The 72,089-nt window shown below is 45.3% G+C and overlaps 1 protein-coding gene across 2 annotated transcripts; it reads left to right on the top strand.

The window, feature by feature from the left end:
• Positions 1-18,454: 18,454 nt before the first annotated feature.
• MACROH2A1 (macroH2A.1 histone) lies at positions 18,455-67,020 on the top strand. Of its 2 annotated transcripts, none has more exons than XM_083181433.1 (9): positions 18,455-18,612; positions 24,495-24,686; positions 25,338-25,444; positions 28,710-28,907; positions 32,591-32,701; positions 41,666-41,756; positions 52,185-52,274; positions 62,923-63,097; positions 66,315-67,020. In XM_083181433.1, the coding sequence occupies exons 2-9, from the start codon at positions 24,515-24,517 to the stop codon at positions 66,478-66,480; spliced, it is 1,110 nt and encodes a 369-aa protein (XP_083037559.1). In that variant the 5' UTR covers positions 18,455-18,612; positions 24,495-24,514; the 3' UTR covers positions 66,481-67,020. The 2 variants fall into 2 exon arrangements, with proteins under 2 accessions (XP_083037559.1, XP_083037558.1); XM_083181432.1 differs by lacking the exon at positions 41,666-41,756 and adding an exon at positions 35,053-35,152.
• Positions 67,021-72,089: the final 5,069 nt, after the last annotated feature.

Genomic DNA, 72,089 nt, shown 5'->3' with positions numbered 1-72,089 from the left:
AAACTTCCCAAGCGTTAGAAAAACCCATCCCGCCTCCCACATCTGCGAAGCTTCTACACTCTAGAGTGCTACAGTTTAACCCTCGCCTTACTGTCTTTTGACACTAGGTGGCGCTCTAATTTATTTAAGGGTATTTCTACCCTGTACTACCAAACCTCTTTCAGTTTAACCTCTATACCACTCCATATATTTACAAATACAGTTGTCTGAGCCAAATAATCTGTGTTCTTCTTCGGAAAAATGTGACTAGAGGAAATCTGAGATATTCAGAATATTCAATCTCTCATTTTCCTCTTCTCTGTCTAATCACTAGGGACTATCAGTTACTTGACATCTGGACCTAACACTATCAATATCTGGAGATTTATAAATCTCATTAAAAAAAACACTAATATATATATCTCGTTGTCTAGGGGATGAAACTTTTTCAATGTTAGGTCCATACGCTCTCCATGCAATTAGGAGCAATAGGGGTTTCCAAATCCAATGCGTCACATTTGACCGGGTCCAATCACAGCTCTTTCCGGCTTACTAAACAACACAACAGAAAAACAAATCGTTAGACACCTTACACGACACATGTCTGATTATGCGAACCATCAAAACAAACAATGACAATCAAACAAACAAAAGAGAGTACGTATAAACTATCCATTAACTTCCATTTCTCCTTACCTGATTCCTAAGAACCTGGACTGACAGTTACATCACATACAAGTCACCACTAGGTGGCTTTTAACCTTTAACCACTTCCCTATATCTATGTGTTTACATACATATGTGTCATGGGAACTATATGTCATGTAATGAACAAGCATGTTTCAAAACAAATTTCCTTATACGTCATTACCCTGGTACCGAGGGCGGATCGTATGCAGTACTCCTTTGAGTAGAACATGTTATCTTGTTCTCTACCTTTCCTCGTGTTCTATACCTGTATGTCTTACCATAGTCTAAACCTTCATGTGTACGCTGTAATATTGTGTTCTATTCTTAAATCTTTAATCTACTTGCAAAAAAAGGGGAGAAAGAAAGTTTTGGGAGTCTTGCTGGTTATCGTTCTTCTTGTGCGACATCTCTGCTTCTCTATACCTACAGCAGTTATTAACCTGGGGATGTAATTAACTTCAAATACAATTTGGCATTCTCAATTTATCTTGTTACCTTAATACTTATTACCTGAGTCAGTGTGAAACCAGTATACCTACTTCTCCAGCTGTGTCAATTTGGCATTGACTGTACCGTCTCTTACCACTTGGGGAAAAACACCATCTTCTCTGGCTGTTTGACTCCGCCTTACATTTGACTTCTCTCGTCTCGGAGTTGACAGCTGTCTTGAATATTACGTTGACACTTACTAATCCTTAACAAGGAGTTGACACAGGGTATAGGTTAGTCAGTTTCACAATTACATCAGACACTTTAGAATAACTGGTCCCATTATATATATGAATGGGGGAGTATTGCTATTCCGCATTAACAGTCTAATTGCATCTGTGTCATCACTTTTCCTATTGCCACTTCCTATACCACAGTTTTAAACAAACACTATGCCTCTTCTCACCTCGCGTTGATGAGAGCAGACATTATTTTCAATTCTTATTGTGTAATTCATCCGGTTCGAAGCTATCAACACTGGGAAATTCTAAAACTTGCTGATTCCTTTTTCATTTCTTTTGGCAAACCACTGCTCGTTCACCGTGCTCACAGCACTTGATAAAAGCAGCCAATCCTTTTGGCTGGCTTGCTTCCTTCCCTAACATGCACGTTATCACAGCGTGACCCTTTATTACCCATAATTACAGGAATAAACGTTCACAGCTTAATAGATATCGGTGGGTTATTACTTATCTGAGAGCTCCCCAAACACTCACTTCTACAGCTTCCTAGAACATCCCACAGTCAAGCAGGTGCGAAGGATACGAGGCATTGATACTCAATCACCAAGCTCTCAACTAGCAGCGAACTTCTAGTTGACCTACAAGGCGCGGCCAGTCTCTCCAGGGCACAACAAACTTGTTTTCCTGTGACCCCCAGAGACCGGAGGAGCTCAACGGAATTCGAAGTTCCGATTTTCGCTCCTGTTCCCTTCCGGTAGACCAAAATAGGTAGGTCGACGGAAGGGGCAGTAAAATGGGTACGTCGACTCGTACGTCATCGCGTATCCCCCGTGTGTCCTATTTCAACACACAATCCTTAGCGCTAAGGGCAATCCTTTCACCTTCCAGGAATTTCTACATCTGGGTACCATTCACTTTAACATTAACTATCTATATTTCTGTACAGAAAATTTTCCTAGGTTGACAGCTCTTTTACTGGATGTCACACGAGTGTTCCCTTGACTATCAATGGGAATTTAATCAATACTATTTGAATTTCTTGAATTTTGAACAATAATAAAAGAATCCTGTTTGTAACTCAACAGGAGTCTTACTCAATTTCACTTAATTAATTATCACTACCCATCCTTGGGCATTTACCTGTACAGCGCACCTAGGCAATCACATGTGCCCGCACATGTGTCCATCACGCAAACAGTGTCTCACTTAGCGGCAGACGTTGACACCCATGTGTCCGAGTCCCGCCTTCTTTTGCATACTTCGCAACCATTATTTGCACTTCTATTTAACTTAACTATTCAAGAAATCCAAACAGCACACTCTTTCTATAACATTTGTGGTTTGCAAGGATATGGCACTATGAATTTAACACCTCTTACAATACTGTAGATATCTCACATTCACAGGGGAAAACAAATGCAATTTTACTCTTAACAGGTACAAACTCCACACAGTACAATACCTCTTACCAGTTTTTCCATGCACTTATGCATTTGGGGTAACAGATCATAACAGGAGAAAAAAAAAACTTCTGTTTCTATTGTGAACTATTTAAACTGCAGTCTCTGGTGGGAGAGAAAGCAACTGAATGAACCATTCCTATTCAAATTTTGCCTTTCTAAGTGGAGTTGCTTTGTCTAAGTTTCCAGGTTAAGAATCTATTGTCTCAACACCTTAATTTACATCTAAATACCCTCTGGCTGTCCCTTTTAAAAGTTAAGAATCTTTTTCTTTGCTGTATTATATGCTTAGGAGAAAATCTGTCTTTTAGCCTGAAATAAAAAAAAGAAAAATGTTATATATCATACTTGATAACAATTTGTTTCAGTTTTAAATTTAATACCTTGGAGTAACATTCAAATTTCATACTGCTTGGAATTTGTTGATTTTTAACTGTACCTGATTTTTCTATTGACTGGTATTTTATCTCTCTCTGCTTTTATCTTTCTAAAGTTAAAATACTTTAGACTCAATCCTATCAATTATGGGAATGAAAGTTTACCATTAAACACTCTTAACACTGTCCTATTATTCTCATTTACCATATGTTGAAAGGTATACTAAAAATAAAATAAATTTATTTAGTAGAAAATAGCATTCTTACCCAGAATTCTTTGCAACATACAATTATACATATGGCTTTCTCAGGTTGAGATGGTCTGCAGTAAAATACCTGCAATTTATGGCTATACATTATTCCCTTATAATCCGCTTCTGCTGCAATTATAAAAAAAAAAATGTGCATTTATTTAAAATTTGCACTGCTTATAAAACAATTCAAATTAAAAAAAAACAATTCAACCTGAAACAGCCCTTGCCAATCATATCTGACTATTATTTAAAAGATAAACATCAAAAGGAGATACCATCACATGAGAAAAAAAAACAAATTATTAAAACATATTTACTTATAGAATCGCATCTTGGTATTTAAATATAAATAAATGTTTTTCCTTTTGTCCCAAAGTCCAAAATTAGTATCTTACAGATTATGCATATGCAGGCCCGGACTATCAGCACTAGAAAAACCCAAAACAAAACCGAAAAATTTAAAATAATTATTTCTATTTTATATGTGATCCCTCCCTTGCTGATCGGCTCAAATCTGCATAATATTGCATATCTTTAAGTATATAATATCCCACGACGAGCACCCATCTAGTGAAGTACATTTATTTATATATGCAAAGTCTATCTAATTTATTTATTTCGCACGCAACCAAATAATTAAATGTCCAGATTTATAACCAATGAATATTATTTATGAATGTAAACTGATGAAACTGTATCATGGATTACAAAATATAACAATACAGGTATTTATACATAATAACGATTATTGCTCCAGCATCCTTAAATAAAGCTAACCTCAGTTATATGTGTATGCGAATTACAGTGCTGGGGGCGTGGCTATGAAGCAGCAGCCATTTTGTGATACTAAGTCTTTGTGTCCGCCATTTTAGATACTGCCACATGGCATTCAGCCATCTTATGATAACTGTCGGCCATCTTAAATTCCACTACATGGCCCACAAAGGAACTTTAGCAAAGACTAATACCTTCCGCCTGGCAATCACACATACTCTGATCTACTTTCCTTCTAATAACTCGCACATGCAGCAAACACACTTCACCTGCAGCATACACAATTGAATATCATTCAAGCTACAATGTACTTCTGTGTACAGAACACCTAACTGGCCCATACAATCTATGGCCTTGCTATATCTTACACACATCACATGCCGTTACACACACACCATCCGAGCATCATGCTATCCACATTTCTTACATATACGTAGGCTCCATCAGATAGTCTATCCAGACACTCTTACTGGACATCACACAAAGCACTCGCACTCTGTTCTTGCATAGCCTTACACATGCATTCAAACACCAAGAATCCCTTTGAGAACAACACACTCACTTTCATACAAAGAGTCCATACCATATACTACAGAACTCCTTTGCAACCAATTCCTTAATCACACAGTGGCTAGTTTAACTATCCAGACACATAGCAGAGAAAAGCAAGCTATTTACACTCCTTGTATACAAACGATCCAGGAACTAGGCCTCTGCTTTTCCACATGGCAGCAGCAGGCTTAGACCTCCCTTTGTCCACATGTAAACGTACACGGCTATATCTACCAATTTAAGCATATCCTTGCTCACAAATCATAACAGCTACAGGTTAGCTAAACATCATTCACTGATCACCTTCAACTACAGACAGAAGCTTTCTTTGTCCAAACCATCGGTAAACGTACGCTGGGCCTATGCACATGTTACTATCTGAAAACAGACTAAGAATGGAAGTTAACTACATTTAAACTCTCTAGCATAATCCATATCCATAACCGAGGTCCTAGTACACAATTCAGTTAGATGATACATAATACTTATCAAATCCATATGTTATGGAAGGAGCCTCCCGGTGAAGCGAGCCCCATCCTCTCTGTGTCTTGATCGAACAGCAAGTGGCAAAGTTTCTCTCTTGCTTAAGCAAGAGAAGTCTCGGGGGAGGGGAGAATCTATTCATTCAACAGGTTTCACTTGCCTTTGTTTACAGTATCCTATGACTGGCTTAGCTGCTTTCCAGAGAACCATTCATTCACCTCCTTTCATTAGCCTACAGACACGCCCCTCTGTTACTGTATTTTAAATCTTATGTGAACTTATGATTTGTAATAACATGTGTGTGCAATATCATATGGAATTCTAATAACTGTCATCTGACAGTTATTATAATTTCGCACATTTTGAGTCCAAACATGACATTATGTGATATCTAAAAATATGTAAATTAATATTCGATCTTTTCCTTACTTATGAGATATGAATAATATTTATCTCAGACTATATTAATTTTAGTGGGCATGATTATAATTATGATTATGGAAATTATATGCTGGGATAAATTGGGCATTGACACCCTTCATACTACTTCACCCCCTTCATACCGCTTCTCTCACTTCATAATGCTTCTCTCTCTTTATACTGCTTCTCAGTCTACATACCGCTTCTCTCCCTCCATACCACTCCACCCCCTTCATATCGCTTCTCCCCCTTCATACCGCTTCTCTCCCTTCATACCGCTTCTCTCTCTTCATACTGATTCTCCCTCTTCATACCGCTTCTCCCCCTTTATACCGCTTCTGCCCCTTCTTACCACTCCTCCCCCTTCATACCACTCCTCCCCCTTCATACCGCTTCTCTCCCTTCATACCGCTTCTCCCCCTTTGTACCACTACTCCCCCTTCATACCAATTCTCTCTCTTCATACTGCTTCTCCCTCTTCATTCTGCTTCTCTCCCTTCATACCGCTTCTCCCCTTCATACCGCTTCTCTCCCTTCATACTACTCCTCCCGCTTCATACCGCTTCTCTCTCTTCATACTGCTTCTCCCCCTTCATACCGCTTCTCCCCCTTCATACCGATTATCTCCCTTCATACTACTCCTCCCCCTTCATTCCGCTTCTCTCCCTTCATACCGCTTCTCTCCCTTCATACCACTTCACCCCCTTCATACCGCTTCTCTCACTTCATAATGCTTCTCTCTCTTTATACTGCTTCTCAGTCTACATACCGCTTCTCTCCCTCCATACCACTCCACCCCCTTCATATCGCTTCTCCCCCTTCATACCGCTTCTCTCCCTTCATACCGCTTCTCTCTCTTCATACTGATTCTCCCTCTTCATACCGCTTCTCCCCCTTTATACCGCTTCTGCCCCTTCTTACCACTCCTCCCCCTTCATACCACTCCTCCCCCTTCATACCGCTTCTCTCCCTTCATACCGCTTCTCCCCCTTCGTACCACTACCAATTCTCTCTCTTCATACTGCTTCTCCCTCTTCATTCTGCTTCTCTCCCTTCATACCGCTTCTCCCCTTCATACCGCTTGTCTCCCTTCATACTACTCCTCCCGCTTCATACCGCTTCTCTCTCTTCATACTGCTTCTCCCCCTTCATACCTCTTCTCCCCCTTCATACCGATTATCTCCCTTCATACTACTCCTCCCCCTTCATTCCGCTTCTCTCCCTTCATACCGCTTCTCCCCTTCATACCGCTTCTCCCCTTCAAACCGCTTCTCTCCCTTCATACTACTCCTCCCCCTTTATACCACTTCTCCCCCTTAATACCACTTCTCCTCATTATTGACCAGTCAAACATTTACCCCACAGCCAATAACATGACAGTTAGGAGCTGATTGGTTGGTACTTTATATCTGTCCACTTTATCTCTCTCCAAGGCTTAAGGTGTGTACACAACTTTCTGAAATCGGCACACTATTGCCCTTTCAGACCGCACTTAAAGACCGGTATTTTGCTGATTTTTAACCGTTTTAAAACGGTAATACTGTATGTGCGGTCTGAAAGGTGCAGAACCACTTCACCGTTTTACAAAAGCAGTTTTTGTAAAACGGTTAAAATGGAGGGTCCTACACGTTTCAGACCCGGTATTTTGGCATCAACAGCGGGTCTGAAACGGTATTTAGGACCCAGACAATGAGTGGACCCAGTGCAGTGAATATTTAATGAGCACTCATTAAATATTCATAGGCACTTCACCCCCTGGAGCCCCCCGCCCCCCCCCCCCCCCCCCGCGCGCAGCTTAACACCCCCCCTAGGGTTAACATAACCCCCCTAGGGCTAAACCCCCCCCCCCCCCAATGTGTTTAAGAACACCCCCCCCCCCCCGTGCAGCCGGTACCTGTTGCGTTGCGGATCCCGGCAGTGTGGACGGATGCGCTTATAAAAAAAGTGACTTTCTGAAAATGGCTGCCCCGTATTTCGTATGGAGGCAGCCATTTTCCGAAAGTCACTTTTCTTATAAGCAGCCTCCTGCTGAAGACCGTACTGGCTTTGACCCTGTATTTGGATAGTTTCCAAAAACGGGTCTGCCAGTGTCAAAAAAAGTCACTTAAACGGTAATATACCATTTAAGAGATGCGGTGTGAAAGGGGTTTTACCTGGCAGACCCGTTTTTGGAAACGTTTTCAAATACAGGGTCAAAGCCAGTACGGTCTTCAGCAGGAGCATAAGTTGTTTCTGGCTGAATCGGAATGTCATACATACAATGCGCATTTCCGCAGGTCGCATATGATATCTTCTGGTTGGCCAGGCTGAACAGCCAATTAGAAACTATTGCTTGCAAGCGGGGGCAGTCCAAAGGATCCTTGGGCCCAAATCAGACTTGAACGGTGGTCTGCAGGTGTTTGGCGACCAGCGATCAGGTGACATCTGATGGCTGCGAATGCATTACATTTTACAGATGCTTAGCAATAGACCGCTCATGCTTACTGGAAGGGATACGACAGGGCTTAAGTCGACAACTGAAATAGGTCAACATGACAATCATTAGGTCGACAGTCAAAAGGTCGATATGAGTTTTTCACCACTTTTTTTTTTTTAGCCACTACGGTGTGGTGGGAGATCAAAATAGTGGAGAAGCATGGCGAACGCAGCGAGGGGACGTGGTACACTTAGACGGTGTCCATGTCGGCTATGTCAACATTCAGAACAAAAACAACATGAAAAACTTATGTCGACATTTTGACTGTCGACCTTCCCATTCTCGACCTTCTGACCCTGTCGACCTTAGCCATTTTGACCTATTTCAGGTGTTGACCTATGGCCCGGCAAGCTTCAGTGGTCGACCTAGGACCTTATTCTGGTCCTTTCGTTTGCACGGGGCCGATGTTTGCACTTTGAGCATTTCTGTGCAAGTGCATGCGTTGGGACCATGGCGAACAAACTGCTCACTGGGTGCATGCACCCATCCTTGCGGGCGGAGGGTGGGGGGATGGTGGACCGGTCCATTAGCATATGGGAACACCCAGCCTTTCATGGGCGTTCCCATGACAACACTGAGCGTTCTAATGCAAATGAGGCCGTGACGGACATGTGGGGGGGCGGGCAGCTGATATCACAAGAAATATTTATATCCACGTGGATGCAGCCAGCTGTGCCACTGTGTATGCCCTTTAAGCTGACAGCAGGTATCACCCATCCAGATTGGTATTTGTCAGCGGCGTTTAATGCAGGGTTGCCGACCCTCCCGGAATTTGCGGGAGTCTCCCGAAAATCAGGTCTTCCTCCCGGCCTCCGGAAGGGTGGGCAACCCTCCCGGAATCAGGGGGACCCCCACTGAGCCCCCCCGATCGCGGCATTTATATGCCGCAATACGCGGGTCTCAGGGGAGGGGTGGAGCTAAAACGGCACAATCGTGTTGTTTTAGCCCCGCCCCCTCCATGGACATCAGTTATTTCAGTTATTTGCCATAATTGGGGCGGGGCTTAATGATGTCACAGTTAAGCCCCGCCCCCAAAACGCGTAATGCAAGATTCCTCTCCGGGCTTCTCCCGGAGAGGATTTTTTGAAAGTCGGCAACCCTGGTTTAATGTAGGCAATATCAGTGACATATTTCTAATGTATCACGGCCTGCTGGGATGTTACGTTCTGCAACAGTCGGAGCGCCACACGTTGCGCTGCCTAGACCTGATGCGGCCTATCGTTCTATCCATTTGATAATTGACTGAATTATTTTTGCAGATTCACTCACACAGATCTACCACAAGATCTCCGGAATGCCGACTCTGTGGCCTTTTTTTCAGTCACGGCTTTGTGTGACCATTGTTTGTCTGTCTGTCTGATATCTGGCTGCACCTGAAGGCAATCTGTTCACAATGCAGGAATAAGGCTGGAGGTCTGAAGGAATGCCACTGAGCAGTGGATAGGGCCTCCTTTGGTTTACAGGGACCATTCAAATAGACGGGGCACGACCCTGTCAGTTAGAGTCTCAGTGCACGTTCTCAGATCATTGATAAGGCTGAATGACATTTCTGCCAAATATTTTTGTTTTGGGCACCAAAAGGACCAATTCCGACCAAGAGCATGCCGACCGAGAGTATGTCGGCAGAAATCAGACCACCAGTGACAAAAAACAACACAACTTAACAGTAAAGTAAAACGTGATGAAACTTTATATTTGCAAAATTTACTAAAGCTGCTTAAAATTAAAAAAGGTGACATTGGGGCTTATTCTGGTTCACTCATTTCTTAGATGGACAAAACCATGTGCCCTGCAGGGGGGCAGATGCAAAATGTGCAGAGAGAATTAGAATTGTGTGAGTTATACCCCTTTTATACCAAAACATCGGGTCACACCTGTGTTTTTGGACCCAGCATCAAGCCGGGTGCGACCCAGCGTTTGTTACTTTTTACACCGGAGCTCCCCCCCCCCACCCAGCGCAGGTGGTTCCTGAGCTGCTGCTTGGAGATGACATCGTCTCCAAGCATCGATCGCCGCCGGGACCCAGACAGCTGCACTGGGAGCAAGCCCAGCCCTTGTCTGGGAGGTGAATGGATGCCGCCGATGCTGCTGTCTGCAGAGTATAGCAGATAGCAGCGGAGGCTGTGTGTGCCCCCCCCGTCCAACCAGTGGATGCTGCAGTCTGAAGGTTGTACATCCCCCATTGATGTAAACGGGAGCTGGGTCGGAAGACTTGGCGTAACCGTTTACATCGCCCTCTACCCAGGTCCTAGCCATGTTCTACCCAGGTCAGGACCTGGGTAGAAGTCCAGTGTAAAGGGACACGGCGTGACCCATTTACACCGCCGCTGACCTGGGTCGGACCCACCGCTGACCCTTGTTTTTGTTTTTGTACAGGGAAAATACTGACTGCCTTATTTTACACTGCAATATACAGGGCCGGCGCTACCCACTCAGCAGCTCCTGCAAAGCAGGGAGGCGCCATGCTGAAAAGGCGCTGTCTCCCAGCCCTCACTGTCACTGCCTCCTGCACGCCGCCCGCAGTGCCTGTCTGACAGCGGGCGGCAGTATGGAGAGGCTGAGCAGCTCCCTGCACCGCGCACACACTGTCCTCCTCCTGTGACCTGCCCCCTCTTCCTCACGGACACTTGCGCTGAGGCATGTAGCGCTGTCTGTGAATGCCTGGATGACAGGTCATGTCCGGCTCCACCCCCTACCCATTGCTCCCTGCGCCTGTCAGCTGTCAATCAAATGTCGAACAGGAAGCAGCGCCGCCTTCCCTTCCTTCCCTCTTCTCAGTGTGCTGTGCCAGTGCCACTGCCAGTCCTCAACACTCCGCCCGTCCTCTATCTCCTCCCCTCTTCTTCCATCCCCTCCTTCTCTCCCCTCAGTCATGAGTGCTGCACATACTTTTTGTACTGCTTTTGGATCGCATCGCACACACATTGCATGCATGCCGTGCGATGCGATCTAGCCCATAATGTATGCGATTCTCGCAGCGTGTATGGGCACCTTTAGTGCCTGCAACATTTTGCGGACACAGCACTGAGATGGTGTATGCATACATGTACATGCACCCGAGATCCTCCATAGGATCGAATGCTGCATACACTCCCACAATCGGGCTGCAGCTAGTTGCAATGGCAATGTGAGGGGCGCAAAATGTATGGTTTGCAGGAGGGCGCCGGACACCCTAGCACCGGCCCTGGCAATATAGATCTCACTTTGAAGTACTGATGTGAATGAGCAACTATATTCTGTAAAGCGCTGCGGAATATGTATGCGCTATATAAGAAACTGTTAATAAAGAATAATAAATAAATAAGTAAAACCCCACCCAAATGTAATTCTCTCTGCACATGGTACATCTGCTCCACCTGCAGTGCACATGGTTTTGTCCATCTAAGAAGGAATTTGCCAGAAGGAGTGAACCAGAATAACCCCCATTGTCAATAGCAACTAGATTCTGTCTATTATTTCTCTACTAGTTGGAGCACCCGGCGTTGCCCGGGATTTTAAATACACACAGTATAAATAACATTAGCTGTTTGTTAATTTATGTTAAAGCATCTCCTGATATACTCTGTGCTCCTGGGGGACCTTGGTACTGCCACTATATAACTTTCATTGTGTGTGTGTGTGTTTGCATACCTCCCAACAGTCCCGATTTTAGCGGGACAGTCCCGATTATCAGGGCCTGTCCCGCTGTCCCTCCCGCGGCCTGCAGTGTCCCGTGGTGAGGGGGGGCTGTTGGGAGTCCCCCCTGTCGGCTGCTAAGCAGCGGGGAATAAACGTTGTGAGCATGCGCACAGCGTCTATTCCCGCAGCCAGGGGGCTGGGGGCATGGCTAGAGGCTCACAGAGCCTCTGGGTCCTGCCCCCATATCGGCAAAATGGGGGTGTGGCCTCGCGAAAGAGCCGCGAGTATAGGCCATGCCCCCGAAATTAGGCCACACCCCCGAAATTAGGGCACGCCCCCCGAAATTTTCGTATCAGTGGATGTGATCGATGATCTAGGTAATCGGAATGATCATAAAAACCATAATTGTGGTTTTTAATTCATTAAAAATAAACCGTAATTCATTTCGATTTCAAATTTATTTAGTTCGTTTTTAATACTCTCATATGTAAAATTTCACGATCTTGGCTTGTAAAGAAAGACAGACAGATGGACAAATTGTCACCATGACACCATGAGGCATATGCCCCTTTAGGGCAGCACGGATGGTGTAATGGTTAACATTACTGTGAGGAGTTTGTATATTCTCCCCGAGCTTGCGTGGGTTTCCTCCGAGTATTCCGGTTTCCTCCCACAATCCAAAAATATACTGGTAGGTTCATTGGCTCCCAACAAAAAAATGAACCCTAGAATGAATGTGTATGTGTACATGTGGTAGGGAATATAGATTATAAACTCCTTTAGGGCATGGGCTGCGGTATATGAGGGTGATTCTGGTTGACACGCAGTGCTGCAAAGTTCGCAACACTGCGTGTCTTTTTTCGCTCGCACAGGCCGCCGCCTCCCTTCACATGGCGATTTCCCCTGCATGGCTGCAAATGGATGTGTGATGTCAGCTGCCTGCCCCGGGCACCCACGTCACTGGGTCATTACCATAGGAATGCCCAGCATTTTCATGGGAACGCCCATGAAATTCCCATGGGCGTGGCTACCCTCCGCCGAATGCTGAGGACAAGTACAGTAGAATTGTGTTAGTAATAAAGTACCAAAGAGAGTGAAGACCAATCAGCATTGCTGTCTATACTGAAGATTGAGAATGCGGCTGACCTTTCAATATCATATTGCCACGTTGTACATGGCACACCACTGTATACATTACTGGGTACTTGTTTCCTAGCACGGCCACACCGATTAGCATCGGGATGGTCGTGTCGGAAAAATCGCGTCGGTCGCATCGCATGCGATTTGGTCGCATGCGATGCGACCGATACGACCGATGCGATCCGATTTTTACATTGGATCCAATGTAAAATGGTCCCTGGGACCCGATTTTACATAGGATTCAATGTAAAACAGCCCCCAGACCCCAATTTCAGCACCCCTGATGGTTGAAATGGCCCCTCATTGGTAACGCCACCCCACGATTGACGCTAACCCGAAGCGTGGCGAGCGCAGCGGTGCGCGTCCTCCGACCTTTTCATACCCCTACTATCCACGTCGGCGTGGAGTTGAGAATAGAATAGTGTGGCGAGCGCAGCGAGCCACCGAGCCCGAAGCGTGGCGAGCGCAGCAGATACCTGTGAAGGCCGCGAGGGGACGCTTCGGGTTGGCGTCAATAGTGGGGTGGCGTTTACAATGGGGGGGCATGACGGGGCCATATACAATGAGAAATGGTCCATATTGGCCCATTTCCCATTGATTACTATGTTAAGATGGACTTAATCAAGTCCATCTTATCTTGTGCCATTATAATGGCACAAGACCGACACGACCGACGCGATTTCAATGTTAAAAATATTTTAACATTGAAGCCTATGGAGAAATCGGGTCCATCGCGTCGGTCGCGTCGTGTGCCATGTTAAGGCACACGACGCGACCGACGCGATGGACGCGATTTCTCCATAGGCTTCAATGTTAAAATATTTTTAACATTGAAGCCTATGGAAAATCGGGTCCATCGCGTCGGTCGCGTCGTGTGCCTTATTAAAGGCACACGACCGACGCGATGGACCCGATTTTCCATTTGCCGGTAAAATGGACCTGATTTGAAAGAAAATCGGGTCCATCGTGGGCATCGTGTGCCTTAAAGTTAAGGCACACGACCAAGAAGATTGTGGCCGTGCTAGGAAACAAGTACCCATTACTGTTGACATAGGGGTCTTTAGCAAAGCTCAGTAAGGACAAATCTGTAGGTGATTATATGGTTTCACTAAGCATTTCTGAAGAATGCCTCCTGGATGTTCCCCAAATTACCCCAATCGCCTTGTAGATTGTGGCTAATAAAGTTTGGATTAAAAGTTGAAGGAGTTACACCTTTACTAAGTAGCAGTTACGGTACAACAGTTACTGACAGTTGGTGAGGACAGTCCCCTCCCACCAGTGCCAGTGATGTCATAACCCGAGAGACATGACATCTACTAAGCATGTCAGAGACAGACTACATAAAGGATTATACATATTTATAAGATATAAACATATATACTATGCACATACAAGCGCATGACCATATATCGTCCATGGTAGGGCCCTGTGGATTCACGTGGTAGACTATTTTTAGGATCTATTTTGCAAAAAAAAAAAGATCATTGCATTTATGAACTATCAGGTATTCAAGTAATAACAGCCCAATAAATATTGAGCGCCATAAAACCTGAGCTAGACAAAAGCAAAAGTAAAATTAATTACTTGGAATGAAGAGTGACATATTTGTGTCCGGCATATGGAACTTCACGATTTTTATGAAATTGGTTTCTTCAATTCATAAAAATCCAATAAAATTCACATTTTAGCTTTCACTCAGTTTTAAAATATAGCAATAAAATTATCTCTGCCGACTATACCTGGTACTTAGCTCAACGCGAATTCTTTACTCCTCTCCTCTAAGGTTATGTCCCAGCTGTCCGAATGATACTTTAGGCCGTATATTCATGTAGACTGCAAATCTTCCCGTCATAACGTTAAACTCTCCCCGAAGACTCGTCTCCGCGTTATTCGTCTGATAACCAGAAACACCTGGATACAAGGAATTTCCTGCTACAATTCTCCCTTCATTTCCTCCAACAGTAAAAACACAATGCTTGCAAAGGTGAAAGAAAACAGCAGTTAATCATCGAACTCACCACCGCTGCCACCATTACATTGATACTACACTTGAAATTAAATTTTAATTCCCACCTGATGGTTCACTATGAATTGTATTTATTTCAACCATTCGGTTCATACACTTTTGCGCTTGGGATGATTTGCAACAGTTCCATTCGTTAAGACCGAGCCACAGATTTGAACCTGACTTTCGCACAAAGCGGAGAGAAGTGGTAACAAAAACAAAACATTCAACAATTTAGCGCACCGGTGTATGAAAATGGCCTTTGGGCTGATCTGTTGCTAAGCGTTAAAGTATAAAGCAAGATAAAGGTCACACAAGCAGCCTTTGAAATATTGTAGCTCTTGGGATGGTTTTGCCTAGCCTACATGCTGAGCAACGAAGATGGAAAGTTCACTGAAGAGATGCGATGATGGCGAATAAAGATGGGGTGTCAATACTGATGCGTTTTGCCAGGGGGTTTCCAGCTTTTTCAAAGGTCCTTTGAAAAAGCTGGGAACCCCCTGACGAAACGCATCAGCCTTGGTACCCCATTTTTATTCACCATCGTCAGATGCCAGCGGTCAGGAAACAGATAGCAACACCTCGGTGACCAGAATCCCTACAGAGGCTGGGTTAGGATACCATTGTGGACAAACTTTGCAGTCAAATGCAGGGCTTGGTCTGGATCCTGCTAAATCTAACACCTGTAGCGTCACAGCATCTCCAGTTTGGTAGGATCAAGTTATTGGGGCGATCCAAATAGGTGTAGATGATTTACACTCACAAATCATCACGGCACCGGGTGCACTTTAGGGCGCACCGAATTCACTTAAAAGTGATCGCACCTCCATAGGGTTGCAAGCAATTTTAAGCAAATTCGGCCCAGCGAAGGGTGCGAGATCAGCTAAATTCCGGTGCCTTTGCCATCGTTTAAATGGCACCTCTCACCCTTCGGAGCTAAGCAGATCGACCCCATTGTTGTCATTATAACTGACATCACTAATAGAGGTCGATTCGGTACTTGTGTACTAGCACAGCACCTACGATAATTAGTCGCCCGATTTTTGATCGCATTGCATGCCATACACCCGATGGCATGCGATGCGATTTTGCCCCATATACGATGTAAAATTGTATAAGCACCCTAATGGGTGCTTACAATGTTAAATGCACCCACGCCGACGTGGATAGTGGGGGTATGAAAAGGTCGTATTACGCGTACTGCCGCCCCTCGCGGGCTCGCTGCGCTCGCCACGCTTCGGGTTCACGTTTATACTTGGGGGGTGGCGTGGGGGTGCATTTAACATTGTAAGCACCCATTAGCTTATACAAGTTATAATCGCATCCCATCGCATTGTATGGCATTGTATGCCATATACAATGCTATACAATTTTAAAATTGTATGACATTGTGGAGCATCGCATACCATCGTATGCGATATGGTCTGCGATGCGATGGGCGCCGTGATAGTACACAAGTACCGTCGATCCTACTAAATGCAAAGGGTGCAAGGTGCTGTTTGGGTGCCTTTTAAATGATGGCAACTGCACCTGAATTAAGCCGATCTCATATATATACATTATGCACTTTTCTGAAATATCGTTTTTTTTTCACTTGTACAAAACTGACTAGTACAATACCAGTGCACTATGTGCCCGATTCAGCAGTGATCGAAGAAGTGCGAAATCCCTATCAGGTGATTTTGTTCATCTCTGGCCATGCGCAGCTGCTGTAGCACGCATGCGCAAAGTCTTAAACTGCAGATGTTTCCTGGAAGGATGCAACAAAGTTTAAAATGATGGCAGGGCAGCGACGGGGGGTTGGGAGGGCGCGGTCCAGACATTGCAGGTGGCATGGGTTGGTTGTCCAGGACCAGTTCAAATTATTTATGATCAATTGGTTATGGACAATAACTGGTGGCTGCCAATCATAAAATATATGTACAATCAGAAGCAAATCATGCCCTTTATCACATAACCTAAGAAGCACATATAAACACAATCTACTTAATTTTACATCATACTTGCCTAACCTCTCGGATTGGCTGTGAGTCTCCCGAAAATTGGGTCCCTCTCCCGGCCCTCCCGGTAGGTGGGCAAGTCTTTAGCATGCCTGGCAAAGCCCCGCACACCCATGGAGAAATGCCGGAATTTGGCAGTCCGTAGGAGGAGACGGGACTACAACGACGCAAATTGCATCAATTTGCATCATTTTAGCCCTGCCCCCTCCTTGCAGACCCGCCAATCGCAGAGCTTGTGTTGAATGGGGGAAGAACTTTGAGTCAGCATTCCCCCCCCCCCCCCCCCCCCCCCCACATACAGATTTGGTTGTCCTCTCCGGGCTTCTCCTGGAAAGGCAACCTCAAAGGTAGTCAAGTATGTTTTATATTTAAGTTTCGGAAAAAATTTTGCCTAGGAAAATTCAGATACTCTAGGGTGCCGTGATTGAAAAAAAGATTGGGAGCCCCTGCACTAGACGATCTCCGCGGGCGCCGATATAGATAACTATATCGGCGATGCCATGGGAGAAAGAAATTGAGCGTATACACTGACCGATATCATTCATATTATCGGTCAGTGATGTCACCTGCCCCAGTTGGTAACAATATCATCAGATTGTGTTGCATGTACAGATGACAGTGGGTTCGTTAACGATATTAACTGTTCACAATGGACGATGTATAAACAATATCATCAGCCATACCGTTGACAACATATCGCCCAGTAATGTGCCCACCTTAACATCTAACGGCCCGTACGCACTATACGATTGCGGCCAACGCTGACATTGGCGGCTGTGGTGACCTGGCTGGGTGCCAGCATCCCCAAGTGCGTACACACTTTCCACTCAGAAAGGCCAAAAAATGACCTTGAGTCTAACAGTAGGGTTGACATTTTATCCATGTCGACGGGCTAGCTGACGACATTCTAGCCATGTCGAAATGATTGCATTCAACATTCCAGTAGGGCATTATGAATGCCGACGGGTGTGGATCATTAGGTCAATCACAGGAAGGTCGACATGCATTGGTCTGACCACTGAAGACAGGCCTTAGGTCGACACAATGTCGACACAAGCATTAGGTAGGGAAGATCGACATGGATTTAGTAGGGATTTTTTTTTTGTCCCAGATGTTTACATGGACACCGAAAAAGTGCACCGCGCCCCCGGACATGTTGGTAAGAAAAAGAAAAAAAACGTGAAAAAACCCATGTTGACCTTTTGACCATATACCGAATGAATATCAATACCACTAGGAAGCAGTGTGCACTGTGTAGTGTATTGTAGCCAGTCACTATGGCAGCTATCAGGTTACAGTGATGTTGCCAGGCTGCTTAGACACTGTTACAGTAACAGCAGTGACGCACTTTGCCCTGTGCATCCTCTTGTGTGTGACAGACAGAGACTGTGATGTGGAATGAGGAAGCTGCTATTACTGTATTATATACAAGCCAGGGACACATTGCTGCTGCTGGCCAATAGAAGAGGACCTTGCAGCAACGACTATTCCCCCGACCAATCAGCGTGCGCGTTCCATCCTCTGCTACATTGCATCAAGGTGAAGCCTTAGCTCCCAGTGACAGCAGCAGCAGAGTACAGTACATTATGGGATGTGACGCCTCTGGCCGCGGTGCTTTGTGGGAGAGATCTTACACAGACACTGCCTAGTCTTTCCAGTTCATGCAGGGACTGAGCACAGAGAGACAGTAGACATATTGCTGGGAGCTGTACTGTAAGTAGCTGACATGGACTCAATGCCTCCTATCTACATGCATAACACGCTTATAGGCTGCCTTGGTAGTAAAGCAATGAGACAAATCAACAAAACAAATAAAATGACATTTAAAGGTGCAAATGGGACAGTCAGATTGTCATGAGGGTAAATGGCCATGTATTACTGTCATGCCACCTGCTGTCATTGCATTGTACATACTGTATGTGTTCATGCATGCACTTTATTCTGATCCAATGTGCACCATTACCTATGACTGTAAGAACCAGCAGCGATGCTCCCAGCTGTACAATACATTGGGGGTATTGTATTGTTCTGCTCAGCTGTTATTGTCATTGTTAATGTGGTACATTGGAGTTACAATGCTTTGGGCGTGTGTAGATTATACTTATATTCTGCCATCGGTGGTCTGGGAACAAAAGAGAAGTTTTCCTTGCGATTGTTTGTTTTGACGATTGTTTTGTGCGCACCACAGGTTCTCAAACTCGGTCCCCGGGACCCCACACAGTGCATGTTTGCAGGTCTCCTCACTGAATCGTGGGTGAAATAATTAGCTCCACCTGTGGATATTTTAATATGTGTCGATTAGTAATGAATGCACCTGTGCACCTGCCGGGTGACTGGAAAACGTGAACGGTGTGGGGTCCTGAGGACCGAGTTTGAGGACCCCTGGTTTACACTGATTAATCATTCAGAATGCAATGCTTTACTCTCCCTAATACACAATACTATTTTGTATGGTAACTTTGTAACAACTGAACATGACACAAACCGGTGTATGTATGTTACGTGTAATTGCACACAGTACAGTGATCTGTTTTATCGATGGTCCTTCCGTAATTCAGTTTGGCTCGCTTGTGCGATATCCCGGCGCAGTCTCCGGACTGTCAGGAAACCTGCGATTGCATCTCTATAATGCAAATGACAGGGAGAGGGGTTCACGGGAGGGGATGGGGGCAGCCGATGTTCAGTAAAATTGGGGCTGCGTTACTGCTGTTTCCGGGCGTGGCAAGTGGCGAGCAGCTTAGCATATATGATCCATGCTGAATAAAACCTATTGGGGGTCATTCAGACCTGATCGCATGACCAAGAATCTATCGTTCAGTTAAGCTGCCGCCCCCGCTAGAGCGAAGGAATCCGGCATATCCAGCCTAAAACTGATGTCGCACAACCTCAACTAAATCTAAAATGCCTAGCGTTTTCCTGGACACTCCTGCTGTATTTTAGCACTCCCCCAAACGCCTAGTTCCTGTCACACCCCCAAACGCCTAGTTCCTGTCACACCCCCAAACGCCTAGTTCCTGTCACACCCCCAAACGCCTAGTTCCTGTCACACCCCCAAACGCCTAGTTCCTGTCACACCCCCAAATGCCTAGTTCCTGACACACCCCCAAACGCCTAGTTCCTGACACCCCCCCAAACGCCTAGTTCCTGTCACACCCCCAAACGCCTAGTTCCTGTCACACCCCCAAACGCCTAGTTCCTGTCACACCCCCAAACGCCTAGTTCCTGACACACCCCCAAACGCCTAGTTCCTGACACACCCCCAAACGCCTAGTTCCTGTCACACCCCCAAACGCCTAGTTCCTGTCACACCCCCAAACGCCTAGTTCCTGACACCCCCCCCAAACGCCTAGTTCCTGACACACCCCCAAACGCCTAGTTCCTGTCACACCACCAAACGCCTAGTTCCTGTCAATCACCTTATGAACGGCATATGAATATAAAAAGCAGCAGGCTTTTATCGCTGGGCGTACGCATGCGCAGTACATCGATAATCGGCCGCAGTGTGACTTTGCGCTCATGTCTGCATTAGTCCCATAGTCTGCACTGCAGTATGTGTCTTAATTGCTGTTAGTACCACAAAGAGCCAGAAACATTAGTGATTGTTTGCAATGTTTATTTTATAGGCAACAAATGCAGTTCTGACATCCGCAAATATATTTTTTGGGTAATACACACTTGTGTACAGGGCCGCTGTCAGGGGGGGTGCGGTGGGTACAGCTGTCCTGGGCCCCGGCATCTGGAAGGGCCCGGGCAGCCTTTTTGCCCACCGCAACCCTCCGCTGTGCTGTCACTCAGCAGGTCCCGAAGTACAGGCTTCTTCAATGCAGGACGCCGGTGGCCTATTAAAATGCTGCACCGGCTTTTGAGCCAATCAGAGCTCTCGTACCGTTAGCCAATCAGAGCAGCTGCCGGTACAAGAGCTCTGATTGGCTCACCAGCCGGTGCTGCATTTTAATTGGCCGCCGGCATAGTGCATTGAAGAAGCAATAGCATGTGCTTAGGGACCTGCTGAGTCGGGCGGTAAGTGAAGGGGGGTGTGTGTGTGTGTGTGTGTGTGTGTGTATGTGTATGAGGCTGTAACGTAGCAACATGTATTTAAGGAATGAGATTTGTGTGTCAGTCCCCTCCCTACTTACAGTATATCTACTTCAGCGCACACACTTAAAAAACTCTAAATCATGGGTCAGATTCCCACCAAGGCCCCTCTGTGTAGAGTTTATGTGTTCTCCCAGAGACTGCGTGGCTTTTCCTCTGGGTTGCTTCAATTTAAAAACATACTGGTAGGTTACTTGGCTTGAAACAAAAACCCTAGTGTAGAGTTCATTCTAGCACATTGCTCCTGTTACAACCCATGCAGTTCCTCTTCCTGCCTGGGGTGTCGCTGTCTGGCTGTGGTGCATTTAGAACTCTCTAGTCTGATAGTGTGTACACACGGTTCGATATGGCTTCCGATGTTGACGATATCATCAACATCGGAAGCCATATCGCATACATATCGCATACTGATTGTATGCATTGTAAGGGCTTCCTAGCCCGATGCGCGCTCCCGTTTAAGGAGAGATCGGAGGGGAGATAGAGTGGGCAGCACACTCTATCTAGCACAAATCGCAAGCATATCGCATGCATCGTATGTGCCTTGCGATATGCTTAAGATGCGATGTGCTATACGATTTCCAGGGCCCTGTCAGTCATCCTGTTGTTAAGTCAAAATCGCTTAGTCAAAATCTTAAGCAAATCTTAAGGCACATAGGAAATCGCATAGTAAATCAAATAGGAAATCGCATAGCAAATTGTATGGTAAAAAGTCAAAATCTTAAGCATATCTTAAGGCATATCTTAAGGAGTAGAGAAAAAAAAAAAAAAGGGAAAAGTAAAAATCGGACAAAACATCGAATCGTACATCGGATCGCACAGAACATCGAACCGTGTGTACACACTCTTAGTCTCCGTTCCGTATATGGTAAAAAGGACCCATCTCCTGATTCTGAACCTACTGTGCACGTGTCAGCAAACAAGCTGTGCGCATGCACCATGCTACGAGGGCATTCAATTGTTTTACTGCCCTAGATGGTGCCCAAAGGAGCATTTCAAGTATTGCTCCATTCAGCAACAAAAAGCCACGAAAGGGGCAGATTTTACCTCACTCAAGAGATGGCCGGCTGAAAGTTGTTAGAGAGTTTTTGATTTGGTGGCCCAACCAGACTTTTTGTGACTGTGGGCAGTATAGTATTTTAGTCGGGTTTAGACGCTTGGCAGGGCGGAACCCGATTGGTTGCTATGGGCAACATCCCATCTTTAATAAAACTCCCATCTTGGTAAATGTATTCGCTTCACATGGTTGACTGATGATAGGTCGACGGTGCTTTAGGTCGACAGTCATACAAGATTGAATAGGTCAATGGCTTTTTTGTGTGTTTTATTTAACGTTTTTTCAACATTTGCTTGATTTAATAAACGCAAGGACTACGGTTGACAATAGTGGCGAGCGAAGCCGTAGTAGGGCAGGTCACCTTGGTGGAAGTGTGGTAAGTGAAGCGACCCAGCGAGCGCATCCATTTTTACTGATTTTGTCACATAGGGGCTAAGCAGTGTACATTCGCTGCTTAGCGAGCGGGTTAACGCCAATGGACGTGTTCGCGTACATATCCATTCGCATGCGCCCGTATAGGCTAAAGAACATCCGATAGTCGCCTGATTTTTTTTAAAAAGTCAGTCTAGGCTGACACTACTTTACGAAAAACTTGGCCGAGAATGGGACGGGCGCCTGACGTCCTGTGATGTCACGTGCCCGCCCCATGCAGGCTATAAGATGCCTGCGTACACATGGGGAGGCCCAGTGTTTTTCCTGGCCACACCCACAGGTTTTTTTTTTTTGGGCATGCTCAGGAAATGCTGAGTGTCCCCATGTGCCAGCACCTTGCCTGCCCTCAGCAGATTGACAAGGTGATACGGTCCATCACCCCGTGAAGATGCTCAACAACAGTTTCGGTACTTGTTTCCTAGCACGGCCACAATCGCATTGATCTTGTGCCCTTAATTGTGGTATGCGATGGCCCCCGACGCGATGGACCCGATTTCCCATTGAAATGCATTGAAAAGTGAAAAAATTGGGTCGGACGCGTCGCATGCGGCTAAATAAGCATTAAATGGTCCCGACGCGATGCCCCCGATTTCCCATAGGGAACAATGTTAAATGCCTCAATTTACCCAAATCAACAGGGAACAATGTTAAATGGTCCAGAAACCCCCAAAAACACCCCTGAACAGTGAAATGGCCCCCCAAAATTAGTTAAGGCCACCCCACGATCAACGTGAACCCGAAGTGTGGCGAGCGCAGCGGTACGCGTCCTACGACCTTTTCATACCCCACTATCCACGTCGGCGTGGAGTTGAGAAAAGAATAGTGTGGCGAGCGCAGCGAGCCACCGAGCCCGAAGCGTGGCGAGCGTACGCGGATACCTTCACAGGTAAACGCGTCCCTTTGCGGGCTTCACAGGTGTCCGCGTCGCCACGGACACCTGTGAAGCCCGCGAGGGGACGCGTATAACTGTGAAGGTGTCCGCGTCCCCGGGCTGCGCTTGCCACACTATTCTATTCTCAACTCCACGCCGACGTGGATAGTGGGGGTATGAAAAGGTCATAGGACGCATACCGCCGCCGCTCGCCACGCTTCGGGTTCACGTTGATCGTGGGGTGGCGTTAACTAATTTTGGGGGGCCATTTCACTGTTCAGGGGTGTTTTGGGGGGTTTCTGGACCATTTAACATTGTTCCCTGTTGATTTGGGTAAATTGAGGCATTTAACATTGTTCCCTATGGGAAATCGGGGGCATCGCGTCGGGACCATCGCATGCGATTTTTTAGCACGCATGTGATGCGACCGATGCGATTTTTTTACCTGTGATGCCCCTGATTAGAATCGGTGTGGCCGTGCTAGGAAACAAGTACCACAGTTTCTGATCTAGGCTTTTATACAAATATATAGTGTTCCCTCTAGGAATTTTTGGGGGCAGGGCGCCGCTGCACGGGGGCAGCGCAATGGGGGCGGACCGGGCCCACCGACGTCATCGTTATAGGCAGTCACGGGCTGCCAACGTCACTAATTGGGGCGTGCCCGGGCTGCTGCGTCACTAAAGGGGGCAGGCCCGGGCTGCCTCGTCACTAAAGGGGGCGTGCCCGGGCCCCCACCATCGTGCAAGGGGGGGGCGACCCTGGCCCCGCCGAAGTCCCTGAGTTCCCGGGGAAGCCTAGCGCCGCCGAGATTGCGATGCCTGGAGCTTCCCCGGGAACACCAGCAAGACAGTCAGCAGGCTCTTTTAGCAGGGCACTGCTAGAGGGACAGGGCGCATTTTGCCCTTTAAAATTCGGGCAGGGCACAGTGCCCCGCTAAAACAGCCTAGCGGGAACACTAATATATATTGGATTCACAGTATACTGGAAGTTGTGTGTTAACAATACACGGAATGTTTTTATACATTTTGTGTCAGCTTTTATTTGTGATTAATGTTTACTCTTTAAATGCAGAGTTTTTGTTTTTGTAAATGTTCCTCGCGCAGATATATCGTAACCTTTTATGTTTTTGAACTCACGTAACAGTTCGATAGGACGCAGCCAGGATGTCAAGCAGAGGGGGTAAAAAGAAGACCACAAAGACCTCCCGGTCCGCCAAGGCCGGGGTCATATTCCCGGTTGGAAGAATGCTGCGATACATTAAGAAAGGACATCCGAAGTACAGGATTGGGGTTGGGGCACCGGTGTACATGGCTGCTGTACTGGAGTATCTGACAGGTGAGCATTGTTATGGTGGGATGGTTTGGTCTAGCACCATAAGGTGACGAATTATCTCTCAGATGGCTGTATAATATAAGCCAAGCATGTCATCTCACTGGGGGTGGGGGTGTAGATTGACTTCTAAAAATACTAAAAAACGATGATGTTTTCCATAGGAACCAATTAGATTCTAGCTATTATTCTTTGTTGCATTCTACAAAATGATAGAGAGCATCTGATTGGTTGCAATAAGAAATAGCACAACTTTCATTTTTAAAGCTTTGATCTCTACCAGCACCTTTCTCTCTATCCACCTACCCCCTTTGTAAGTCGCCCCTGACAACAGTCAACGTCTCCCACTTTGACTACTGCAATCTGGGGCCACCTAGTACTGAAGCTGTATTCCCCCCGGCACGCAGCAATTGGTCTTTTAGCCCCAGCCCCTCCCACACCTTATGCACCCACATTTCTGCAGGTGACTCTCTCACCCGCCTTCCCTTGCTGGTGCTACAAGTGGTCAGGTGGCAGGCACTCTGCTGTGTTGCCTCCAGTAGGTGGCGCCATCATGACTTATCCACAGAAGTATATAAATGTCCATCAAAGTTGCTTATTCTGCATGGGGTGTGCTTGTTCTGCTGGATTGCATTAAAATAAGCCTTGTTCTTCCAGCGGAGATCCTGGAGCTGGCCGGAAATGCTGCAAGAGATAATAAAAAGGGCAGGGTAACGCCCCGGCACATCCTACTCGCTGTGGCCAATGACGAGGAGCTGAATCAGGTAGGTATTAGAACAGTGCATGAGACAAGACTGACTATAGATAGTGGGTGGCACATTCTGTAGGGGAATGCTCACAGGGGAGGGGGCAATTTAAGGGGCACCTGCTAAAGTTTTGCCTCTGGCACCGAATGAGCAGGGGCCAGCTCTGGATAGACCTTGTAAAGGTGGCCATACACACGCAGATTTATCTGCAGATCTGTCTGGTTGGAACAAAAACATGGTTATGGATGAGAGCAAATGACAGTTGACCATTTGCTTGGAAATGCTGGAAAACTGACAAACTGTCACTCATCCATATCCATGTTTTTGTTCCAACCAGTCAGATCTGAAGATAAATCTTACTAGTGTATGGGCACCTTACTTCTCCAGTTAGTAAATCACTACCAGCAGCAAAAAAAAAAAAGCGTGCTTCGTTTCCTAAAATAGCCCCCTGCGGAGGTGACAGTATAAGCAATAGCCGGAGCCGCTATATGTCGCTGCTGGTTATCTGATACTCTCAGGTGCGGGATGTGGTCGGCAGGTCAACAATAAATAGGTCGACAGTCAGTAGGTGGACCACTATTGGTTGACAAGCTGGTATATTACGTCGACATGCATTGGGTCGACTACTGAAGGTCGACAGGGCTTTCGTCGACACAGGAAATAGGTCGACATGGCTAAGGTCCACAGGGTTGGAAGGCCCACTCATGCATTAGGTCGACAATGGCTAGGTCAACAGTCAAAAAGGTCGACATGAGTTTTTCATGTTTTTTTGGGAGCCGACATGTGCCGACAGGCGGTATTTCATGCCCGAATATCCACTAGGGCGTGGAGGGATAATAGAGTAGTGTGCCCAAAGAATGGCGAGTGCAGCGATCCATGGGAGGGGACGCGGCACACTTTAAGTGTCCATGTTGAAATACTCATGTCGACATTTTGACTGTCGACCTTGCCATTTAGGTGACATGTTGAAAAGGTTGACACATACAATATGTCAACATGTGTTCTTTACTAGTCAAGTGGGAGAATATAATAGTGGCCGAAGCACGAGGGAACATGGTACACTTAAAGGGTGTCCATGTCGACATAGGTCGACATAGACGCCAGAAACTGCGAAAAACTCACGTTGATCTTTTTCATGTCAACCTCTCCATGTCGACCATTTCCTCCCTCATGTACACATCAGACACTAGTTGCCGGTATATAAATGTATGGGCTTGGTGAGCGTGGAGGAGATGTATCGCACCTTTTTTAGGAGGACATGTGTCATTGTCCATAGCAGCCAATCAGATTATTGCTTTTATTTATCTAGTGTATTTAATAAAATTATAGGTAAAAGCTGATTGGTTGCTATGGGTTACTATTCAGACTGCCAGCTTTAGAAAGCTTAATACATCTCCCTCTATGTAAACATCTTTATTCAGAGAAGGGGTTGTTCTTTATGTGGACAGTGGCAAGTGGGCAGTTTGACTGGGGCGGTGCACCTTTCAAACCGTATCGCCGGCGTCCTAAGGCGAACTCATGGTGAACAGAAACCTCCTTCGAAGCAAAATGGCTGCCTTTTTCTGTCAGGAGGCAGCCATTTTGTGGACTGAAGCAATGTTTGTATGCTTAAGAACACTCCTTCTTAGGGATTAATTTGCAGCATTACTAAATGTAAAACTAGCCTGGTTTTGCATTTGATATTAGTATTGCCATTTAACATCCACTGACAAACGGCATTTGCATCCTTACATGTACATTTCGAGTTGCCAGTTTTGTGTGTAACTTTAAATGTAGAATACAAATATGTCCGTGGCATGCTGCTGTCCTTGTCACCAAATGTTAGCTTGTGCCAGGCCCATGAGATGCACAAAGATACACTTCCTAAATGGTGTACTGTATATATAAAAGCTATTTGTAAGTCAAAATGGAAGTGCTTGTGCAAGGTATCGCAAAATCCTCACTGTAGTGATTGTATATTTATTTGATTGTCCCCAATCTTTCTAGTGACCACTAGAGGGCACTGTGGTACCATTTATCAACTTACTCGTATTTATTCATAAACTAATATACTTTAAAAGCATCAACATTTCTCTTCTTCCTTCATGTATCTTTATCTTAATAATAGGTTTTACAATAAAAGGATTTTTTTAATTTAGACTTTAGGATAGATTTGTTCAAACCACTCATTTTTCAGCACCTTGACGCTGATTGATCTATTTTGTGTGTAAGGAAACAAGTCTTCCTTCCACTTCTACCAGCTCCTCTAAGGGGAGACCCTGGATGAACAGTCAGGCCTCTGCACCCAGAGAGTAGCATCTGGCCTGTGCTGATACCCCTGGCTTTAGTGCCAATAGCTCGCCAACACAAAGGGTGGTATTAAGTGCCGCCGGCGAGGGGTGTCTGCGGTGAGGGTGGCTTGTTTTTGGCAGAGAGTGCAGGGGGGTCAGTTGAATACTGACCCCCGAGCTATCGGCACTGCTATGTGGTACTGCAGATGCCAAGCACACAACTGAGTATCGCCCTGCACATGGGCACTAGTAGTGTCACCCCGATCCGAAATAAATAGTAGTGGTCCATATCCTATAAAAATAAATGTTTTTGTCCCTCATACTGAAATCTAAAATAATAATGCCCCCATAATTCATGAATTGTTCTGGCCAACACTTTTACCTGATCATACTGATGTTTCTTTATCTTTTATGCTGAACACAAACTACTATGTGGAGTTTGTATGTGTTCTCCTTGTTTATGTGAGTTTCATCTGTGCATTCATACAGAAAGATATATATACCAGTAGTTTAATTGACTGCTGTGTGTTTGTATTGGAGAGAATTTAGGGGCAGATGTACTAAGCTTGAAAAGTGATAAAATGGAGAGTGATAAAGTGCCAGCCAATCAGCTCCTAAATGCCGCGTCACTGGCTGTTTTCAACATGACAGTTGGGAGCTGATTAGTTGGTGGTTTATCACTCTCTATATAATCACTTTTCAAGGCTTAGTACATCTCACCCTGAGTCTTAATAAAGTTATAAAGTGGACAGAGAGTACCAGCCAATCAGCCATTAACTGTCATTTTGCAAAAGCATGGCAGTCAGGAGCTGATTGGCTGGCACATTATCTCTCTCCATTTTACCTCTCTCTTCGAGCTTTGATAAATATCACCTTACAGGAGATTTTGCAGTCCGTTTTACTGGGAAAGGACATTAAAAAAATAAAGTTTTTTTTACGAAATACCTTTTATTAGACTCTGTATCAAGTTGTTTTTGTTATTTTTACTAAATGACTTTTAACCATGTTTCCAGCTGCTGAAAGGTGTCACCATAGCAAGTGGCGGTGTGTTACCCAATATCCACCCTGAGCTGCTGGCAAAGAAACGCGGATCCAAAGGGAAACTGGAGGCCATAATTACACCACCGCCAGCCAAAAAGACCAAAACTACCTCACAAAAAAAATCCAGTTCCAAGAAACCGGGTGCCAAAAAGGGGGTGAGGAAATCCAAGGTATGCTACATGACGCTTATATTTGTGGGTTCTGGGGGGCTGGTTGAACTGCCGTTAATATATTTAATAGGTTGGTCTGGTCTTGTCACTTTAGGACCCATTTATCTCTCTGTGAGTGAAGAAACTCGTTGCAGATGATGATTGGTGCTCTACCCATTCAGCACCTAACTGTGATTTAGCAAATATAGGACATTTGGGGAACTAACACGTGGTCAATGTTGAGCGGGACACATGGCCGGTTGGGAGCAGAACACATGGCCGATTGGGAGCGGAACACATGACAGGAGCTAATTGGCGGGACCACCATTTATAACACGCAACAAGTTTTATCATTCATAACTGGTTTTAACATTCATTGTCTTGGGGACTACGCTCCCCGTCCCTCTGGACTGCACGCGCGGGCGCGCACACACACACACACACACACACACAGAGCCAGCTTGGTTCCTCAGTCAACCAGACTTTCACACATTACTGAAAATAAACTTTGATCAGATCATTCGTAGAGCGATATATAAAACCTTCTCAAGAGAACAAGTGGTGTTGCCCTTATCAACCAATGAGATGATCTCTTCCATTCTATACAATGTACTAGATCAGCGGTTCCCAACCTCTTTTCTCTCCCATACCCCCTGCTTTTTATTTATGAGTACACCCTCCTCTCTACTTGAAGTATCCACAGTACTCCCGAGTGGAGTGGAAGTGAGCGTTATGTGTATCTTTATGCGAGTCCTTATATTAAAGAGTAGCAGAGTAGTGTGCGGTCAGGAATCGGGGTACCTATGTTTCTGGCTGCTGGCTATGTACTCCGGGGTCCCGCTAACGCCTGTAGGATTAATGCCGCTGCTTCCTTCAGATGAGCGCTGCTGTCTGAGGGCAGCGCGTGTAGCTCCCAGTGGATTACTGGTCAGGTAAAAGCACGAGGAGATGCTGGTAATAATGCAGTCGGAACTAGAAGTGACACAACTAGGGTGGCCAATCCCGGGATTGGGTTCGGCGGGATCCCGGAATTTGGCCCCTAAAATGCCGGGATTTCAATCCCGGGATTGGATTTTCCAATCCTGGGATTTTGGGATTAGACTACACATGGGCAGTCTAATGCCGGGCAGCATCTGAGCGTGTGCTCAGACGCTGCCCGGCTTCTCCCTTCCCTGGAAGTGTTGCTCTGCGCAGTGTGACAAGGCCAGAGGTCACGCTGCGCAGGCCAAGCAGCTGCACAGACCCGTCCTGGGCGCGCAGAATTACTGCATCGCCCGCTGCCGCAAGCCCACCCGACCGGCTCCTGGATCCTGCTGGCTCGCTGCTTAACTACGTGGCCGCCCACTCACCCACCCGTCTCCATTGATCGGCCGCCCACCTTCCCAGCTTCACTGCCCGGCCGCACTGCACCGCGTGTAAGTAAATATGCGGGCCAGCCGGGGCGGGTTTTTTTAATTAGAGAAGCCAATCCCGGGATCCAGGGAATCCCGGGATTGGGCATTTTTCAATCCCGAATTCCCGGGATTGAAAAAATGCCCAGGGATTGGCAACCCTAGACACAACGTGGTTAATCTCCACGGCAAGAGTAGACGTCATCCGCCATCGGGAGACTTCTTCCACTTCTTCTGCCACTACCAATATTATTTTCAAGTATCACCAAACGGTCTTCAGTGTACCCCCAGGGTTACAAGTACCCCAGAATACAAAAGAGAAAAGAAGTGGCGCTGATATTGATGAAATAATCAAAAAATATTTAATGTTATTTTAAAACAACATAGCATGTAGCAGTTGTATACAAAATTATCAAAAAACATGTGCAATGAAAAATTACATATAACAATAAAATAATATAAAACAATCTAACTGGACCAGAAGCTGAGTACGTGTGGACCCAATAAGTACAATTCGGAAAGGAATTTTGATTAATTGGAGGTTCAAATAACCCTGTGGGCTGATAGTTACCACTGGTGGCCGTTGTCATCAATTTCAAAAATTTGTAATGGTCCTCAAATTGGTGCGACTGTGGGACCTCTGAGGGTCCAAACCCCTAGGGTGTAGTGGGGTGGGTAGCTGATGGATGGCTGTAGATATCTCCCACGTCGCTAGAGGCTCCAAATGGAATGGAATGACCATAGGCAGGTGTCCTCAGGGTTGGTGGCTTAAGACCGGCTGGTCAATGATCTCAATGGTGTAGAACCAAAGCTACCTGCTGAAATCTTTATCTTTTGTTCTCTTTAGAAGGCTTGGCCATTTTCTCCCTATTACATGTCTGATAGATCTGAGCCTCGTTCCTTATTTGGATGTAGTTAAGCTTTAGCAGATTGCAATCTTACGGTATTATAATTAACTCACATTTCTGGGAATATGCTGGAAGACCTACAAAAGGCAATTTATTAGGAGCGAATGAAGGGAAATTATTGAACCAGAATATTTTTATTATTATTTTCTGCTAATCCTTTTTATAATTTTATTTACTGTATATAGCGCTTTTCTCCAGCAGGAGAAAAGTAACTAAGAATCTTTATAGACATAGGTAGGAATCGGCGGAATCCCGGTTTTTGGCCCCAAAATGTTCATGCACAGTCTAATGCCAGGCAGCGTCGGAGCACTCGCTCCGACGCTGCCCGGCTGTTCCCGACCCGGTGTGCGGTCTGCGCAGCGGGACTCACTGTGTGTGGCCATGAGAGGTCAGGTGGCTAGCGGGTTCTGGCCTCACTGTGACTTCCGTGACTGTGTGCGGCCTGGAGAGGTCGGACGGCAGCGATTTCCGGCCTGCACAGTGTGTGCGAGACTCACAGCGTGACTCATGTTCGGCCGGGAAAGGTTGGGTGGCGAGCGGGTTCTGGGCCTAGGTCACGCTGTGCAGGCTGCAGCGCTGCACCTACGGCGCCGGAACTTGCTCACCGCCTGACCTCTCCCAGCTGCTCATGACACAATCACCTCCCTCTGGCATCACACCCGCCACCTGCCTCCATTCCGCTGCCGCCTGCCCTGCTCCGCTAAAGTACATTGTGGGGGACAGGGGCTGTTTTCTTTTAGGGATGTTAATCCCAGGATTGAGCGTTTTTCAATCCCGATTCCCAGGATTGAAAAAAATGCCCCTGGATTGGCATTCCTAGTCATAGGGCCTTATTCAGCTAGGAAAACCATGCTGCGTTGCAGGCGGGGCAGCTGTAAAATATGTAGAGAGAGTTAAGTTGCCTACACACATAGCGAGTTGCTGAGCATTGTGGGTGATGCTAGATCGCTCAGAACGCTCAGCAAGATTGCGCAGTACACAGTGATGTGTCAGCGCTGTGTGCTGGGCGATCTGTCAGATTTGGGCAAGGTGTGTTCAAACTGAAATCGAATTTGCAGTGTCAAAATAAAGCAGCCAGTACTGTATTTACCCTGCACAGAAAAAATCTAACCCACTCAAATCTAACTCTGCACACGTTACATTTTCCCCACCCGCAGTACAACATGGTTTTGCCTAGTTTATTACAGCAAGCAGGAAACTACACGGGGGGGGGGGGGTTTGATACCTAGAGAACACAATAAGTATTAATAAGGGTTGGTGCAGTCATTTGGGGAAATAAATCCCAGATCTTATATATTCCACCCACAGAACGTGCCTGCTATTAGATTACTGCAGTATACGTGCTGCAGGTTTAGTGTTTGCATTTTAGTAATTTTGGTTTTTATGTTTTGTTCTTTCTGCTCAGAAGAAACAGGGGGAAGTGAGTAAAGCAGCGAGTGCTGACAGCACAACAGAAGGAACACCGGCCGACGGCTTCACCGTACTGTCCACCAAAAGCCTCTTCCTTGGACAGAAGGTAGAGTATACTTTGTTTCACCAAACAGGCATCGTACATCGGTAGTCGCACAGCAGATAATCAGGCAGATCGCTATGTAACAGATAATTGCAGTTTTCCATATCAACCAACCAACTTCTACCTATCATTTATCAAGCACAGTGGGGGGCGTCGGTCGCCCCACTTCCTCTCCGCCGGCTACCGCATCGATACTACTCGCATATGCGGGCAGCTCTTGCGGTAAGAGCTGCCCTTTACGATGCAGCCAGCAGGGTGAGCAGGTCTCCGGCGGCTCCTCTCTTCTCCTTCCCGCCTGCTGCTGTGGTTCGGGCTCCGCCTCCTCCTCCCTGCACCTGGAAGAGGATGTACGGGGCTAGGAGGAGGTCACGGAGCTAGGAGGAGGTCACCGGTACTGGCAGCACAGCCCAGACACAGGTGAGGGGGGTCTGTGCGGGGCGGCGGCGGGTAGCAATAAGAATGGGCTGGCAATACCCCCCGCAGCGAAAACCCAGCATGCGGGTTTTCCAACATACCAAAATGCAGTAAAAACCCAGGTAACAGGGTTTTTACCGCATTTTTCCTTTATTGTATCCAGCCCACATTCTTTCAATGATAGAAGCTGATTGGTTGCTGTAGGCTGCCCCTCCCCCTTTTCTCTTTAGAAGGTCTGTAACTGTACATATCCCTCTTAGCCAGACAGTCATGTAACAGACATATGGGGTGGGATGCACTAGCCTCAAAAATGCAGTCAAACCTCAGAAAATGCTATTTTTGACGGTTTGAATGCATTCCACATAGGCATCCAGTACCAGAAAGTAACATTTCCAGAGCTTGTTTCCTATAGAACGTTTATCTGTAGATGGTGTTGGATTCATACTGTAGACTTCTCAGCATGGGATACAGTACGATCCCTCCCAGTGTCCCCTGTGGTTCCCGCATGTGCTGGCTGATGACTGCGCGCATGTGCATATGGAATCCCAGGTCATAAACCCAAAAGTCCTTAGCTACAAGGAAAAAAAACCCACATGGAAACAATGGCAACAAGGAAATTGCATTATGGCAGCCGTATTCCGTTTGCAATTTTGATGAGGGCTTTTTTTCATGTGCAACCTTTTGTTTATGACATTTAGGGGGACATTTACTAAAGGAAATTTGTAAAAAAAAAATAGGTGTATTTGTATCCAGAAATACACTTATTTTTGACATTTACTATCCCGAAAATACGGCAATTCGTATTGATGTGCTATCAATACGAATACGAATTGCCGTATTTTCGGGATAGTAAATGTCAAAAATAAGTGTATTTCTGGATACAAATACACCTATTTTTTTTTACAAATTTCCTTTAGTAAATTTCCCCCTTAATGGTTTTTTTTTTTCCATGTGGTTTTTTTTTCATAGAACCAAGTCCTCACAACGCATTCAGTAAGTGGCAGAATGAATCACATTCAAAATGTGATGCATCCCGCCCAGGGGCAGATTTATCAAAACTTGGAGAGAGATAGAGAAAGAGGAAGTACCAACCAATCAGCTCCTAAATGTCATTTTTCAAAGAGCTTTCAAAATTAAACTGGTTAGTACTTGAGGCCGGATTTCGTAAAGCAAAAAAAAGCCTGGCATTTTGTGTCTGGAACAAGCCGCGTTGCTATGCAACTGGAACAAATACATTTATATTGTTCCTGTGCAGGGTAAATACTGGCTGCTTTTGCATGTAGCCCGTAGATGTTAGGCAGCCTTATTTTTACACACCAATTTAGATTTCAGTTTAAACACTCCCCGCCCAAATCTAAGGTATACATTTAGTTCTATTGATGATTCTATGTTACCCATAGCAACCAATCCGATTCTATTATCTTCTAAAAGGTGTTAAATAAATAAGAAGTAGAATCTGATTCAGCGTTTTTTTTTTTTTTTTATTAAATAATTAATTCATTAATCCCCCCCCCCATCACCGCTGGGCAAAAACGCCCAGTATTGACTTTTAGTTCTGCATTAATACAAATATCATTGTATTTACATTACATTTTCTAAAAAGAAACTGTCAAACTTTCAATTATAACGGTAATAATATAAATAGCTGCATTGTGGGAAAACTGATCTAATCCAAAGTTGTCATAACATTTTTTGTTCTGGAAGTAACGGGATAAGCCTATGCATGATGGGTAGACTGACTTGCTTTTAAACGGTGACCACTAACTGCCGCAGCTTTTAATGTGTGACCTGTTTTATTTTGATACTTCTATGTTAATACAGTACTTGCATTTTACGCTTGACGGTCCTGCATCTAGCTCTGCTTCTCGCTTACCGTGCCGCCGCTGTCCTGATCTCTTGCCGCTGCTGTACTACTTCCCCGCTCCTGCTTCTCTTTGCAGCTGAACCTTATTCACAGCGAAATCAGTAATTTGGCCGGATTTGAGGTGGAGGCTGTTATCAACCCTACCAATGCTGACATTGACCTTAAAGACGATATAGGTAAATGGGGCATGGATTCTATAATAGCTAAGAGTCGAGCGATAATTATAGACTCCCAAATTGTCAAGAAAAATAAATAAACTTTTCAATTTGGGCTTTTTCCCTTCTATAATTATCTCAGACTGTTGGCTGCTTTGTTCTGTCTTTTGTGTTTGTTTGCTGTCTCTGTCTCTCAGAAGATGGTTTCTCAAGTTTGCTATTACATGGCAATTTTAGATTGTACTTCTGCAGAAAGATTAGTTTGGCTGCCGTAATAACGCACTAGTAGTGTAATGCATCTGTCCATTGGGAAATAATTTGCATTTCCCATGATGCCCCCCCCCCCCTCCCCCCCCAAAAAAATAGGAGACTATGCACTAGTACTTCCCCATCGGTCCCCGGTGCGAACGCGCCAGGAACTGAAGGAATTAGAATAAGGGCCAATGTATAGTTATGCCCCTTTCAGACCGCCAAATCAACCCGGGTTATTGCCGTGTTAATTCGAGTTGATCTGCGCCATTTCCCGTGTCGAGCAACCCGGCATTTCAACTGTTTTCAAACAGGGCTCTGACCTAGGTCGAGGTGCAGTGTGAACGGGTAACCCGTTCTCACAATGGAGGAGGCAGCACTTGGAGACATCGTCAGCTCCAAGTGCTGCCTCCTCCCCCCCGATAATGTGCCGCCGCTCCACCCCGCTCCCGTGTGACGTCAGTGACCTGGCAATAAGCCAGGTCGATGCGGGAGCATTCAGAATGCAAATGCTGGGTCACTCCCGGGAGGGTCCCATGTCTGCGACCTGGCATTTGCAATCTGATAGGGGTATTGGACAGTCAATAGGTGGACATGTCGACCTTGTGTCAACATCAACTTAAGGCATGTTGACCCTTTTGGTGTCAGCTTTGACATTTACAAATATAAAAAAATAGTAAACGCTCCTATTACACCATAATTATCTCTCCAATGGGGGGTTGCAGATACGACTATCTAAAAATTAGAGATGTGCGGATCTGGATTTACCCGTATCTCAAAACGGGATCTTATTGGCTATCTGGCTGTCACATGTTTCAGCTCCAAAACATGTGACAGCCGGATAGACAATAAAATCCCATATTAAGATCCGGGTCAATCCTTATCTGCACATCTCTACTTGAAACTAGAATTCTGCATTGTCGGAAGTGGCCGCTAAATTGTCGAATAAGCGTCTGTTTCCGACATAAAAAGTTGTGGATTTGCTGATCCGCGTTTTGACTTTCGGAATATTTACGAAAGTTGGAAGATCGGAACTGACATTGAATAGGCCAAATGTGAATTTGACTTATTCTTGTCGAAAACGGTTATGGTATAGTGGGTTGACAATGTCTAGTTTTTTCAAGTTTTTTGGAGTCTATGTCGACATGGACACCGTATTAGTATAACCTTTCCCCTTACATGGCTCGCTGTTCTCGCCATGCCTTTGGGCACTATTATATTCTCACTCTACCCACTATAGTAAAGTATGATCTAAATCGGTCTACACCAAAAAAAGTGAAACTCTGTCCATTTAATACTCAATAAACAGCCCCGCCCTCTTATTATTTGGCCATTATACAGGGTACCTGGGATGGCCAAACTGTTCCTCGAGATCTACCAACAGTCTACATTTTCCAAAACACCTAGCTGGTGCACAGCTGTAGTCATTACTAACTGTCACATTTCCAAGATCACCCAGCTGGTGCACAGCTGTAGTCATTACTAACTGTCACATTTCCCTGACCACCTAGCCGGTGCACAGCTGTAGTCATTACTAACTGTCACATTCCCCAGATCACCTAGCTGGTGCACAGCTGTAGTCATTACTAACTGTCACATTTCCCTGACCACCTAGCCGGTGCACAGCTGTAGTCATTACTAACTGTCACATTCCCCAGATCACCTAGCTGGTGCACAGCTGTAGTCATTACTAACTGTCACATTTCCCTGACCACCTAGCCGGTGCACAGCTGTAGTCATTACTAACTGTCACATTTCCCTGACCACCTAGCTGGTGCACAGCTGTAGTCATTACTAACTGTCACATTTCCCTGACCACCTAGCCGGTGCACAGCTGTAGTCATTACTAACTGTCACATTCCCCAGATCACCTAGCTGGTGCACAGCTGTAGTCATTACTAACTGTCACATTCCTCAGATCACCTAGCTGGTGCACAGCTGTAGTCATTACTAACTGTCAGATTCCCCAGATCACCTAGCTGGTGCACAGCTGTAGTCATTACTAACTGTCACATTCCTCAGATCACCTAGCTGGTGCATAGCTGTAGTCATTACTAACTGTCACATTCCCCAGATCACCTAGCCGGTGCACAGCTGTAGTCATTACTAACTGTCACATTCCCCAGATCACCTAGCTGGTGCACAGCTGTAGTCATTACTAACTGTCACATTCCCCAGATCACCTAGCCGGTGCACAGCTGTAGTCATTACTAACTGTCACATTCCCCAGATCACCTAGCTGGTGCACAGCTGTAGTCATTACTAACTGTCACATTCCCCAGATCACCTAGCTGGTGCACAGCTGTAGTCATTACTAAAGACCCATACACGCTAGATGATATTGGTCACAATATTGTCCAGAAAGGTCTTTCTGAATGATATAGTGAACAATATCGTCCAGTGTGTACGCTGTCCATCATTAACGAGTCGCGCTCCTGTGCCATGTTAACGACCCCCTCTTTCCTCCAAGCATGTTCGGATGAGGGAGGGCATTGTCAACGTCAGCCATGCTGCTGCATGAATGTTGTTCCCTTCGCCATCGGCCCCCCTCATCTGCGGCATCGGCAAATGTATAGGCACTTGCCAACGCAGGTCCCGCCGCTGCCAATATCGGCGTCTGCCGGATCGTTTAAGCGTGTATGGGGCTTAACTGTCACATTTTCAAACATGCTGCATTCATTGCCACTATAGATCCACAGGTGGCCTGAGACACAGGAACTGTTGGTAGATCTTGAGGACAGGTTTGGCCACCCCTGCTATAGACTATACAATAGAATGATTAAATAGTATTTTCCGCATAACAATAATCTGCAATGTGCTTTACTTATTTTTTCTATAAATTGCATGTAATGAGGAACATTGAGAAATACCTTCTGTTGAAGCCAATGACACATTTCCTATGTTCATTCTCCCTTCTAACTCTACGTGGACAAAGGTGGTTGTTGTTGTTACTGAAGCATTTACTGTAGGTGATCAGTATAACAGTTGAAAACTGTGCAAAATCCCACTTTGGACTTTAAAGGAACCAGTCACCAGTAATTAACATTGACTCGATCAATAATTAATAAATCTATTCATAAAAAACTTCACGTTTGTTCTAGAAATGCTTAATCTTTCATTTATGTCCAGATACAATGCAAGCCACAGGTGATGGCACTAATTCCCTGAAGGACCGTTTAGGGGTCTTTGACAGTTGATCAATGCCTATTAATACTGCCTGTAATATGTGTCTCTCTGAGGGACCATTTTTCAACTTGACTCCTACCCACCGAAAAGGGGGGGGGGGGGGGGGCGTTGCCACAGCTTAAGGGGGTGTGCCATAAGTCAGGGGGGGGGGGGGGGGGGCTGGCCTTGCGGCATGCCTCAATTTATTACTGTGCTGGCCACAGGAGGGCGGGCAAACACAATGATTTGAGGCTGTGCTACTTGGATAGCCTGGATCTCTTCGTGGCTCGTCTGACCCAACAGACCAGCTGACTCAACGGGGTGGGCGGCTTCTCTTGTATTGATAATTACCGTACAAACTGCATCCTATATGATGCGGAGTGCAGCCACTAAGCTATCAATAATTAATATGACCATAAAAAACAATATTAGCACATATTTAGTGGAACTAACAGCAAAGTAACAAGTAGCCATGGTCTTTTATTAGTTCTGTGCATTTTGCTGCCCCTACAAAGACACCACGCGTTTTACCTTCTCCTCAGCCTGCCTGTATTCTGGATAAGGAAATAGAGAAAGAGAAAGACGATTAAACATTTCTAGAACTACAGTAATTGGCAGAGTAACACATGATTGGTTTGTGATGTACAGGGTGAGGCAATAAAAACCTTCCTAGATTTTAAAGGTAATAAAAAAATAAAAAAAAGATGTGGTAAATGCAGTTTAATAGATTGGTACATAATCTAAAAGTGCATGGAGTACGGTTTATTTTCAATTGGTTTTGAATATGATATAAGAATAATTTCTTGGTGTATAGCCATCTTCGGTTCTTGAATGGTTCTTGGTCAATGAATGTAGACCTCCGCTCTTAGATGGTCCCATTGGCTGTGTAGAGGATTTGGAAGATGAAGCGCTGCACTCAGAACAAATAGACTGTATATGCGACAAGCGCATGTAGCCTGCACAGTATCTGGGGTGCCGGGAGACAGGCGTCCGAGTCTGTCCCACTCTATTCAGTCTGATCAGCAGGTTGACAGATGACAGGCACTTTTAATCATACAGGATCAGAGCTATTCTGGAAAGGCACCTGGCAGGCTGATTGGGGCATTCATCGCTCGGACAGGCGGTCATGGGCTGTTTGCGGGCTGGCCCCGATGTGCGGCGTTGTTGCCCCCACTGCCGAGTGCAAGGTGCCCGATCAACTGGTCTCCTCCCGCCAGGTGAGCCTGCACTTCCCTGCTGATACCGCTCGCAGGAGTGAGAGAGCCTGCCGCCTGCCTGCCGCCGGTCAGTCTGGGCACAGCGAAATGGACACGGCCATCTGTCCCCATGTACTCCAGCGTCATTCAGGCTACACTTGCCCATTTATTTGGCAATTAAGTAATTTCCTGATCACCTGCTCTGCTGTATATCCAGCTAACCACGGACTGCTAGAAGGAAATCTGCTAGATTCATTATCTGTTGCTGCTCAATCATTGACCATTTGTTAATGTGGGATACTCATTGTAATTGAACCATAGGGAAAATCAATACCCATAGTTATAATATTATATTACATGAGTGTCACCATTGTGAATATATTCTAATACTGTCATTTAATCAGCATATTAGTGCCGGCACATACTAACATCCTAACTACTGATGTATTTTACAGTAGCTTTGATACTAGTTCTCATTTGTAACCCTACTATTGGCAGCACAGCATAGGCACAATTACTGAGCCATAGGCGCTCAGAGTAACTCCAAGCAACCACTGACATCAGACTCTTAATCAGGAGATTAAGGGGGGTATTCAATCTCCTGCAGCCATCTCCCTGACAGCATTGAGCAGGGTATCTCGGCAGAATGAGCCCGACTTCACAAGCAGTCAGGCTTGTTCTGCCGAGAATGGCCGGGAAGTGACGAGCTCCCGTCCGCAGCTCACCTCTTCCCAGCCGCAGCTCGCGGCCACGCCCCCTTCTTAGCGGGACATTGAATCCTGCCTGCTTTTTCTCGATTGAGCAGACCGAGAACAGGACAGAGTTACGGCTGCCGGACCAGCTCAACAGCCGTGGCCCAAGATTGAATACGCCCCTAAAATGTGTACATTTTTGTCTACACGTATTCTCACTTCTATCTTTTACCGTTTTAAATATATAAATTTTAATGCATAGAAATAACATTTATGTTTTAGATATAACTGTGCCCTAGTGCACCCTGCTAACTACATTCTTGCTCTCTTGTAGTAATGTGTATCACCATCTGTACAATATTGGATTCAAAACCTATTGAAAATAAAGTGTACTCCATGCAATTTTAGATTATGTACTAACATTTTTGAATAGCAGTTACTCAGGGCATCATGTACTAAGCCTTGAAAAAGTGATAAAATGGAGAGTCATAAATTGCCAACCAATCAGCTCCTGTTATTTTTCAAACACAGCCTGTAACATGGCAGCTGGGAGCGGATTGGCTGGTAATTTATGACTCTCCATTTGATCACTTTTCAAACGTAGCGCATCTAGTCCAATGCCTTTAGTGTTAACCTTTTAAAATCTGGGAGTTTTCTCGTATTACCTAGTACCGTTGATTACAAATTGTGAGGCGAATGTATTAAGCCTGGGGAATTGATAAATTGGAAATGATCACGGATGCAGCCAATCAGCTCCTAACTGTCATTTTTTCAAACCCATCCTGTAACTTGACAGGTAGGAGCTGTCTGGCTGGTGCATTAGCACCTTCCACTTGATCAGGCTTAATACTTCTGCCCCTGTACTCCTTGATGATGACCAGTTGACCTCAACGGTGAAAAATATCGTATTCAGGATTCAAGCGGCTACAACCACCTTACTTTTCCACCTTACCTTTTTCCAGGACCTACGTGGCAGTCATTACTATTCTTTTCATCAAAATAACAGATAATAAATCAACCCAAACTATTACTGTATGTACAATTGGACATGAAAAGGGTACAAATGGCTGTCACGACTCCGATTCTGCTCATTCTTATGTCTCAAACCCCAGCTGGGGTTATGTTCCCTCTGAGACTTCCAGGTAGGAATGCAGGGTAAGAGGTGAAATAATGTATGTACAATGTGTTCCTTATCCCACGTGGTTGACCTACATGTGTTTGCCTACCTATAGTTGCAAGTTATAAAGGCTGACATTGCCACCCTCGAAAGTGATGCTGTCGTTCACCCGACAGGCTCTGACATCTACACCGGTGGTGAAGTAGGTAATGAAAAGTTTAGCGATGCAGCTTCTTATTTGTATGCATGATCAGTTAAGAGCAAATCAAATTTCAGCTAGTCCGATCTGCATTTAATTGATGCAATTAAGATCATTGAATCTAATCAAACTGATCTCTTTAGTGGACAAAATGGAGGCAGCCTTTTTTCTAGTTGGCTGAACCAAATCTTATGTCAATTCAACCTATTGGGGCCGTGAAACCAGAGACATCACTTGGTGTCACAGCTAACCATAGTGATATTGGAGACGGCAATTGGAGACGGCTCAGTCTACAAAATGGCTGCCTTCTACTGTATGTTTGCCTCAAGAAATACCTCAGTGATGTTACTGGTTGCTTGTGAATTGATGGGCTGTTTCAAAATGGCTGCCTCCAGTATATGTAGGTGATGAGTGAACTTTTATTTTGTTATTCTAACTTACTAACTAATCATTTCCCAATTTTACAATCTCTAGTACATCAACAACAACATCAAAAAAATATATTTTATTTTAGATTAAATGAACAAAAACAGTTTATAAGGTGAATCAGCAGAACTTTACTGTTTTTTTTTACATTTTTGGAACTTCAGAACAGCTCATTTTTAAAGATACATTTTGTATATATAGATATATCACTACATGCTTTCATATTTCTGTGAAAGTTTTTCCCAAGTCCTAAGTCACTGACTTTGGACCAATGATAAGAAAGTATGCTGCATCCTTTTTTCCCATTTAAATACGGCATTTATTTAAAATTACATAATTAAGGCAAACCATGTATTTTATCAGAGAGAGAGACCACTTCATTGCAGCTCCCTTACAGCAAACACTGAGATTGTAGAACTGAAGTTGAATTAATTTATTTATTTTATTTATTTACAGTTTCTTATATAGCGCAGCATATTCCATTGCGCTTTAAAATTGGAAGCAGAATATTTTATGCATTTATTTGCTAATGCACAAGTGGGTGCCTCTAATATTGCTCTATTATATATCGATGTTTTTGTTTTCAACTTTTTTTTTTATTTTATTTTTTTAGAAAATGTCATTGAATATTGTTCTTTCACAAATAAATGGATCACGTTTTGTTTTTTTGGTGATGTTGTTCTGAGTTTTTTGCCAGTAATTTTTTTTATATCACTGTTTTGTTTTGTGAAGTCTTATAGTGTGTACACATGGTTAGATTTGGCTTCTGAAGCCAAATCGCATGCTTTTTTAGGGCTTCCGAGCCCGATGCGCTGCCGATGCGCGCTCCCGTGTGAGCGCATATCGGCAGCCAGATAGAGAGGGCAGGCAACACTATATAGTGCTACAGTTAGTATATTATACAGTAATACACATTAGTATATTATACAGTACACATTACAGTATACTGTAGTCATGTAATTTTAGGAGAATATTATATTTGGCATCTATACCTTTTGAAATTGACATATAGGTCTTTCAAATTATATTCCACACTGTGCCCCCAGTACACATTATATTCCACACTATGCCACCAGTTCACATTATATTCCACACCGTGCCCCCATTATACATTATATTCCACACTATGCCCCCAGTTCACATTATATTCCACACTGTGCCCCCAGTTCACATTATATTCCACACCGTGCCCCCAGTTCACGTTATATTCCACACCATGCCCCCAGTTCACATTATATTCCACACCGTGCCCCCAGTACACATTATATTTCACACCATGCCCCCAGTTCACATTATATTCCACACTATGCCCCCAGTTCACATTATATTCCACACCGTGCCCCCATTATACATTATATTCCACACTATGCCCCCAGTTCACATTATATTCCACACCGTGCCCCCATTATACATTATATTCCACACTATGCCCCCAGTTCACATAATATTCCACACTATGCCCCTAGTTCACATTATATTCCACACCGTGCCCCCATTATCCATTATATTCCACACTATGCCCCCAGTTCACATAATATTCCACACTGTGCCCCCAGTTCACATTATATTCCACACCGTGCCCCCAGTTTACATTATATTCCACACTATGCCCCCAGTTCACATTATATTCCACACCATGCCCCCAGTTCACATTATATTCCACACCGTGCCCCCATTATACATTATATTCCACACTATGCCCCCAGTTCGAATTATATTCCACAATATGCCCCCAGTTCACATTATATTCCACACCATGCCCCCAGTTCACATTATATTCCACACCGTGCCCCCATTATACATTATATTCCACACTATGCCCCCAGTACACATTATATTCCACACTATGCCCCCAGTTCACATTATATTCCACACCATGTCCCCAGTTCACATTATATTCCACACCATGCCCCCATTATACATTATATTCCACACTATGCCCCCAGTTCAAATTATATTCCACACTATGCCCCCAGTTCACATTATATTCCACTCTGTGCCCCCAGTTCACAATATATTCCACACCGTGCCCCCAGTTCACATTATATTCCACACCGTGCCCCCAGTTCACGTTATATTCCAAACCATGCCCCCAGTTCACATTATATTCCACACCGTGCCCCCAGTACACATTATATTCCACACCATGCCCCCAGTTCACATTATATTCCACACCGTGCCCCCAGTACACATTATATTCCACACTATGCCCCCAGTTCACATTATATTCCACTCTGTGCCCCCAGTTCACAATATATTCCACACTGTGCCCCCAGTTCACATTATATTCCACACCGTGCCCCCAGTACACATTATATTCCAAACCATGCCCCCAGTTCACATTATATTCCACACCGTGCCCCCAGTACACATTATATTCCACACCATGCCCCCAGTTCACATTATATTCCACACTATGCCCCCAGTTCACATTATATTCCACACCGTGCCCCATTATACATTATATTCCACACTATGCCCCCAGTTCACATAATATTCCACACTATGCCCCTAGTTCACATTATATTCCACACCGTGCCCCCATTATCCATTATATTCCACACTATGCCCCCAGTTCACATAATATTCCACACTGTGCCCCCAGTTCACATTATATTCCACACCGTGCCCCCAGTTTACATTATATTCCACACTATGCCCCCAGTTCACATTATATTCCACACCATGCCCCCAGTTCACATTATATTCCACACCGTGCCCCCATTAAACATTATATTCCACACTATGCCCCCAGTTCGAATTATATTCCACAATATGCCCCCAGTTCACATTATATTCCACACCATGCCCCCAGTTCACATTATATTCCACACCGTGCCCCCATTATACATTATATTCCACACTATGCCCCCTGTACACATTATATTCCACACTATGCCCCCAGTTCACATTATATTCCACACCATGCCCCCATTATACATTATATTCCACACTATGCCCCCAGTTCAAATTATATTCCACACTATGCCCCTAGTTCACATTATATTCCACTCTGTGCCCCCAGTTCACAATATATTCCACACTGTGCCCCCAGTTCACAATATATTCCACACTGTGCCCCCAGTTCACAATATATTCCACACCGTGCCCCCATTATACAATATATTCCACACTATGCCCCCAGTTCAAATTATATTCCACACCGTGCCCCAATTATACATTATATTCCACACTATGCCCCCAGTTCATATTATATTCCACTCTGTGCCCCCAGTTCACATTATATTCCACACCGTGCCCCCAGATCACATTATATTCCACACCGTGCCCCCGGTACACATTATATTCTACTCTGTGCCCAGAGTTCACATTATATTCCACACCATGCCCCCAGTTCACATTACATTCCACATCGTACCTCCAGTTCACATTATATTCCACACCATGCCCCCAGTTCATAATATATTCCACACTATGCCCCCAGTTCACATTATATTCCACACCGTCCCCCCAGTTCACATTATATTCCACTCTGTGCCCCCAGTTCACATTATATTCCACTTTGTGCCCCCAGTTCACATTATATTCCACACCATGCCCCCAGTACACATTATATTTCACACTATGCCCCCAGTACACATTATATTCCACACTATGCCCCCAGTTCACATTATATTCCACACCATGCCCCCAGTACACATTATATTCCACTCTGTGCCCCCAGTTCACATTACATGTCACTGTATAAAGTATTCTTCACTATGCCCGCAGCTCACAATATATGCCAGGCTAAGCGTCCAGTCAGACGTGTTCACACAGGTCAGAATTCGGCCCTGTCCCCAATAGGAGGGGGGTGTGCGCATGTGCATAATTACTCATGCACATGTTCAAACCACCGGAGCGAATGCCTTCGGCAAGTTTATCACTCGTGCTCATGCTCACCAACACCCGACAAACTGAATGATAAGCCCCAACGCCGGCCAAGATTTTACATAGAAAACGTACACCCATTGGGTATAAGCTGTGGCTGGTAGGAAAGGGCAAGTCATTATATGCAGGGCTTTGGGCATATGTTGTGGAATGTAATGCATTTTTGGATGCCGGATGAAATCGGATGTTTTTTTAAAGGGGCAATCACTTACAAGGCATGGTTTTGCCTTGTAAGTGATTGCCTCTTTAAAATAACATCCGGGTTCGGCCAGCATCCTGCACTGCCACCAAACTCAGGCGGCATTACATTCTACCCCTGGTCTTACACATTTGCCCATTAGTTCTTCAAAGGGTCAATCCCAGGTCACGACTGCCGGTACGTCCCGACAGCCGTGACCCTGGCCCGTTTGCTCGACTGCAAATCGTCAGGCGGGATTCAATGTCCCACCTAGTGATTGGTGAAAAGGGGGTGTGTCAACGTAAACGGCCGTGGATTGTCGAGATCCGGCTGTGATCACAACAATTCACGGCTGGGATCGAATACCCATCTTAGTGTGGGAAATGGATTAATTAAAAAATAAATAAAAAATATGCAAGTTTCACTACAGGTTTTTTTTACGAATTTTTGCTCTGAACGAGCAAATTCAGCACCATGTGGTGTGTGTGACGTGCCTCTGTGTTTGCGCACGTCTGCAATATATATATATATATATATATATATATATATACTGTACTTAAAAAATTGCCAACCCTTTCTATTCTCACTGTGGTGGGTTTCCAATATGCGCACGTCTGCAATATATATATATATATATATATATATATATATACTGTACTTAAAAAATTGCCAACCCTTTCTATTCTCACTGTGGTGGGTTTCCAATAAATCATTGTATTTATGCAGGGATTCTAATGAAAGGATATATATATAAACTGTACCAGTAGTTGTAATTAAAAATAAGTCACTGTACAAGTGTTAAACTTATTTGGCTGAGACTATAGGAAGAGCAGGTGTCCGGGGTTCCCTGAGTGCATTGTAAATTTCGCCCCCACTACATTTCGGTGGCAGCAGTGGCCTTTGAAAGCAGTTTCTTAAATAATTTGATGACGTCCTCAGAGGAATAGGAATGTATATTCACCTGTCATACAAAGCCTTGCAGCTGCTACACAAGGCAAGTACGTAAGCACAACCTTGGTGAACCAGATTTATTAGGGGGAGATGTACCAAACCTTCTAAAGAGCGAACAAGCGAATAAACGCGCATAGGAGGAACCCATCATACCTATGATCTTATAAACCGTATCCAATCATTCTAGTTTGAAGCTGAGCCGTTGCGATGAGCAACGGCTCCACTTGGACAGTTCTCCGCTCTCCAAAAGGCTTAATACATTTCTCATTTATTTATGTTATGCAAACATCAAATAACATCAAATATTGGGAAGTGCATAAACTGGGCCTGATACTGATTTGGGGGGGTATCCAATATCGGCCGATATTTCCGCCTGGGGAAAATAGTGGCTGCGGCCTATTCAATGCTGCAGTTTCTGACAGCATTGAAGGCGGATTCACGGCCGTTTTTCGACAATCAGCGTCCATTTTCCGGCATGCCCACTTTCCAACACTCCACAGCCAGAAACGTGAATACAGGCTGTTGACTTTCAGTTGAGCTGGGTGAAAATGGCCTGGTATTCCGACTGTTGGGATCTTCCGACAGTTAGAATCCCATATGGAATACACCCTTGGAAGTAAAGCAAAACAAAAAAGCCAGTCACAATTAGTGCCAATGTAGACCCTAACGGACTCGTTTCAGGCAAGTTAGTTTGCTCCATTATCATTGGGCTTGGCACAGGATACTATTCCCAATCATAGCCCACGTAGATGGTAAATGAAGCAAAAACACTAAGTGTATCGACTATTATGTCATCTGTTGATACATATATATGTTCAACCTTTTGTACCTGTTCACAGATGAGAACCATTTAGTCTATCTAGTCTTAGCCTTTTTGTATTAAACCTTTGGAAAAAATTACATTTTATAAAATTATAACTAAAATGTGATTGGTTGCTATGGTCCGCACCCCCCCCCCCCCCTTGTCCTTTTTTAGAAGGTTTAATAAATCTCCCTTTATTGAGATAGCATGTAGGCTGTGCGGAACCTGCAGCTTCTGTTACATCAGGAAGTAAAAGAAAAATAACATTGCCAGTCATGATTAGACGGGCAGCATGGTCCTCCCTATAACTGGGAATCAGGAACAGTTGAGGGATGCAGTGTTCCTTATTGAACGGCAAGTGCATGCTGCATTCATGGGGTGTTATCAGTAGAGGTTTTTACCTATAGGCTGCAGCCCTGCCCCCAGGTAAAATCCGCCACTGTTCTCTCTGCCTGTGAAGCCAGATGCAGTCTGTGAAACTACACTGGCTACACTGGGACTGGCAGTGACTTCCTATTGGAAGTCCGACCTGCCAGTCACCCAAGGCAGTCCCATTGGGAGGTGTTCCCTCCCTCCGAGACACATGGGGCGCAGCACGAGAACGATACTGTGCATGCGCCGGTCCCAGCACCCTAAATATGTCTCTGGGAACTGCTGTAAAAGAAGTGGTGGGTACGGGAACCAGCGTCTGGGACCAGAATTGACAGCGTCAGGAACCCCGAGCGCAGTGGGGGGGGGGGCACATCGCGGCAGCTGCTCTCCTCCACAGAGTGAAAAACCACTGCTTAGGTTAGGGATTGGGGGTGTTTCCTGGCACGTCTGTGGAGCAATTGACCTCCCGATCCCCATAGAGGAGTTGTTAATTTATCCACTGGTAACTGTACACTGCACATTGTAAGCCATTGGCTTTCTGAGTGAGACCCCATTTATGTAGCTTAAAATAAGAGCACTGGTAAATATAAATACTATTTTGTATTAATTAATATTTATTTTCCATCAATTTTAAGAATGATAGTATAGACCGCCTGATCTTTTATTACCTGTCTGGCAACAATTAACATGCATGGTTTGTACCACAGTACGTGATTTGAACACAATGTGGACTAAAAATACCCAACGCGTTTCATGTTCAATGATTTTTTCGTTTTTGTTTTAATCATTTTGTATTTTGCCTCTTACAATGTAACTTTACTTTTAAACTGTTTATTATATTTTCATGAACTTCATTCTCGGATAACTGGGTTCAATATCGCGGGTTTCATAAAAGAGATAACGGACTTTGCACTAATTATTCCCTGCACGTTCTATACATTACTGAGCTTAATATCCAGCTTTTCATAGCTTTGCATATTAAAAGTGTCAGATAATATTAAACTATTCCCTGTAGCGATAAATCCATGCTTATTATCCACAGAAATCCAAGAATGCTGTTTATTAAGTGCCACGTTAACAGTTTACTAATTTGAACTTTCATGTGAAATAATATTGTAAGTTAAAGCAACAAAATACAATCTCGGCCAAGCAAATGTTTTTTGTTTTCCCACCATAGTTTGTAAAGATTACCTATTGATGACATCACCTGTTTCTCAGTGATGTCATCCATCCAATATTAAATAAAAATGCTACCAGTTTATAAGGATTAGACACAACAATTTGAGACCCTTTCCAGTTGACTTTGTGCTTTAGTGGTCATTAGGAAGACTGGTGAATTATTATTTATAATACACCCTCTATGCAAATTATTACAAACCTAGTAGTCACAGCATAGGGTTCATTCTCCCATACACAGTGCTTACCTCTGTAAATGTGCCATACATGTACTGTGTCTCAGTGGCGTAAGTTTCTCCCAGTTGCCCGGAGGCAAGATGAATATTGGTCCACCCCCCCCCCACACACAACGTTATTCAAAATATATATAGTCTGTTATGAAATTTACATTATATACTATATGTATATACAGAAAGAGTGGGAGAACACCTATATATTTCAGAGCTCAGCCACAGAAGCGATTTTGATGGCTTTCAATTAATGGATTTAAACTAGCAGTGGTGGAGAGGTGCCCCCTTGAGGGCAGGAGCCCGGCGGCAGATGACTCCATTGCCTCCCAGAATTCTGCCTCTGCTGTGTCTATATAATAAGTACTGTACTATCTTTTTTAAGTATCACAAAGATGAAACCTAGATAAATATTGGTTGTTCAGTCTAAGTTGCTTTAAAGCAGGCATGTCCAAACTATGGCCCTCCAGCTGTTGTGAAATTGCAAGTCCCATCATGCCTTGCCACAGTTTTGCTATTAGGGAATGCTAAAACTATGGCAAGGCATGCTGGGATGTGTAGTTTCACAACATCTGGATGGCCACAGTTTGGACATGCCTGCTTTAAAGTATCACTTGCTTGATCTCCTGTGATTGCATTATCAGCATTAAGCGTCCCATACATTAAGGGAATATTGGGGAAATCCCCTATTCTCTTGGGGATTGGGGAAACGCAACATGTTGGAAATTCTCGATCGGGATCGATGAGACGGGTTTTTAATATTACTGATTCGCAGAGGAACCAAAAATGAATCTGCATGAATTTGTGGTACTTGTGAGTTATCCGGGCTGCCGATTTTTTCATCGCGCCCGAAATCGTGGGCATTGCGTCGGTCGTGGCCGTTATAAGGAGCCGCGACGCGATGCCCACGATTTCCCATAGACAGTAATGTTAAAAGACACGATGGACCCGATTTCCGACCCGATTTCCCATAGACAGTAATGTTAAAAGACGCGATGGACCCGATTTCCCATAGACAGCAATGTTAAAATAAAATTACAATGTGAAATTGGCCAATATGTTTTTAAAAAAAATGTTTCATGGCCCCCCACCACCGTTAACGCCACCCCGCTATTGACGCCAACCCGAAGCGTGGCGAGCGGCGGCGATACGCGTCCTCCGACCTTTTCATGCCCTACTATCCACTAGGGCGTGGAGTGAGAATAGAATAGTGTGGCGAGCGCAGCGAGCCACCGAGCCTGAAGCGTGGCGAGCCTCACAGGTATCCGCGTGCCCTTGCGGGCTTCACAGGTGTCCACGTCCCCTCGCGGGGCTCGCTGCGCTCGCCACGCTTCGGGCTCGGTGGCTCGCTGCGCTCGCCACACTATTCTATTCTCACTCCACGCCCTAGTGGATAGTAGGGCATGAAAAGGTCGGAGGACGCGTACCGCCGCCCCTCGCGGGCTCGCTGCGCTCGCCACGCTTCGGGTTGGCGTCAATAGCGGGGTGGCGTTAACGGTGGTGGGGGGCCATGAAACATTTTTTTTAAAAACATATTGCCCAATTTCACATTGTAATTTTATTTTAACATTGCTGTCTATGGGAAATCGGGTCCATCGCGTCTTTTAACATTACTGTCTATGGGAAATCGGGTCCATCGTGTCTTTTAACATTACTGTCTATGGGAAATCGGGTCCATCGTGTCTTTTAACATTACTGTCTATGGGAAATCGGGTCCATCGCGTCTTTTAACATTACTGTCTATGGGAAATCGGGTCCATCGTGTCTTTTAACATTACTGTCTATGGGAAATCGTGGGCATCGCGTCGCGGCCCCTTATAACGGCCACGACCGACGCGATGCCCCCGATATCGTGTCTTTTAACATTACTGTCTATGGGAAATCGGGGGCATCGCGTCGCGGCCCCTTATAACGGCCACGACCGACGCGATGCCCCCGATTTGGAGCTAAATCGTGGGCATCGCGTCGGTCGGGTGTCCTTAAGTTAACCAAACTTAAGGACAAAATCGGCAGCCCGGATAACTCACAAGTACCGAATTTGTAAATAAATAATCTTTTTGGAGACTTTCCTGTGGAAACCCAACATGGGGGCAAATTCCGTTACTATAATGATCCATGTAGTTGTGGGGAAACAAAAATGACCAGTGTGGCTCTGATTTTATCTTGGAGCTTTAAACGTGAACAAAGAAATAGGCGGTGAATGAGCTACAGTTGTTAGCAGTGGCGGCTCCAGAGGGGGGGCTGCAGCACAGTTCAAATAGGGGAGGCACAGCAACCGCCAGTGAGTCTGTTTGGAATGGCAGTTGGTGGCAGTGGGTGTGGCTTACCTATTTGAATTTTAAACTGTGCTGCACCCCTCCTCTGGTTGTTAGTAATAGATACCTGTGCAATAAATATATTATTTTCATTTAGGCAGTGCCTTAGAGAAGAAAGGAGGCAAAGAGTTCATTGAGGCGGTTATTGAGCTGAAGAAAAAGAACGGCCCATTAGATGTAGCGGGAGGTGAGTGTTTTACATCGTATGGATTCGTTTTCTATGCGTCAGTGATCTGATAAAATCTATAATGTTATAATGCAAGTATAAACAATGACATATGTACCATTAGCACAGGGCTGGCCAAACCAGCCCTAGAGATCTACCAGCAGGTCACGTTTTCCAGACCAACTGCTGCAGTCATTACTAACGGTCACATTTTCAAACATGGTGCATTCATTTCTAACCGACACATTCTACAGATTCACTGGTGACCCTGAAACCTTGGACTGTTGCTGGTAGATCTCGAGGACCGGAATGGTGACCCCTGAGCTAGCGGTTTTAGTTAGAATTCAAATAAATGGATGTAGTAAATGTATTATTTAAGGAAGAGCAATCTTCTCTTTCTCAAGAGGTGGAGTTGTTCGCAGAGCAACCAATCAGATTCCTGGAATCGTTTTATAAAATGTACTGGATACAGTATAAGATTGGGGCATCACCTCATTTTTCTCTCCAGAAGGTTTGATAAATCTCCAAGATGTCCACGGCGGCCTTCAGGATCCTCTTCATCGGCATCTCCGGTCCCAGGGGTGCATTGCAAGAGTGCACGCGCCCGCCCGTGATGTCACTCGCGCAATGCACCCCTGGGACCGGAGATGGCGATGACTTGGATCCTGAAGGCCGCCGTGGATGCCCGGGGACACCCTGGACGTTGGGGAACCACCAGGGGACCAGGTAAGTATGGAAAGAAAAAATCCAGAAAAATCCCTTATCCAAAATGCTCGTGGTCCCAAGCATTTCGGATAAGGGATACTCAACCTGTATAAACTTTAGGGAATTTAGCGGACAAAGCTGGCAGTGTACAAGTAACGAGTTCCCAGCCGCCCAAAAAACTGAACAGCATAACAGTAATGTCAGCACCGGTGCTAGTGCGTTTACTATTAGAGCAACACTTGAATTGCTTCATCTTGTGGCCCCAGCTCGCAAAACACTTGAACTCCCCCCAAAGAGGCGAGGAACAGCGTTAGCCATCTACCATATAAGATAAATACGCCTATATAATAATTTCAGATCGTTCACAGCCAGAACTGGATGTAGGCAGAACAGTTGTAGCTTTAATAATGATGGAACACGCAACATTAGATCCATATATATTTTGAGATTAGTGCCATATTCAATGAAAAAGGTGTTGTTGCTCAAAGCAACCAATCAGATACTATCATTTCTCAACTGCAGTGGTAGCCAACTCCAGTCCTCGAGAGCTACCAACAGTTCACGTTTTCTAGATCACCTGGCTGGGGCACAGGTGCACTCATTACTCACTGACACATTACAAATGATCCACAGCTGGAGCTAATTACATCACCTGTGATTCTGTGAGGAGACCTGCAAAACGGTAACTGTTGGTAGCTCTCGAGGACTGGAGTTGGCTGCCCCTGCTCTATTGGGGTATGGATCAGTTGGTCACCAGCAAGTTGTTAAACAGTCATTAGGTCAACACCATTATGTCGACATGCATTTGGGTCGACATGCAGGAAGGTCGACATGAGTCTGGGGTAGCCAACTCCAGTCCTCGAGAGCTACCAACAGTTAACGTTTTCCAGGTCTCCTCACAGAATCACAAGTGAAGTATTTAGCCCCACTGGTGGATCTTTTAAAATGTGTCAGTGAGTAATGAGTGCACCTGTGTACTTGTGAGGTGAGCTGGAAAATGTGAACTGTTGGTAGCTCTCGAGGACTGGAGTTGGCTACCACTGGTCTAGGTCGACATGGGTTAGGTCAACAGGGTCATAAGAACGACAGGGTCATTATGGCGACATAGGTAGGGTCGACAGTGAAAAAGTCAACATGGTTTTATTTATTTTACCCTTATGTCGACGCAGTCAACATTAACACTAAAATGAACAAACAAACAAAAAATAATCAGTCCCAAGGCGCAGTCACTCTTCTTCTGCCGGTCCGAAAGAAGGGGTCACCACTCAACCCCACGTGGATGCAGTTCAAACAGAAAAGGACCAATGGCGATGAGGAGGTGTTTACCGGCCAATGAAAAGATAAAAAATATGATAGCAGGTTAGAACCCTCAAATATCAATCTCTTGGTCACAACACAGGAGGGGGTTCTTCGTTAGCGTACCCGTACTCACACTCAGAGTTGAGGTTATGTGCTCATAAAGGTATCTTTTGTAACACTAGGGAATTTCACCACAAGTGGATTTCGACAACCAAATGCGTACCGTACTCACAAGTCGGAATTGCTGGTACAGGCGCATAAAGGTTTCTTTTACTTTGAAGAAAGAGGTCCAAATCTCTCATTTGTAAAATGTTCTCAGCATTAACACCATATAAAAGACAAAGAAGCCTCTTTCAGGAAAGGGGAGTACATATTTATTGATACAAAACAAAATGATGGGGAGCACCAGATGTAAAAAGCACGGTACCTGGTGACTGGGGTATTGGCCTTATACCCCAATCATATCCGCAAGCAAGTGGTACAACTCCCCAAAGGCAGTACAGCAAGGCTCCTCTCCTGCCAACGCGTTTCGACAGGATAACCTGTCTTTTTCAAGGCTTGGAGAGGAGTACATACTAAGCCAGTATTTATACCCATACACTTGTTGGGCCAGCCCCGGAAGTGAGGGAAAAACGGAAGTTTAGGCCCGTTTGCTCAAACTCTAAAAACTAGAGTTCAGAAGTATTCATTAACACATGGGGGTAACCAGGGGATTAGCGCTGTATAATCCCTGAGTTTGTGGCCGAAAACGAGGGTTCTAAAGGGTAGAACTGAAGCCCTTTAGACGCGTGGAACGCACGCGCTGCCGGCTATGGAACGCATGACGACTTCCGGCGTCCGCGTCATTTCCGGCTTCTAGGATCCCCCGGCCGCAAGCTGATGACCTGTGGCGCGGGGAGACTGTGTATGTCCCTGGATCCTCTGCTATAGTAGCCGTGGAACGCACGGCCATATTGGAAAGCAATAGCTGAGTGAATACTCAGGTATGAAACGCACGGTATGTGGGTAAGACCACCAGGACCCTGAAGGTCCGGTGGTCCGAGCATATTAGAAATATAAAAAAGGGCAATGTTGATCATCCCTTTTCATTACATTTTAAAGAGGTTCACCACTGTTCCCCCAATCAAATTAAAGGTTTTTGGGGATTAGAACTCATTAAAGATAACTGGCGGCATAAGAACAAAGATACTAATCTTGCCAGAAAGGAGATGAAGTGGATTTTTGACCTAAAGTCACTATCTCCACATGGCTTGAACTCAGATTTCGAGCTCAAGTGGTTCCTCTAACTCTTTTATCTTAATACTTTTTAACGTTTTTATATCCATTTATTGGAGGACGTTTTTTATCTCTCTTTTTTTTTTTTTATCCATTTTTATGCACCCACATGCAATTTAATGATTTAATATGTATAGTGTCTATTATGGATTGTATATGTATTCATTTTTGTAATAAGCCAATATTTATTGTCCTGCACTTCCTTATTCCGCACTTTAAACCATTCCGTTTTCAACATGGCCGTGCGTTTCATACCTGAGTATTCACTCAGCTATTGCTTTCCAATATGGCCGTGCGTTCCACGGCTACTATAGCAGAGGATCCAGGGACATACACAGTCTCCCCGCGCCACAGGTCATCAGCTTGCGGCCGGGGGATCCTAGAAGCCGGAAATGACGCGGACGCCGGAAGTCGTCATGCGTTCCATAGCCGGCAGCGCGTGCGTTCCACGCGTCTAAAGGGCTTCAGTTCTACCCTTTAGAACCCTCGTTTTCGGCCACAAACTCAGGGATTATACAGCGCTAATCCCCTGGTTACCCCCATGTGTTAATGAATACTTCTGAACTCTAGTTTTTAGAGTTTGAGCAAACGGGCCTAAACTTCCGTTTTTCCCTCACTTCCGGGGCTGGCCCAACAAGTGTATGGGTATAAATACTGGCTTAGTATGTACTCCTCTCCAAGCCTTGAAAAAGACAGGTTATCCTGTCGAAACGCGTTGGCAGGAGAGGAGCCTTGCTGTACTGCCTTTGGGGAGTTGTACCACTTGCTTGCGGATATGATTGGGGTATAAGGCCAATACCCCAGTCACCAGGTACCGTGCTTTTTACATCTGGTGCTCCCCATCATTTTGTTTTGTATCAATAAATATGTACTCCCCTTTCCTGAAAGAGGCTTCTTTGTCTTTTATATGGTGTTAATGCTGAGAACATTTTACAAATGAGAGATTTGGACCTCTTTCTTCAAAGTAAAAGAAACCTTTATGCGCCTGTACCAGCAATTCCGACTTGTGAGTACGGTACGCATTTGGTTGTCGAAATCCACTTGTGGTGAAATTCCCTAGTGTTACAAAAGATACCTTTATGAGCACATAACCTCAACTCTGAGTGTGAGTACGGGTACGCTAACGAAGAACCCCCTCCTGTGTTGTGACCAAGAGATTGATATTTGAGGGTTCTAACCTGCTATCATATTTTTTATCTTTTCATTGGCCGGTAAACACCTCCTCATCGCCATTGGTCCTTTTCTGTTTGATTAACACTAAAATGACCACACCACCACGTCCCCTCGCATGGCTCGCTGCTTCTATTCTCCCACCACACCCTAGTGGATGGTAGGGCATGAAATACCACCTGTCGGCACATGGCGTGTCGTCATGGACACCGAAACGTACCACCACGTCCCCTCGCATGAAATACCGCCTGTCGGCACATGTCGGCTCAAAAAACAGTACAAAAAACCATGTCGACCTAATGACCCTGTCGACCTAAAGTCTTGTCGACCTTACTGCATGTTGACCTAAAGTCACGTCGACCTATCTGCATGTCGACCTAGTGGTGTCGACCGAATGCTTGTCGACCTATTTGGTGGTGACCCAATGACCGTATCCCCTCTATGGCATCCTAGAAAATGATAAACGGAATCTGATAGGTTGCTATTAGCAACATCACCACTTTTTATTAAATGTACCCCTATGGGGGAAGTTTACTAAGATGTGTATTCTATTTCACATGGGATGTTGCTACGGGCAACCAATCAGAATCTACTTATTTATTTAGCACCTTCTACAACAGTGGTTTTCAACCTCGGTCCTCAGGACCCCACACAGTGCATGTTTTCCAGGTCTCCACACAGAATCACAGGTGAAGCAATTAGCCCCACCTGTGGATCTTTTAATGTGTCAGTGACTAATGAGTGCACCTGCAGGGTGACCTGGAAAACATGAACTGTTGGGGGGTCCTGAGGGACCGAGGTTGAGAACCACTGTTCTAGATTGGTTGCCCCTAGCAACAGCCATAAATGGTGGGCATTCCACTGCTCAGGCTTCATGTCCATCCCCAGCCCAACCCCCTCTGGAGCGATTGGCTCAGCGAGTATCACATGCGCAAAACCCCAAACATCCAGGAAGGGTCCGGATCCGGCCCGATACGACCGTTCTGAATCAGCCTCTATGTGTCAATGGCAACACTCAGTAAGTCTCATGAAACGTGAACATGCCCCCCACAGTATGACGCGTAGTGTTATTGGGAAGAAAGGGGGCTTGTTAAAGTGGAGGACCCTTATCCGAGCAATGGATTACACGTGCACTTTTTAAACCGAATCCTTTTACTGTTGTGATAATGGCTTTTTCTTTGTAAGCCACGAGCCCCTGGTGTTAACCCGGAGAGTTCACCAAATGTGCGCACCCTCCTCTACTTTTTTTTTTTTTTAAGCACATCAAATCTCATTCTAATTTCAGAGTAAAAGTCGCAGTGCTGAGGTGAAACACTTAACTCGCCATCCCAACCACATTTCGCATATAATCCGCCATCTGATTGCAGGAACGTCAGGTTGTTTTATTAGATTTCTCCTGAATTTATGAAGCATTCTCCATATGCCAAATTGAAACAGTGGAACATAAATTAGGACAAATTGGAAATGTCCAGAGCTCAACTTCTTCAATATGTTCGGGAGCAACGCCCAAGTGTGCGATTGTTCCTGGGTACTTCCCGGACTCTTGTGAAATTTATAGGTGACCTCGCTGTTCCCTGCAATCCCTCCAGTCTTGGTCCTTGACGATGGCCCTTTTATGTCTGCTGAGCAAAGAGGAAAGTAATAAGGCAGAAGGAACGAATGTGTTCATACCAAATTAAAGCAGTTTTTTTTTTTTCTCCCGGTCACCTCCTGCAAGCTGTTGATGTGAAAAACACTGGCTTTCAATTACTTGCACATATTGCAATATTAATGCACAGCAGTGTCTCGGTCTGTTTAACGTTAAAGCCGCAGATGCGCGATGACACAGAACAGCGCAGTGTAGCCGCGAGTACGGCTGTTTCCGTGATACTTTATAGCCGCGGTGGCTGAGAAATTTCAGGGCTGATCTCTGTAAGGCTGCAATAAGTCTACTACATCTGTGCTTGGGAACGCAGGATAGATTACTCCCAAAGAGTAATGATGCATAAATGATCAGCGAAAGATTTATGCGGGCTAAAGGGCATTAAAGCCGCACAATCATTTTTGATACGCAGCATCCCCGTCTAAAATACATTGCTGATTGCCCAAGCCGATCATTTTATATTATTCTTCCACCTAAAAACCTTTAAGAACGTCTGTCACACTCCGATAAGTCCGAGGCTTCCCTGTAGCTGCTGGCGCTCGATGCGCTCTGTGCGAACATATCTTGTTCCTAGTGAAATCTTTCATGTGTAGTCAATTTCGATCACTTTAATCATCGCTAATACGCTGTTCTGTGCAACCCGGGCTCTTTATGCTGTACGGAACATGTATAGCAAATAGGGGATCGGGATTAAAGGCCAATGGTCAATAGGTCAATGAATTTCAACCTTTTTCAACACTGGGGCACGCCAAACAAGATTTTAAAATTGCCAAGGCGCACCATCAGATCCTCACGGGGAAAAAAAAATTGGCCCCCCACAGAGAAAAAAAATACATTGGCCCCATATGAAAAAAAAAAAAACAATGACACTGGTCCCCACAGATAACAAAAATAAAATACACTGGCCCTCACAAGTAAACAAGAGACCAGTGAATAACAGTTGAACTGGTGGTGGTGGTAGTGATGGCTGTAAACTGGTGTGGGCATCTCTAGCTCTGGTGGCACACTAGTGTGGTAGACATTGACAAAAGATCGACACATGCTTGTGCGGACATGACAGTGATCGAAACATGGAAAGTTGCACTTTTTTTAGTATCTTTAGTATCTATACTTTACCACATGGCAAGGGTATGCGGTACACTAATTGGGGGTCCATGTGGTCAGGTGTCGACACTGACACCCAAAATCGGGAAAAACTCATGTCGACCTTTTCACATGTCAACCTTTTCAATGATGACCTTGGTTGTGTGTGGAATGCAGTATGCCCCCCCTCCTTCATCCCCACCTGCCGCCGCTCGCCGTCTCCTGCATCAGCAAGTGTGTATTCGCTTGCTGATGACGGGTTGCCGTCGGTAATCATATCGCTGGGTACACATATCGTCTAATGTGTACCCAGCTTTAGTCACACAGATCTCTTCAGGGATACCAATGTCCGATCTGTTCAGGGTCAGACTTGATTCGGCTGATTCCCTTTTGGCATGATATAGAGTGCTTTGCATCATGGGTAGCAGCAGAGTGATCACTGAACCAGCCTGACTTAAGGGCGTGTGTGAAAAGCTCTGCGCTACTCTGAGTATTGCATATGGAGGAGGGAAGCAGGTGCAAATAATGATGGCAGCAATGGCAGCGGTCAGTGTATAATCAGCGGGTGGCTCTGGGTTCCGCTTGCACATGCCCTTACTATGGCCTTAGTTGCATGTGCATTAGTATAAGGTAGTAAATGAAGCTCCTGCAGATGTCCGCAGCTACAGACTCCGAATGAGCCCCGCAGTCACCTTTCTCCATTCTCTCCATATTAGAGTGTAGCGGGGCCACCTCTCTGCTAAATCCATCTCCTTCCCCACCATACAGGGAAGTTTACTAAGATCAGAGCACTGGTGAAGATTGGATGTTGCTGCGGGCAACCAATCAGAATGTACTTCTTATTTATTTTGCACCTTCTAGAAGATAATAGATAGTATCTGATTGGTTGCCCATAGCAACATCCCATGTGAAATAAAACTCCCATTTTTTTTTTGAATTGCCCCCAATAGTATCAATGCTAATAGCTGAGTGTAGAGAATGGGGAAGAACGTTTGGTACTTGTTTCCTAGCACGGCGCCCGTCGTGGGTGATCGCATACCTTAAGTTAAGGTATTCAATGGACCCGACCGGCGTGATTTCGGGCTATTTTTAGCCTTTTTCCAACAATGAAAAAATCGGGTCCATCGCATGCCATTATAATGGCATGCGATGCGACCGACGCGATTTAACATTGAATGCATTGTACTCAATGTTAAATTCCTATGTAAAATCGGGTCCATTGTATGCCATTATAATGGCATACAATGCGACCAATGCGATGGACCTGATTTTACATAGGGAACAATGTTAAATGGGCCAATGTACCCGAATTTTTTATTGTATACCCACCCTGATGGGTAATTTGTATGTCAAATGCCCCCCCATTGTTAACGCCACTCCACGATGAACGCCAACCCGAAGCGTGGCGAGCGCAGCGGTACGCGTCCTCCGACCTTTTCATACCCCCACTATCCACGTCAGCGTGGAGTTGATTTTATATAGTGTGGCGAGTCAGCGAGAGGATGCGTAATACCTGTGAAGTAATGCGCGTCCGCTCGCCACGCTTCGGGCTCGGTTGCTCGCTGCGCTCGCCACACTATATAAAATCAACTCCACGCCGACGTGGATAGTGGGGGTATGAAAAGGTCGGAGGACGCGTACCGCCGCCCCTCGCGGGATCGCTGCGCTCGCCACGCTTCGGGTTGGCGTTCATCGTGGGGTGGCGTTAACAATGGGGGGGCATTTGAACCATCAGGGTGGGTATACAATGGAAATTGGGGTCTGGGGGGCATTTAACATTGGACCCAATGTAAACTTGGGTCTCAGGGACCATTTTACATTGGTTCCAATGTAAAAATCGCGTCCATAGCATGCGATTTGGTTGCAATTTTTTAGGTCCCGATGGATACAATTAAAATCGCTGGCGCCGTGCTAGGAAACAAGTACCGAACGTTTTAAAAAAAAATCTACCCCAGAGTCTGGTTGGTTGCTATGGCCAACATTTTTATTTTTAGAAGCTTTAGTAAATGTAATCCTATATGTACTTTGTGGAGCTGTCCTATGAACTTAACAAATAAGTCTGAGGGGCAGATTTATTAAGCTCGGTGAAGTGATAAAGTGTCTGGTTTTTATCACCGGCCAATCAGCTCCTAACTGTGAAGTTCCAGGCTTGGTTTGAAAAATGACAGGTAGGAGCTGATTGGCCGGTGATAAAAAACAGACACTTTATCACTTCACCGAGCTTAATAAATCTACTCCTGACTTGTGAGTACCTTCAGTATAAGAGGTGTCTACTTGTTGGACCTCTCCATCTCGGTAGTTCGGTGATGACCCTTTATCTGTCTTGCATTACCCGGTTATCCTTCAGTAACTCACCCCAGAGTGCTGTGGTCCGAGAACAAAGCAGCAGCTTCCACTGGGGGAGATGTTCCAAGATTTGGAGTAATATAAAGGAGAGCAATATAAAGTATTGTACCGGCCAACCAGCTCCTAAATGCCATGTTACAGCCCGTGCTTGAGAAATAACAGTTAAGGGGTGTACCCACGGTGGGATTGCCTTGCTTTTCGATCCGATCGGGATGGAATCGGAAGGCAAGGAAAACACATTTGATTTGGACTATATTGTCTTGTCTGCACAGTCTATTTTTCTAGTTAATTTTGGTGCCGCACATCGGGATCAAATTGAAATTGAATGCGTTTGATTTTGATTTCTATAATAGAACACATCGAACCATGTGTACGGGGCATTAGAAGATGATCGGTTACTTCTTTATGGGCGAGGTGTACCAAGCCTTGAAAAGTGATAAAATAGAGAGTGATAAACCACCAACGAATCAGCACCTACCTGTCATTTTTCAAACCCAGTCTGTGACATGGCAGGTAGGAGCTGATTGGCTGGCTGTTTATCACTCTCCGTTTTATCCCTTTTCAAGCTTAGCACATCTGGCGCTCTGTCTCTACACTTTCTCTCTACATCACTAAGTCTTGGTACCTCTCTCCAACTCTGAGCCCAACTAACTACTGTCTCATACAGATAATACGTCATTCAGATAGCGCTATTAAAAATGTAGGGTCTTTGGATGAAGGACGCGTAGGCAGCAGAGATGGCCACAATCCGCTATGCCTTTGAATCAAAACTTAGGTCCTTCAGGGTAGAGATCTTGATCATTTCTAGTCTCTGGAGCAGGAACAGGAGTTTCCATGACCGTACTGGGGGCCAGATACACTAAGCTTCAAAAGTGATAAAACGGAGAGTGATAAACAGCCAGCCAATCAGCTCCTACCTGACATTTTTCAAACACAGTCTGTGACATGGCAGCTAGTAGCTGATTGGCTGGCTGTTTATCACTCTCCGCTTTAAAGCTTAGTTTATCTGATAGAGTCTAAGCACTGTACCGTAAGATAGTAACCACTCCTAGATAGTTCTCTGCTCTAGAACACCCATAATATAGTATACAGCGAGGTGAAAGGTAACGCTCTCTGACTCCGATTCCTTTGTCTCCTGCTTGTGATTAGCCGCAGTCAGCTCCGGACACGGATTGCCAGCAAAGTTCGTCATTCACTGCAACAGCCCCAGCTGGGGATCTGACAAGTGTGAAGAACTGCTGGAGAAGACGGTAAAGAACTGCCTGGCTCTGGCCGATGAGAAGAAAATCAAATCCATTGCTTTCCCTTCAATCGGCAGCGGAAGGTGGGTAATAGATTGTAATGCCTGCTGCCTATCACATTCCGTGTTGGGCTGACTGATAACCACCGGGTGAGGTCTGAAGGTTGAGGAAACACAGATTGCATTCAACTGGTACCTAAATCGTGTGATCTGCAGCACTAAATGGAAAGCCTTCTCCAGAGCCAAAACAAGGAGGTTAATATGCATTGTCATACCCTCCAACATGACCCGGTCCATTAGGTACAAAATGCTCTGCTCCAGGACTTGCTTACCAGTGGCAGATCCATAGATGGGACTGCAGCGTCAAATCCAACATCCACCCCAGACACTGCTAAACATCACCAGCCGGGACTCACTGGCAGTTGGTGCCGCCCCCCTATTTGCATTTTGGACTGTGCTGAAGCCGCCACCTTTGCAAACGCCTCTGGAAGTCCAGGAGCAGAGCATTTTGTACCTGATGGAATGGGTCATGTTGCAGGGTATGTATGGTGAATGAGTATTTTTGCCAGCAGCTGCGACTTATTAATATTTAGGCAATGATAATTTCTGTTTTTATCCGATTCTCCACCTTCCACCAGTTTTGGTCTCCAAAATGCCAACGGCCTATAATTCCAACTGTTTGTGCCTATTACTTACAGTGGGGGAGATTTTTCCAAGATTGGAGACAGATAAAGCGGAGAGAGCGATAACTACCAACTAGGGTGGCCAATCACGGGATCAGGATTGGTGGGATTTGGCCCCTAAACTTGCCAGGGTTTCAATCGGATTTCGGGATTAGACTGTAATGCCAGGTAGCGTTTGAGCACCCACTGAGACGCTGCCCAGCTTTTCCTGACCCCAGCGTGTGGCTCTGCACAGCATGATGTGGTCAAAGGTCACGCTGTGCTTGGCCGTACCATCGGCCGTAATCAGTGGGTAAAAGTTACAAAAGCTAATTGGCTAACAATTTACCTCTCTCCATGCTTTGTTATATCTACCCCCATCTGTTGTCATGGTAAAGGCCCCAATACACTGTGAGATTTGGGCCCGATTTCACCCGATTCAGATGGATCGGGCAGTGAAATCGGCCCAAATCGTATGTGCAGACATGCCATCCGACCCGATGCGCGGTCCCGTGCGCATCGGGTCGGGGTCGGGAGGTCGGACGGGCTGCACATAAGAATTGGTAAAACTTATGTGCAGCCTGGAGGCGGGCAGAGGACACAGCGTATGGGGAGCTGAGCGGGGCGGGCTGACGCAAGGAGCCGGGCAAGGGAGGTGCACTGACCTGCGCGGTGATCGCTGCAAGCAGGGAGCCGGTGGCCCGGGGCGGTGAACGCAGTGATGGGTACCAGAGACCAGGTAGCGTGGGGGAAGCCGGAAGGCAGCGGCCGCACATAGAAATGAATGGACAGTCAGTGATTGGCTGAGAGCTCTCTCAGTCAGAGAGCTCTCAGCCAATCACTGGCTGTCCATTCATTTCTGTGTTTTTTTTTTTACTATGTGCGCCCGCTGCTGCCTGGCTTCCCCTACGCTACCCGGCAATCTGGTCCCCTCGCCGCCCAGTAAGTAAACTGCCTCTGCGTCCCCTGCCTAAGTCGGCCTAATGTATGGAGGCCTTAACTGCCTCCAAAATAGAGAGCACTTGTATAAAGGGAATGTATATCCGTTAAACACACAGAACTCATTGTAACAATAAAATCAGCGACCTGTAAATTCTAGTTTACAAGGAAACTTATCTGCTTAACCATATTCAATTTGTTATTTCCACAGATTATACAATGTAATATCAACAGAGATTTTTGAAGATTTGTAAAGTATAGTGGAAATATCTACTCGCCAGACAATTTTTGACGTCTGGGAATTCTATCGTGCCCGAAAACATTTTGGGTAAAAAAAAAAAGTTTTTCCCAGTGTTTTTTTACGGGCATTTCAATTCAAGCAAATTTTTTCCTCTGAAACAAAAAATCCGGTGACAGTCGGGATCCTGACGTCGGGTAAATGACTGTTGGGATCACGAATGTCGGGATCCCGACTGTCGGGACCGCGTCCGGCACCCGGATAAGTTCCCAGACCTATGTGTGTTTTTGCAATTGTTACCACCGAAAAAAACAGCACTGATCAGGGATTCTGTTTTAGAACCTCATAGGGACCCCAGAAAAATACTTGATAAGTCGCAGGGTAAAGGCTAATTGGATATCTCCCGGGGAATCAATTACCCACAATAAATTACCACGGCTAATTGAATCCCCCCTCCATAGCCACCAAAGGAAAAGTATTTGAGGAATTTCTCAATTAGCTAACTGTGCAATTCCATCCTACCAGTTTACCCAAGGTTGTAGCAAGAGGGTAATTATTGTTATCCTTTATTTATATGGCGCCACAAGGGATCTGCAGTGCCCGATTACAGAGTACATAACCAAATAAGCAAAACAGGAAACAGTGACTTAAAAGCCACCCCATACCCTTATGGGACTTATTGGAGGTAGAAGTCTCATACCTTCCTGGGTGGCAGGATTGCATACGATGCACCATCTGCAGTCCATTTTCATGTGATATCATAATCGGTCCCAGCCATGGCCGCCAGATTTGATAAATCTTTATTGCAGCCATGGCGATCTCCTGCTACAAATACGATGCACACAGGACCACGCATCAGATCGGAATCAGAGGTGAAACACATGCTATTGGACATTTTTAATTTCTTGGCCTGATGAGACGGAGTCGGGTGAAAAGGGCCCAAATCGCACTAATGTACGAGTGCCTTTATATTAGAAGGCAATAAGGACAGGGTACATAACTATAGTTGCATCAGCAAACAACACCGAAATAAGTGTCAGGATGGCTGAAAACTGCAGGATTTGGTGCCACCAAAGATGGTTTAACTACTATAGTGCACTGCCGCAACGGGCACACCCCCTCTAGCGGCACCCTCCCGTTACTCCCCTGACCTCCGCGCTTCGGCGATCATACACTGGAGCTGCTGCTGCCATTAGCACTGCATCAGTGACCAGGTGCGTGGCCCCGCTCAGGGAGTTTCAGGGTGGCTCGGGGGAGACTTGGGAGCGCTTGGGAGTTCAGGCCTGGTCACTAATGCAGTACGAATGGTGGCGGGGAGCTCCGGCGTCAGATCGCAGAGCTTACATTCTAAAGGGAAGTGGCAGACTAACAAAGTTAATGCTCTCATTAGTTCAGGAACTATTAGGGTTTTTTGGCATATCTTCACGCTAACGTTATCATGTGCCTCCCTTGTTTCTTGCAGGAACGGCTTCCCGAAGCAAACCGCTGCCCAGCTCATCCTGAGAGCTATTTCCACCTATTTTGTATCTACGATGTCCTCTTCAATCAAAACGGTGTACTTTGTGCTGTTTGACAGTGAGAGCATAGGCATCTATGTGCAGGAAATGGCAAAGCTGGATGCCAACTAAAGAGTTCCATCCAGCAGACCCCGCCCAGAGTCCCACCCAACGTTTCCCTAGAGCTAAGAAAACACAACCTTTAGCTTTTACTGCAAGGCTGCAGCATGATTTAAAAAACATGCTCATTTGGGAAGACGACGATTCCACTTGACCTTTTTAAAATATTTTCCGTGGGCACCGATAGCTGCCATGTGTCCTGTTGATGCACTATACCCGAGGCATTGTCCAAACGTAGTTGATTTTAGAAGATTTTTTATAGTTTTATTTTAATGAGGTATGAAGTTATACAGATTGTACTTGGGAGTATTTTGTTTGTTTGTTTGTATGTACAGTATGTGGATGAGACAAAGAAATATTTTGTAAATGTGTTGTGGTGCTTTTATTGTATATTATGTGCTGTTATATATTTCCTCCTCTCTGTAAAAACGATCTCTACCTTGCGTGGATCTAATGTCTTATAATCCCAGATTTCAACACAATGTTGTCTATAATTAACTTTGCAGTTTGACATAAATATGTTCTTTTTATTAAAGCCGAGCGTTTGATTCACTGCTGTGTAACTGCTCCTGAATGAATAAATAGACGCCAATATTTGGCACCCATTAGTCTGAAAGGGATTTACAAGATAACTGATTTTAGGAGAATGGGCCATTGGGTGGACCCACTTAAGGTCGAAATGCATTGAGTGTACATGGATTAAGTTGACAGGTTGGGAGGTCAACAAAAGCATTATGTCGACAGTCAAAAGGTCAACATGTGTTTTTCACTTTTTTGTCCTGAATGTCAACATAGTCGACATGGGTACCATCAAAGTGTACGCCGTCCCCTCGCACGGCTCACTGCACCCGTCATGCCTTGGGCATGGTGCCTCGCTGCGCTCGGTACACTTTTTATTCTCCCACCACACTGTAGTGGATGGTCGGGCATGAAATACCGCCTGTGGGCACATGTCGGCTTAAAAAAATGTGAAACACATGTCGATCCCGATTTTAGTAGGTGTAAGTGCACATTACTTACATCAGTATCATTTATGAAAGGCACTAAGGCCCTTATTCTGGTTGGTGCGGCCGGAGCCGCACACGGTGCTCCGGCCGCACAAACCAATCCCCGCCCACGAGACGGATCGCCACGGCCGTCCGTACACGGACGGCTGGCGATCCGCATAAAAATGGTGGGGCGTACGCCTCCAGCATGGTGGGAGCTGCCCCCTGCATTCGATGGTCGTCGACCATCGAAGGCAGGGCCGCACGCCACAGCAGCTCCCGCAAGCTGAGACCACACGGACAATCGTCCGTGTGATAGCTTGTATGGGGGCTGAGAGCTGACATCCGGCGACGTCAGCTTTCCGCCCCCATCAGTAGCGTCATACCCTGATTAGCATGCATACGCCCCGCGTTTGCATGGGAACGCCCATGAAACGCGGGGCGTATACATAGGGAAATGAGGGTATGAAGCCCCTCACGCCCCTATACGCCCCCTTTGCGGCGGACGAAATACGTCTGCGGCGAATGGGGCTGCACATGCGCAGATTGACCTCTGCGCATGTGCAGACTAAAAACATCGGCGGTACGGCCGCACGCGGGCCGTACCGTCCGATTCAGAATAAGGGCCTAACTGCTGTAAACTTTCATTTGACTATATTTCGTTTAAAGGGCCTGATTCAGTATTCGTTGCAGTTTTGTGATTTGCAATCACATAGCAGAGATGCCAGTGCGCTCACATATCTATAGCTGCATCAGCAGGCGGCCATGACATAAGTATCAGGGTGGCTGAAGAAAATCGCAGGATTTGCGATTTCCCCGAGTGTAGGGCGGGCCCATTACATTATTAAGGGGTCTATTACAGTAGCGTCTCCAGAGGAGAGGGGCTGCAGCTCAGTTTAAAATTCAAATAGGGGAGCCACACCCACTGCCACCATTCTAAATTCCAAACTGACTCACTGGCAGTGGGTGTGGCTACCCTATTTGAATTTAATAGAAAAAGCAGCAGATTGGTTGTCATTGGCAAATTCTTCACTGTGTTATTACCAAGCAGTCCACTAAACCACAGCGACATCCGCCATAGTATTTCATTGATCACAGGGGGTTTTCTAGAATTTAGTAGTTTGTTCAGATGCTTTGATCAAGTTCAAAAGAATAAATAAAAGATAGGTCCATACTCCAGCAAACGTCCAAGGGTTCCCATCACAAGTTCAAGTTTTATTTTTTTTGAAAGCCAACTAAACATCCTTTAATTGTTATTCATTTAAAAATACAGTATGTATAATGAAAGGCAATGGTCCTGCTCGCACCCTTCCTGATAAGCAGTTGCTTTGTGCTTTTATTTCAACATTACCTAGAGTGTTCCCAAATATTATACCTTTCTACAATATAATGGAGCTATGTGTTCACATTAATTTGGTATATAGTAGATGGGAACCTTGGAGAACACACTTTGCTTTGTTAAAAGTGAAGACAATAAAACAATATATTATTTATTAATCTACAGTATGCCTTTACCAAATATGGGTTACCAACACTGCGAGTCCTTAGGGATACGGTCATATTGTCGACCCGACTTAGGTCGACAGTCATTAGGTCGACACTGTTAGGTCGACAGGCAACAATGTCGACATAGATGAAGGTCAACAGGTGTCTAGGTCGACATGGTTTTTGGTCGACAAATGCGTTAAGTCGACATGGGTTAGGTCGACAGGCCGCTAGGTTGACATGGTTTTTTCACTGTTTTTTGAGCCGACATGTGCCGACGGGCGGTATTTCATGCCCTACCATCCACTAGGGCATGGTGGGAGAATAAAATAGTGTGCCGAGCGTAGCGAGGCACCGTGCCCGAAGCATCGCGAGGGGCTGCGGTTGACTTCCAACTGTGTCGACATTCAGGTAAAAAAAACAGTGAAAAACCCATGTCGACTCCGCAACCTGTCGACCTAACCCATGTCGACCTAACGCATTTATCGACCTTGCCCCATGTCGACCTTGCCCCATGTCGACCTAGACACCTGTCGACCTTCACCCATGTCGACCTAGAACCCTGTTGACCTAGTGACTGTCGACCTAAGTCGGGTCGACAATACGATCCACACCCGAGTCCTTATTGACTCTAGCATGACCCAGAGCTTCTGTCTCCATGCAATTGAATCAGACACATGTCTGGTGACATTCTAGTGTGCCAATCAAACGTGTTCACACATTAGAATACAATAATAAGAATAGAAGTCCTAGAGCAGCGGTTTCCAAATTTGGTCCTCAAGTACCCCCAGCCGGTGCCCTGTGTAAGACCAACTGTCACATTTTAAACATCCACTGGTGACTTGAAAAACCTGAACTGTTGGGGGTACTTTAGGACCGAATTCAGAACCATTGTCCTAAAGCCAAGGTTCTCAAACCCATTATGTATGATAAATGCATGTAAAACTCTGGTATAGAAGTCGCACCAACTACGATAACCAGGACATGAAGGAGATTCCATGTAGAACTGCCTCTATGTTACTCCTGATCCAAGCTGGGATCCACATGGTTGTAGAGATGGGATTGGTACGAAATCCCAGCGGTCGGAATCCCGACTGCTGAAATCCCGACAAGGGGGGGACGTGGATTGCCCCCCCCCCTCTTGCCGGCTCGTTGCGCTCGCCACACAGCGGGCCTGGTTGCTCGCTACGCTCAGCACATTGATTTATTCTCCCTCTATGGGTGTCGTGAACACCCATAGAGGGAGAAAGTGTCGGGATTTCGTCAGTCGGTAGTCGGGATTTTGGGCCTTATTCTAGTTCACTCTTAGAGGCAAATTCCTTCTCAGATGGACAAAACCATGTGCACTGCAGGGGGGCAGATGTAACAGGTGCAGATAGAATTAGATTTGGGTGAGTTATTTTGTTTCTGTGCAGGGAAAATACTGACTGCTTTATTTCTACACTGCAATATAGATCTCGCTTTGAAGAAAAACGCCACCCAAATCTAATTCTATCTGTACATGTTACATCTGCCCCACCTGCAGTAGACATGGTTTTGTCCATTTGAGAAGGAATTTACCTCTAAGAGTGAACTAGAATAAGGCCCTTTGACCGCCGGGATTCTAACTGCATCCCGTGGAGATACCCCTGATCAGGGCTTTTACCAGAAATTGTGGGGTACGGGACAATCAAAATAGGCAGGTTCCTTGGGGGTGGAGCTACAGAGGGGGTGTTGCATAAATGGGTGAATACATCAGGTTAAAAACACACGTACTGTACACACACACACATATAACCAACCCTGCCCCAGTCACCTACCTCTCACACGTATACCCAACCCTGCCCAAGCCACCTCCCCTCACACACAAATACCACAACTACTTACCTCTTACACACATATACCCGATTGTTTTGCCTCCACCATAGTGGTGGCCATTTTGTTGCTATACAGTAATACACTCATCCGCAGCTTCAGAGATGACTAAAGTCCTCCCAGTCCCCCTCCCCCTCACGATGACGGCCCTGTCTGCATAATTTTGCAGGCGCACATTTCAGCTGAGTGCAGACGCCTGTTTAAGGGTAATTTGTTGAACACTGGGGTATAACGTGACCTGAATAGGTTCCGGGCAGAAGCGATTCTGCTATGTGGTATGATGAAAATGTGGTAGAGGGAGATGTTGTACTTTATCTATAAAGTATTCTACAGCCGCAGCTTAAATACAGTGACCACTCAGCCATTCCCACTTCATTATCTTGCCGGGATGCTAGAGGTAAGTTGACATAACTTATTGGAATATCCTAGGTGATTTTCGATGATCTCCTTTCTATAGTCTCCTAAGTATCCTGGATGGTGTCAAGTGTATTACGCGAGTTAAATTCAAGTGTAAACAACAACACCCCCGTAATTTTAAATGACATTTAGTGTACTAAAATATATCATCGGTATTATGAAGTTTTGGCAGCTAAACACTTTAACTGTTCCCTATTTATATGAGATGCAGTTAAGGGAGCCCAGGATGCAGGGAGTATTGTTAGACTAAGACAAAGCTGGCGGTTATTCGTGTTACACTTTGTACTCGGCCAGATAACACCTAAATTGGCTGAGGAACTGAAAAGCAAGAGGGATAATTGATAGATCTCAATAGTTCAGGTAAGTAAAAGGATTGCTTTTATATCCCCTGTGTAAAACCTACTTGGGAACTGGCATGCCTTCGAAAGCTCACGAAATTTAAAATTGCGACCGATTCCACTCTGTACCGTCTTCTTCCAAGACTTATCTCCTTCCTCAGTAGAATCCGACTTAATGCTTTTTTCGACTCATGTTTAACCATTAGGAAAAGCTCCCAAGTCAAAATGCCACCATTACATCTGGAAATGGGAATCACCCACATATGACATTACTGTAGATGTGTTGCATATCAAATTATTTCAGTATTTCCCTGAAAATCCAGTAAGATTCCGAGTCTGGCTGCCTCCTTGTTTAAAGTCAGAAATACTGTATTTTTTGTACCTTTAAAATTACAAGACGCTTTTGGCTTAAGAGAATATATTAAAGCTGAGCCAAACTATACCTCAGCTGTGATGCAAGGACCCAACTGATTTGCTTTCCATCTGGGAGATTAAATCCCACTGCCAAAAAATGGCACCAAAATAATTAGCTGTCAATCAA

This window comes from Crinia signifera, chromosome 4 (genome assembly GCF_055691185.1).
Source record: "Crinia signifera chromosome 4, ASM5569118v1, whole genome shotgun sequence".
NCBI lineage: Eukaryota > Metazoa > Chordata > Amphibia > Anura > Myobatrachidae > Crinia > Crinia signifera.
The sequence above is the reverse complement of the archived record's forward strand: the minus strand, read 5'-3'. Positions and strand labels throughout refer to the sequence as shown.

Bases quoted from the DNA above. Each gene is read 5' to 3' on its own strand.
- MACROH2A1 (XM_083181432.1), top strand. From the start codon at position 24,515: ATGTCAAGCAGAGGGGGTAAAAAGAAGACCACAAAGACCTCCCGGTCC. The intron at 24,687-25,337 runs GTGAGCATTGTT...TTGTTCTTCCAG, and splicing joins TGTACTGGAGTATCTGACAG to CGGAGATCCTGGAGCTGGCC. The intron at 32,702-35,052 runs GTAGAGTATACT...TTCTCTTTGCAG, and splicing joins GCCTCTTCCTTGGACAGAAG to CTGAACCTTATTCACAGCGA.